The sequence below is a fragment of the Haliotis asinina genome, chromosome 2, assembly GCF_037392515.1.
Source record: "Haliotis asinina isolate JCU_RB_2024 chromosome 2, JCU_Hal_asi_v2, whole genome shotgun sequence".
In the NCBI taxonomy this organism is placed as follows: Eukaryota; Metazoa; Mollusca; class Gastropoda; order Lepetellida; family Haliotidae; genus Haliotis; species Haliotis asinina.
Genome location: NC_090281.1, coordinates 11,784,012 through 11,844,373, shown reverse-complemented (window position 1 = coordinate 11,844,373; position 60,362 = coordinate 11,784,012). Strand labels below are relative to the sequence as shown.

General features: G+C 46.1%; 1 protein-coding gene across 1 annotated transcript; it reads left to right on the top strand.

The window, feature by feature from the left end:
• Positions 1-4,421: 4,421 nt before the first annotated feature.
• Positions 4,422-43,369, top strand: LOC137271528 (shematrin-like protein 1). The gene is made up of 7 exons (XM_067804003.1): positions 4,422-4,476; positions 8,838-9,006; positions 33,364-33,501; positions 35,681-35,818; positions 40,902-41,114; positions 42,996-43,091; positions 43,207-43,369. Exons 1-7 carry the CDS (start codon positions 4,422-4,424, stop codon positions 43,367-43,369), a joined length of 972 nt encoding a protein of 323 aa, XP_067660104.1.
• The last annotated feature ends 16,993 nt before the right edge of the window (positions 43,370-60,362 follow it).

Sequence of the window (60,362 nt, the reverse complement as noted above, 5' to 3'; positions counted from 1 at the left end):
AAGGTCGACAGTGTCTTCTCGTTAAGGCGACTAGTACGCCGGTACCTCCCTGCTGGTACCACTTGTCACAGGCCAAAGACTATTTTAAAGTTTGATTTCAGTGATGCGGCAACCCCAATGACAACAAGTGCAACAACATCGGTGACAACTTCGACAAATACAAGTCGTAAGTCTTTTGTGAACAATACAATTGGCAGTGGTTTCTTTGGGTTCCTTTCAGCGAATTTAAAATCAGTAAAGTCTAGCTTGTATTCTACGATTGTCAGGCACATGAATCTGAAAACAACGTCTAAAATGAAAATTTGGTATTTCAACTACTGGTAAACACATATAAGATGATCCACGACCTGACAAATGATCCCAATTTGCATACGTGGGAACGCCCCACAGAACGATCCACTTGAAACAAGAGGGAGACAGGAAGTTCATTTTCCCCGTGCGTTTCACGCATGAATTGTTATAGCACACTCGATTTGGGAACAGGTACAATCCCAACGAATTGAATCAACACAATATACTGAGCAAATATGTTTAGGACCACCGATCCATTTCACGAAGCAAATGACATTTTCCTGGGTTTTTTTCAACAAAATTGTTGAATATCTAGAATGCTTGTCAATGCCCCGATCATCTATTTGTCTTCGTCTTAACTAAAGGTTAGCGTGGAATATCAGTATCCTATGCCTGAAATTGCAGTCTTATCATTCGAGGGAATATGCGGTGTTGTTTTAATAGGTAAAGTTGACTTTTCGTCTGCTAAATATTAAATAGATAATAACTACATATAGTTAATTGTGTTTCATTTAACTTTTTAATATGTTAAAAGTTATCTGTTACTGAATGGTGGTGGCTAAATCAGAGTAGCAAGGGGGAAATATTTTTATCCCATAATTTTGTTCCTATTTCTCTGTACGGGCTGATTTTCGTCCATAATTTCGCTGGTGATCGACCGGGAAATTTATATAACCGGTTCCAGAGAAATGGTTAGTATTCAAACAATATTTCCAAATTTCTGTCATATTTTTATCATGGTCACCAAAATTGTGTAGAGAAAACTGAAAATACCTTTTGACATTGATAAGTCAGTGAGAAATATCTTTGTACACAAATTTGTCGGTTTGGGGATTACTCAGTATCAGACTCAATAGATTTATCAGTGACTAAAAAAATATAAAATACAGACAACTCACCAAAGATTACACTCTTTTTATGACAAAGTATGGGAACAGTAAAAACCTGATATAGTATGTGTCAATTATTATACAAGACACAACAATGCTGGAAAATTAGGCGGACTTACTCATTTATGCTTTAATTATCACTCTCTGAATCAGTCTCAGTGTCTGAATCGCTTGCATGTCCTAAGTCACTAGTCTGTCAATTTCCCTTTCTACTGCGATTTCGCGTTGCCAGTAACCATCTTCAATTGTTTTAACATGTTTACAACATTCCGACCATTCTTTTGCACCGATTGCAGACATCCTTTCATTTATGGCAACTCTTAAGGAACTTTTTGTGAACTGCAAGTATTTTGAAGCGACATAATTTTTCACATTTGGCCAATTTAACTAAATCGGGTTTAGTTCTGCGTGGTATGGAGGGAGACGTAGTACATCATGACCATGTTGCTTCAACATCGTGTCTGCTCTGTAGACAGGGCCCGATTTGTTGGATTTTGCAAGAAACATTAGTTCGGCTTTAAGTATTTTCTCATCAAATGAGATATTGTGCCTTTGTAGCCACGCTTTTATGTCATCTTTTCTGTTGGCGGTTGTCGGACAGTTGTCCACTTGCTTGCTATGATATGGTGCATTATCCATGACGATGACAGAGTGCAGGGAAGGCTTGGGATCAATTTTTCCTGGAGCCATTTGGAAAAAGTATCAAAATTCATCTCGTCATGCTGATAGCCTGCTGATTTGAGTTTGGAATAAAAAACAAGCCAAGCATTTGGAACAAAACCGTTTTCACCCCCTGCATGAACCACAATAAACCGAGGTCCGGTGCCAGACGGAGGTTGAACCCCATTTATTACGACTTCACCCTCAAGTTGCCAACACTTTGGGACAATGTGGTGTACATGCAACCATGTTTCATCGATAAAGATGAGTGTTCGATTTTCTTCTCTGTATTTCTTTATTGCACGCAAGTATTGCAAACGCTTGGAAACAATGTCTTTACGTTCCATTAAAAGTTTACGGTTTGACTGCGTTTTTCGCCACCTAAACCCCATGTTTTTTTTCGAAAACTTTCTAGAACCCTTGTAGTTCAACTGGCACATTGCCATATCATACATCGTATCCAGAGTGGGTAGTTATCTTTTTACGCCATATAAACTTTGTAGATATTGACGGACTGCACACCGGTTGAAATCATCAAGTTTGTAACTGCAAGTTTTGGGTTTGCGCAACTTGGTGGGGCTGATAAATGTAGGTCCACTCGCACTCCTACCACCTTCTGCCTTAATGCGCTTTAAAGTTGCCGTTGAGAGTCCAGTAGCAAGGCTACTTTGTTAAAGAGAATCTGCTTTGGTTGCACAATTTTTGTCCATATACATGATAACATTGTATGCTATCTCCCTTGTCTGAGGATGAACTATTTGCCCATGTTTTCCTAACTTGGACATTTTTTACTACAACTGAAATTTGTTTAACAGTATTGAGACAGGTGTAAAACAGTAGCGAGACAGGTGTTAATCAGTAGCGGTGTTGATTTCATGTCACGGTTAGCATGTATTGCACGTGCATAATCGTCAAGCTACCTGTAGCAGCCAAGTGTACTCGCCCAATTCGTTGTGACTCTTGTCACAAATGCGTTTAGTGCGCAGGATCATCTAATATGTGTCTAGCAGTATATATTTACAGTCGTTTAGTCGCCTATTACAATCAGCAGTTTTCAGCTGTTCCAATGTACATACTTCTATAGACTATCAAATACTTGACTAGCTACTGGATTTTTATCTCTACTGTGTACAAGAATATATAATATATATTTTTGCATTAAAAAAAATTGTAAACCTCTCTTCTCATATATACATTTGCTGACAATTGAAAATGGTAAAAAATAACGAGCCCCGAAGAAGAAGCATGAACTAAAACTCAAATATCCGACATCCATTCATAAGTTTATTTTGGTTTTATAAATTATCATTTTGAATCTTTGTGAGCAAATTTTCATTATTGAAATTGTTTGTATATGTGTTTGATGTATTGAACAAATAATCTCATTTTCTACAATGTAACCGAAGTTAGGGAGACAAAAATCGAAAATTTCGAAAATAAGTTGCAAATAACGAGAAAAATCGTGACAAACTTAAACCCCTGTCACCAAGTACAGCCGTTAAGCTTCCGTACATACTCGATTATTTACAGACCGACGTTAATTACTTGGAATCAGCCAAGGTCTTATTGTTTGCGTTTTATTAAAATTCAGACATGTATTTCAGTTACGTCGGCAACCACTTCTGCGACAACATCATCTACAACGGTACGACACCAGGTTCTCTTTCGTTGTCTCTCGGAACGTCCAGCTGTTCTCGCTTTAACCATAGTACTTTGTGGGATTCCTTGCTCCACTGCATGTTCCGATGGTGTTCAGACACACCAGCCGTATAGTTTGGCTGCTACAACATTCAGTCTGTATTAGTAGTGCGCTTTGGCTTCACTTATGATGCAGGTGTCCTTTATCGTGCTCCATAGTATCGAACTAACGCTTAACTGTGCTTCTGAATACGATGCACTGACTACGATTTGGTGCACGGACCACGATTTTCCCTTTATATGCAGTTTATAGAATGGCAATTCTGTGAAGACAACATCCATCAGACGAGTTCCATCAGATTGACTAAACATACTGAAAGTGGCCAATACAGAAACATCGGGGACGTATGCTGAAGGCAACTGCACATTTACTCAGTAGAGCCGGAGTATGTGTATAATAAGGACCGACTTTTACGTATGGTAAGGGAGGCCCAGTGTGTATGGTAAAGGTGGACCTATATGTATACTAAGGGAGGACCTATATATGTGGTAATTGAGGACCTATATGTATGATAAAGGAGTACCTCTATGTATGGTGAGGGAGGCCCTATTTGTTTGGTAAGGGAGGCCCTCTGTGTATGGTAAGGGAGGCCCTCTGTGTATGGTAAGGGAGGCCCTCTGTGTATGGTTAGAGAGGAGGAACTATATGTATTATAAGGAAAAACCTACATGTATGGTAAGGGAGGACTTATACGTATGGTAAGGGAGGATCTATACGTATGGTGAGGGAGGACCTATATGATTGTATGGCACGAGAGGACTTATATATATAAGGGGGACCTATGTGTATGGTAAGATGGGACGTATGTGTATGGTAAGGGGGGCCTATGTGCATGGTAAGGGGGGACCTATATGATTGTATGGTAAGTCAGGAGGTCCTATATGTGCGGTAAGGGAGGACCGATGTGTATGGTAAAGGAGGAGGACCTTATGTGTGGTAAGAAGAGACCCATACGTGTTGAAGGGTTTACACACGAAGGACATTTGAATGTTATCAATCTTGGAAATACATTGAATTTCAGATTTGGCAGTAGGCTTTACTAAGGAACAACCCAAACTGCAAAACTAGCAGTTTACTGATATAATTGAGATCTAAGTAACTTTAAACAGAAATCCTGCAAATCATTTTTAATGATGGTAGGTTACCTGCTAATTGTAAAACGCCGAGTAGGTGGGTTTGAAGGTTAAGTATGTCTAATGTCTAGAGTTAGTGAGTAGAGCTGTTAGAGCAGACCCTATGTGAAAGAGGCGGAGGTAGACATTATGCAAATGGTATCATAAGGTAGGCTAGCAGCGAGCGGACATAACCCTTCACAACGTGTGATAACGCTTTGAGCCGCATACTCACTTTTAACTGTACTGTACAGTCATGTACAGTATCTGTGGTTTTACAGTCACAAAGCATGTTCGTTGCTTAGCTTACATGGGAATAAATGCAATGACACTGCTTTCATTATTAGCGATGTGTTGTAGTTTTGTTTATACTTTCGTCTTTAATGCTTTAAGATGCTACGCAAAGCTTACTCAGATCTAGATCGCCACTGTGAAAGATGACCGCTTTAAAAGGTTATACGTTATACGAAGTAAATATTGTGAAATGTATGTTGTTTGCTTACCAAAAATCAATACTGTTACTTTAAGACCAATGAGTGATCAACGTTAGCAACACCTTTAGAACTATTTGCTCGCAGACAAGGGTTGCAAATAAAACTGGGTTTCTTCCCTGCAGCCACTGACCTGACCTATGAAATACAAGTGTCTATATCTTACATACCTTAGGCAAATCATTACAACTTGATACTCATCACTCATTATGTGGAAGACAGGGTTCACCTGTCCAAATTGGTATAATGCCTGAAGCTCATTTCCGATCATATTGTTACAAATTGCTTAAGGCAGCGTAAAACCCGACTCACCCACTTGCATAGTCAATCAGCACTCACAAGGATATAGTAAGTGCCCTTCCCTATACTGAAAACACAGACACGGGGATTCTTCCTACAGCTATATACACCCTGTTCTACTTTTAGCTTTAATGTACAGTGGAAGTTGTCAAACCCGGCATCTGTCCAATCCGACATGTAAAATCTCAGTCCCGTCTGTGGCTTGTACATTTATCATCATCTCTACAATCCGGCACATTGTCAGAACCAGATTATTTCTTCATTCCCATTGAGTGATGGTTTAGACAGCTTCCACTGTAATGTCTGTTCGGTGATTGAGAGAGATGCATGGTCGGTTGGCCTTAGCTCATTGATTGTTGTGAATGATGAAACATTACACATCTCACACGTCTCCAAAATACACTTTACTTGCAGAAAGAGAGTCTACACAGCAGTGACAACCTTGCGAAATTATACCATGGCTCAAAGGAAGAAGCCCATACAGATTATATGACCCATAATGATTTGAGAATGAAGCAATGCAAATCTTTTGACTCACATTTTTGTACATTAATGTTTAAACATCCTTTTCGAGATATACATGGATTTCTCCTGCAATCTTCTTTACTTCTAACCATTAACGTTGGATGTAAACAATTCCCTATTATATCTTGTCTACGATGTAAGTCCAGTTCCCACCAAAGCTGTTTAGACTTCATTCATATAAAGTCGCAGTGTCGGTCCTGTATCAAATAGAAAGAATAGAATTAAACGTCAAATGTATGCATAACACTAAGGGCAAAACACTCTCATTTGTCAGCATTGGCAAACAATCTGTCCCCGGAGGTATTAAAAGTCATTCTTAACCTTCTGATATAAATCTTACAGCATACCCGCATAATGGCAATCTTCACATTTCAAACAATCAGGCATTTTAATAAACTCCCACTCAAATACAACATTTTTATGACTCTCTTTGCATTGATGTATTTGTATTTCTTTGTATTTTGGAGATGTTTACAGTATGTACAGCATGCAAGTGGGCACATACATCACCACCTTTAGAGTACAGATTTTATGGTACAAAGTGTGTGGCAAATGCTATCACTAATAGGCAGGGTTATTGCCGTCTGTTGTCCTGTTTGAGTGAACATTCCCCATTAACCTTATTGGTGGTTATTATTACGTGAGCCCAATAAAAAAACGTAATTAAAGTAATTAAAGAAGAACACTAGTCTAGACGCCATTTCTGGAACCCCACACATCCAAATAAATCCTACCATTTCAGCGTTATTATTGTTCTTGGGAACCTGTTGAGTGATTTATGGAATGTAAACATTGACTGGAAACAAGCAGGCGCCTTTCTACTGTGTACAAATCTTTAAGCTTGTTATATATATATATATATATATATATATATATATATATATATATATATATATATATATATATATATATATATATATATTCCATCAGTTTGTTCCTTAAGGTTCCGAGTACATTAGACATCCTTAGAAGTCACCCATCTTTCTAAAACCAAACTACCTGGGCACCACTTCTATCTCATCCGTTCCTTTGCACATAAAATCAGAATTTGTAATTGGATCGATAGCTAATGGTAGTTTACCTATCAAGTCAAACTTAACTCCCGGATATATCGATGAGCTGACATCATTCAATAAATGTCAAACAGCCTATTCCCTTCCGCAGGTTTAGCAACCTGAACTAGAAATAGAGGAGATCTGATAGTTGCATTCACAAAGATTAACAAAACAAAGGACAGATGAAGGATGACCAGGGGGAAGACTTAAACAATCAACGTTTACTTCTGTCACTCAATATTCCTTCAGCTACGGACGTTGGTGTTGTCATGGTGCCAACCTGTGAGATACAATATATGGTGCTGCTACGAAGATTTCGATGAAGTCATACGACTCCGATTCAGAAGTTGTCGGATGTGGCTTCGTGACCTTGGCGAAACCTTCCAAACGTTTCATGTGAGACGTTTTGAGGACATTTCCAAATGTTCGACTCATAAGTGACAAAAAAAACCCCATGACATTTGGTACTGTACCCCTGTACACATGGACCACACTTTCCTATGTTTGTTTCAGGTGAACAACTGACATGTTTCTGACAGCTTTTCGCAAGCACCTATAGTCTATTTGCAGTGAAAACCTACGATGATTTTCACTTTAAACCTAAACAAAAAAGTATACCAAATAAAATGAAATTAAGATTGCCAGCCCAATTACAGGACGCTAAGGGCAGTAGTTGGAAGACAGTGAAACAAATGCACGTGCGGTACGTGATGAGAGTTATCTTAGACCAGCCCTACTTGTTCACGGTGTTAATAGCTCCTTGTAATACAAACAAATGAAACGATTTGAAACTGTGATCGTTTATTAAACAACTTTTATCCAACTTTTAAGTTGAATAAAATTCTGAGACTTGACTTTTCAGTTGGCAAGGACAAATTATGAGGATTCGCAATCTTAATTTCACTTTATTCAGTTTATCATTTGTGGCAACTGAAATGCATCGGTACATTTTTATTGCAAACAGAAATATTGTACCATCATCATTTGAAAGTGGTTCATAAACACACATAAACGGACAGGCCGAACTTGTACAATCTTTTCGCTTTTGGCAGACATCTTAAGGGCAGTCAAACGGTTGACTTTGTCCGGGATATACTAGCTGAACACTTGCCTCCTATGGTAGTAAACATCTAGACACGAAGTGTCGACTTTGCTCGGTGGGACACAAATGCATTAGTTTATTCACTTACGTTGTAAAACGCAAACTGCATAACGTCCTCAACCCGGAGGGGCTGTAGGGTAGCTTAGCGTTTAAAGCGATCATGTTCCGAGTTCGATTCTCCACATAGGCACAATGTGTAAAGCCCGTTTCTGGTGTCCGCATGATTTTGGTGGAATATTGCTACAAGCCGAGTATCATTAAATTCACACACTCACTCAAATTACCCTGGATTGTTTCTCCAAACTTCCAACTTATTCAATTGCCGAGGGCTAATCAAGTCTTATGGTTTGGCATGGTACAATACCAAATGGATATAAAGAATTGATATCAAGAATTTTTCACATAATTTCACTCGAGTACTTATTTTAAGAAATTTAAATTATTTCAGTTCGTAGTAAAAATTATGGAAAAGAAAGATTTCAAATGAACGAAACGCAAAATTTGAAACGTTAAAACAAAATCGGGTAAAGATTACATCAATGCAGCATAAATGCAATAAAACGTCAGATCCAAAGCTATTCTAACCAATCAACATTACGGAAAGATTATAAAACATTGATATGGAAATAACTTTAAACAGGCGATACTGAAGTCCAAGATTTGCGTACATTCTAAAACAAACTTGCGTACATCCTAACACCTATTTCAACAGTCAACTTCAACCTGGGAAACAACATCGGCAACAACGTCTCCCACAACCTCGCCCACCACTTCACCTACCACATCAGCCACAACTTCGCCAACAACCTCGGTGACTACTTCAGTGACCACGTCTGCAACTACATCGGCAACTACGTCGCCTACCACGTCAGCAACAACTAGTGGTGAGTACCAGTTTTCAACCCTTCTGTAAAGCCAAGACTTGTTTCAAAGTAAATGGGTCCCAAGGCCACAACATTGTCCAGCATGTCAGTAACCACCTCTGCAACTATATTTCAGCAACAACCTCTCCTACTACATCAGCCACTACATCAGTAACCACATCACCTACTACGTCGGCAACCACATCGGCAACAACATCTCCCACAACCTCGCCCACTACTTCACCTACCACATCAGCCACAACTTCGCCAACCACCTCGGTGACTACTTCAATGACCACGTCTGTAACTACATCGGCAACTACGTCGGATACCACGTCAGCAACAACTAGTGGTTAGTACCAGCTTGCAACACTTCTGTAAAGCCAAGACTTGTTTCAAAGTAAATGCGTCCCAAGGCCACAACATTGTCCGGCAAGTCAAAAAAAACCACTGCAACTATATTTCAGCAACAACCTCTCCTATTGCATCAGCCACTACATCAGAAACCACATCACCTACTACGTCGGCAACCACATCGGCAACAACGTCTCCCACAACCTCGCCCACCACTTCACCTACCACATCAGCCACAACTTCGCCAACAACCTCGGTGACTACTTCAGTGACCACGTCTGCAACTACATCGGCAACTACGTCGCCTACCACGTCAGCAACAACTAGTGGTGAGTACCAGCTTTCAACACTTCTGTAAAGCCAAGACTTGTTTCAAAGTAAATGCGTCCCAAGGCCACAACATTGTCCGGCATGTCAATAAACACTTCTGCAACTATATTTCAGCAACAACCTCTCCTACTACATCAGCCACTACATCAGTAACCACATCACCTACTACGTCGGCAACCACATCGGCAACAACGTCTCCCACAACCTCGCCCACCACTTCACCTACCACATCAGCCACAACTTCGCCAACAACCTCGGTGACTGCTTCAGTGACCACGTCTGCAACTACATCGGCAACTACGTCGGATACCACGTCAGCAACAACTAGTGGTGAGTGCCAGTTTTCAACACTTCTGTAAAGCCAAGACTTGTTTCAAAGTAAATGCGTCCCAAGGCCACAACATTGTCCAGCATGTCAATAAACACTTCTGCAACTATATTTCAGCAACAACCTCTCCTACTACATCAGCCACTACATCAGAAACCACATCACCTACTACGTCGGCAACCACATCGGCAACAACGTCTCCCACAACCTCGCCCACCACTTCACCTACCACATCAGCCACAACTTCGCCAACAACCTCGGTGACTACTTCAATGACCACGTCTGTAACTACATCGGCAACTACGTCGCCTACCACGTCACCAACAACTAGTGGTGAGTACCAGATTTCAGCACTTCTGTAAAGCCAAGACTTGTTTCAAAGTAAATGCGTCCCAAGGCCACAACATTGTCCAGCATGTCAATAAACACTTCTGCAACTATATTTCAGCAACAACCTCTCCTACTACATCAGCCACTACATCAGTAACCACATCACCTACTACGTCGGCAACCACATCGGCAACAACGTCTCCCACAACCTCGCCCACCACTTCACCTACCACATCAGCCACAACTTCGCCAACAACCTCGGTGACTACTTCAGTGACCACGTCTGCAACTACATCGGCAACTACGTCGGACACCACCTCAGCAACAACTAGTGGTGAGTACCAGATTTCAACACTTCTGTAAAGCCAAGACTTGTTTCAAAGTAAATGCGTCCCAAGGCCACAACATTGTCCAGCATGTCAATAAACACCTCTGCAACTATATTTCAGCAACAACCTCTCCTACTACATCAGCCACTACATCAGAAACCACATCACCTACTACGTCGGCAACCACATCGGCAACAACGTCTCCCACAACCTCGCCCACTACTTCACCTACCACATCAGCCACAACTTCGCCAACAACCTCGGTGACTACTTCAGTGACCACGTCTGCAACTACATCGGCAACTACGTCGGAAACCACGTCAGCAACAACTAGTGGTGAGTACCAGTTTTCAACACTTCTGTAAAGCCAAGACTTGTTTCAAAGTAAATGCGTCCCAAGGCCACAACATTGTCCGGCATGTCAATAAACACCTCTGCAACTATATTTCAGCAACAACATCTCCTACTACATCAGCCACTACATCAGAAACCACATCACCTACTACGTCGGCAACCACATCGGCAACAACGTCTCCCACAACCTCGCCCACCACTTCACCTACCACATCAGCCACAACTTCGCCAACAACCTCGGTGACTACTTCAGTGACCACGTCTGCAACTACATCGGCAACTACGTCGGATACCACGTCAGCAACAACTAGTGGTGAGTACCAGCTTGCAACACTTCTGTAAAGCCAAGACTTGTTTCAAAGTAAATGGGTCCCAAGGCCACAACATTGTCCGGCATGTCAATAAACACTTCTGCAACTATATTTCAGCAACAACCTCTCCTACTACATCAGCCACTACATCAGTAACCACATCACCTACTACGTCGGCAACCACATCGGCAACAACGTCTCCCACAACCTCGCCCACCACTTCACCTACCACATCAGCCACAACTTCGCCAACAACCTCGGTGACTACTTCAGTGACCACGTCTGCAACTACATCGGCAACTACGTCGGATACCACGTCAGCAACAACTAGTGGTGAGTGCCAGTTTTCAACACTGCTGTAAAGCCAAGACTTGTTTCAAAGTAAATGCGTCCCAAGGCCACAACATTGTCCAGCATGTCAGTAACCACCTCTGCAACTATATTTCAGCAACAACCTCTCCTACTACATCAGCCACTACATCAGTAACCACATCACCTACTACGTCGGCAACCACATCGGCAACAACATCTCCCACAACCTCGCCCACTACTTCACCTACCACATCAGCCACAACTTCGCCAACCACCTCGGTGACTACTTCAATGACCACGTCTGTAACTACATCGGCAACTACGTCGGATACCACGTCAGCAACAACTAGTGGTTAGTACCAGCTTGCAACACTTCTGTAAAGCCAAGACTTGTTTCAAAGTAAATGCGTCCCAAGGCCACAACATTGTCCGGCAAGTCAAAAAAAACCACTGCAACTATATTTCAGCAACAACCTCTCCTATTGCATCAGCCACTACATCAGAAACCACATCACCTACTACGTCGGCAACCACATCGGCAACAACGTCTCCCACAACCTCGCCCACCACTTCACCTACCACATCAGCCACAACTTCGCCAACAACCTCGGTGACTACTTCAGTGACCACGTCTGCAACTACATCGGCAACTACGTCGCCTACCACGTCAGCAACAACTAGTGGTGAGTACCAGCTTTCAACACTTCTGTAAAGCCAAGACTTGTTTCAAAGTAAATGCGTCCCAAGGCCACAACATTGTCCGGCATGTCAATAAACACTTCTGCAACTATATTTCAGCAACAACCTCTCCTACTACATCAGCCACTACATCAGTAACCACATCACCTACTACGTCGGCAACCACATCGGCAACAACGTCTCCCACAACCTCGCCCACCACTTCACCTACCACATCAGCCACAACTTCGCCAACAACCTCGGTGACTGCTTCAGTGACCACGTCTGCAACTACATCGGCAACTACGTCGGATACCACGTCAGCAACAACTAGTGGTGAGTGCCAGTTTTCAACACTTCTGTAAAGCCAAGACTTGTTTCAAAGTAAATGCGTCCCAAGGCCACAACATTGTCCAGCATGTCAATAAACACTTCTGCAACTATATTTCAGCAACAACCTCTCCTACTACATCAGCCACTACATCAGAAACCACATCACCTACTACGTCGGCAACCACATCGGCAACAACGTCTCCCACAACCTCGCCCACCACTTCACCTACCACATCAGCCACAACTTCGCCAACAACCTCGGTGACTACTTCAATGACCACGTCTGTAACTACATCGGCAACTACGTCGCCTACCACGTCACCAACAACTAGTGGTGAGTACCAGATTTCAGCACTTCTGTAAAGCCAAGACTTGTTTCAAAGTAAATGCGTCCCAAGGCCACAACATTGTCCAGCATGTCAATAAACACTTCTGCAACTATATTTCAGCAACAACCTCTCCTACTACATCAGCCACTACATCAGTAACCACATCACCTACTACGTCGGCAACCACATCGGCAACAACGTCTCCCACAACCTCGCCCACCACTTCACCTACCACATCAGCCACAACTTCGCCAACAACCTCGGTGACTACTTCAGTGACCACGTCTGCAACTACATCGGCAACTACGTCGGACACCACCTCAGCAACAACTAGTGGTGAGTACCAGATTTCAACACTTCTGTAAAGCCAAGACTTGTTTCAAAGTAAATGCGTCCCAAGGCCACAACATTGTCCAGCATGTCAATAAACACCTCTGCAACTATATTTCAGCAACAACCTCTCCTACTACATCAGCCACTACATCAGAAACCACATCACCTACTACGTCGGCAACCACATCGGCAACAACGTCTCCCACAACCTCGCCCACTACTTCACCTACCACATCAGCCACAACTTCGCCAACAACCTCGGTGACTACTTCAGTGACCACGTCTGCAACTACATCGGCAACTACGTCGGAAACCACGTCAGCAACAACTAGTGGTGAGTACCAGTTTTCAACACTTCTGTAAAGCCAAGACTTGTTTCAAAGTAAATGCGTCCCAAGGCCACAACATTGTCCGGCATGTCAATAAACACCTCTGCAACTATATTTCAGCAACAACATCTCCTACTACATCAGCCACTACATCAGAAACCACATCACCTACTACGTCGGCAACCACATCGGCAACAACGTCTCCCACAACCTCGCCCACCACTTCACCTACCACATCAGCCACAACTTCGCCAACAACCTCGGTGACTACTTCAGTGACCACGTCTGCAACTACATCGGCAACTACGTCGGATACCACGTCAGCAACAACTAGTGGTGAGTACCAGCTTGCAACACTTCTGTAAAGCCAAGACTTGTTTCAAAGTAAATGGGTCCCAAGGCCACAACATTGTCCGGCATGTCAATAAACACTTCTGCAACTATATTTCAGCAACAACCTCTCCTACTACATCAGCCACTACATCAGTAACCACATCACCTACTACGTCGGCAACCACATCGGCAACAACGTCTCCCACAACCTCGCCCACCACTTCACCTACCACATCAGCCACAACTTCGCCAACAACCTCGGTGACTACTTCAGTGACCACGTCTGCAACTACATCGGCAACTACGTCGGATACCACGTCAGCAACAACTAGTGGTGAGTGCCAGTTTTCAACACTGCTGTAAAGCCAAGACTTGTTTCAAAGTAAATGCGTCCCAAGGCCACAACATTGTCCAGCATGTCAATAAACACTTCTGCAACTATATTTCAGCAACAACCTCTCCTACTACATCAGCCACTACATCAGAAACCACATCACCTACTACGTCGGCAACCACATCGGCAACAACGTCTCCCACAACCTCGCCCACTACTTCACCTACCACATCAGCCACAACTTCGCCAACAACCTCGGTGACTACTTCAGTGACCACGTCTGCAACTACATCGGCAACTGCGTCGGATACCACGTCAGCAACAACTAGTGGTGAGTACCAGATTTCAACACTTCTGTAAAGCCAAGACTTGTTTCAAAGTAAATGCGTCCCAAGGCCACAACATTGTCCAGCATGTCAATAAACACTTCTGCAACTATATTTCAGCAACAACCTCTCCTACTACATCAGCCACTACATCAGTAACCACATCACCTACTACGTCGGCAACCACATCGGCAACAACGTCTCCCACAACCTCGCCCACTACTTCACCTACCACATCAGCCACAACTTCGCCAACAACCTCGGTGACTACTTCAGTGACCACGTCTGCAACTACATCGGCAACTACGTCGCCTACCACGTCAGCAACAACTAGTGGTTAGTACCAGATTTCAACACTTCTGTAAAGCCAAGACTTGTTTCAAAGTAAATGCGTCCCAAGGCCACAACATTGTCCGGCATGTCAATAAACACTTCTGCAACTATATTTCAGCAACAACCTCTCCTACTACATCAGCCACTACATCAGTAACCACATCACCTACTACGTCGGCAACCACATCGGCAACAACGTCTCCCACAACCTCGCCCACTACTTCACCTACCACATCAGCCACAACTTCGCCAACAACCTCGGTGACTACTTCAGTGACCACGTCTGCAACTACATCGGCAACTACGTCGCCTACCACGTCACCAACAACTAGTGGTGAGTACCAGATTTCAACACTTCTGTAAAGCCAAGACTTGTTTCAAAGTAAATGCGTCCCAAGGCCACAACATTGTCCGGCATGTCAATAAACACCTCTGCAACTATATTTCAGCAACAACCTCTCCTACTACATCAGCCACTACATCAGTAACCACATCACCTACTACGTCGGCAACCACATCGGCAACAACGTCTCCCACAACCTCGCCCACTACTTCACCTACCACATCAGCCACAACTTCGCCAACAACCTCGGTGACTACTTCAGTGACCACGTCTGCAACTACATCGGCAACTACGTCGGACACCACCTCAGCAACAACTAGTGGTGAGTACCAGATTTCAACACTTCTGTAAAGCCAAGACTTGTTTCAAAGTAAATGCGTCCCAAGCCCACTACATTGTCCGGCATGTCAATAAACACCTCTGCAACTATATTTCAGCAACAACCTCTCCTACTACATCAGCCACTACATCAGTAACCACATCACCTACTACGTCGGCAACCACATCGGCAAGAACGTCTCCCACAACCTCGCCCACCACTTCACCTACCACATCAGCCACAACTTCGCCAACAACCTCGGTGACTACTTCAGTGACCACGTCTGCAACTACATCGGCAACTACGTCGCCTACCACGTCACCAACAACTAGTGGTTAGTACCAGATTTCAACACTTCTGTAAAGCCAAGACTTGTTTCAAAGTAAATGCGTCCCAAGGCCACAACATTGTCCGGCATGTCAATAAACACCTCTGCAACTATATTTCAGCAACAACCTCTCCTACTACATCAGCCACTACATCAGTAACCACATCACCTACTACGTCGGCAACCACATCGGCAACAACGTCTCCCACAACCTCGCCCACTACTTCACCTACCACATCAGCCACAACTTCGCCAACAACCTCGGTGACTACTTCAGTGACCACGTCTGCAACTACATCGGCAACTACGTCGCCTACCACGTCACCAACAACTAGTGGTGAGTACCAGTTTTCAACACTTCTGTAAAGCCAAGACTTGTTTCAAAGTAAATGCGTCCCAAGGCCACAACATTGTCCGGCATGTCAATAAACACGTCTACAACTATATTTCAGCAACAACCTCTCCTACTACATCAGCCACTACATCAGTAACCACATCACCTACTACGTCGGCAACCACATCGGCAAGAACGTCTCCCACAACCTCGCCCACCACTTCACCTACCACATCAGCCACAACTTCGCCAACAACCTCGGTGACTACTTCAGTGACCACGTCTGCAACTACATCGGCAACTACGTCCCCTACCACCTCACCAACAACTAGTGGTTAGTACCAGCATTCAACACTTATGTAAAGCCAAGACTTGTTTCAAAGTAAATGCGTCCCAAGGCCACAACATTGTCCGGCATGTCAATAAACACCTCTGCAACTATATTTCAGCAACAACCTCTCCTACTACATCAGCCACTACATCAGTAACCACATCATCTACTACGTCGGCAACCACATCGGCAACAACGTCTCCCACAACCTCGCCCACTACTTCACCTACCACATCAGCCACAACTTCGCCAACAACCTCGGTGACTACTTCAGTGACCACGTCTGCAACTACATCGGCAACTACGTCGCCTACCACCTCAGCAACAACTAGTGGTGAGTACCAGCTTTGAACCCTTCTGTAAAGCCAAGACTTGTTTCGAAGTAAATGCGTCCCAAGGCCACAACATTGTCCAGCATGTCAATAAACACCTCTGCAACTATATTTCAGCAACAACCTCTCCTACTACATCAGCCACTACATCAGTAACCACATCACCTACTACGTCGGCAACCACATCGGCAAGAACGTCTCCCACAACCTCGCCAACTACTTCACCTACCACATCAGCCACAACTTCGCCAACAACCTCGGTGACTACTTCAGTGACCACGTCTGCAACTACATCGGCAACTACGTCGCCTACCACGTCACCAACAACTAGTGGTGAGTACCAGTTTTCAACACTTCTGTAAAGCCAAGACTTGTTTCGAAGTAAATGCGCCCCAAGGCCACAACATTGTCCGGCATGTCAATAAACACCTCTGCAACTATATTTCAGCAACAACCTCTCCTACTACATCAGCCACTACATCAGTAACCACATCACCTACTACGTCGGCAACCACATCGGCAACAACGTCTCCCACAACCTCGCCAACTACTTCACCTACCACATCAGCCACAACTTCGCCAACAACCTCGGTGACTACTTCAGTGACCACGTCTGCAACTACATCGGCAACTACGTCGGATACCACCTCAGGAACAACTAGTGGTGAGTACCAGCTTTGAACCCTTCTGTAAAGCCAAGACTTGTTTCGAAGTAAATGCGTCCCAAGGCCACAACACTGTCCGGCATGTCAATAAACACTTCTGCAACTATATTTCAGCAACAACCTCTCCTACTACATCAGCCACTACATCAGTAACCACATCACCTACTACGTCGGCAACCACATCGGCAACAACGTCTCCCACAACCTCGCCCACCACTTCACCTACCACATCAGCCACAACTTCGCCAACAACCTCGGTGACTACTTCAGTGACCACGTCTGCAACTACATCGGCAACTACGTCCCCTACCACCTCACCAACAACTAGTGGTTAGTACCAGCATTCAACACTTCTGTAAAGCCAAGACTTGTTTCAAAGTAAATGCGTCCCAAGGCCACAACATTGTCCGGCATGTCAATAAACACCTCTGCAACTATATTTCAGCAACAACCTCTCCTACTACATCAGTCACTACATCAGTAACCACATCACCTACTACGTCGGCAACCACATCGGCAACAACGTCTCCCACAACCTCGCCCACTACTTCACCTACCACATCAGCCACAACTTCGCCAACAACCTCGGTGACTACTTCAGTGACCACGTCTGCAACTACATCGGCAACTACGTCGCCTACCACGTCAGCAACAACTAGTGGTGAGTACCAGATTTCAACACTTCTGTAAAGCCAAGACTTGTTTCAAAGTAAATGCGCCCCAAGGCCACAACATTGTCCAGCATGTCAATAAACACCTCTGCAACTATATTTCAGCAACAACCTCTCCTACTACATCAGCCACTACATCAGTAACCACATCACCTACTACGTCGGCAACCACATCGGCAAGAACGTCTCCCACAACCTCGCCCACCACTTCACCTACCACATCAGCCACAACTTCGCCAACAACCTCGGTGACTACTTCAGTGACCACGTCTGCAACTACATCGGCAACTACGTCGCCTACCACGTCACCAACAACTAGTGGTGAGTACCAGCATTCAACACTTATGTAAAACCAAGACTTGTTTCAAAGTAAATGCGTCCCAAGGCCACAACATTGTCCGGCATGTCAATAAACACTTCTGCAACTATATTTCAGCAACAACCTCTCCTACTACATCAGCCACTACATCAGTAACCACATCACCTACTACGTCGGCAACCACATCGGCAACAACGTCTCCCACAACCTCGCCCACCACTTCACCTACCACATCAGCCACAACTTCGCCAACAACCTCGGTGACTACTTCAGTGACCACGTCTGCAACTACATCGGCAACTACGTCGGACACCACGTCAGCAACAACTAGTGGTGAGTGCCAGTTTTCAACACTTCTGTAAAGCCAAGACTTGTTTCAAAGTAAATGCGTCCCAAGGCCACAACATTGTCCAGCATGTCAATAAACACTTCTGCAACTATATTTCAGCAACAACCTCTCCTACTACATCAGCCACTACATCAGAAACCACATCACCTACTACGTCGGCAACCACATCGGCAACAACGTCTCCCACAACCTCGCCCACTACTTCACCTACCACATCAGCCACAACTTCGCCAACAACCTCGGTGACTACTTCAGTGACCACGTCTGCAACTACATCGGCAACTGCGTCGGATACCACGTCAGCAACAACTAGTGGTGAGTACCAGATTTCAACACTTCTGTAAAGCCAAGACTTGTTTCAAAGTAAATGCGTCCCAAGGCCACAACATTGTCCAGCATGTCAATAAACACTTCTGCAACTATATTTCAGCAACAACCTCTCCTACTACATCAGCCACTACATCAGTAACCACATCACCTACTACGTCGGCAACCACATCGGCAACAACGTCTCCCACAACCTCGCCCACTACTTCACCTACCACATCAGTCACAACTTCGCCAACAACCTCGGTGACTACTTCAGTGACCACGTCTGCAACTACATCGGCAACTACGTCGCCTACCACGTCAGCAACAACTAGTGGTTAGTACCAGATTTCAACACTTCTGTAAAGCCAAGACTTGTTTCAAAGTAAATGCGTCCCAAGGCCACAACATTGTCCGGCATGTCAATAAACACCTCTGCAACTATATTTCAGCAACAACCTCTCCTACTACATCAGCCACTACATCAGTAACCACATCACCTACTACGTCGGCAACCACATCGGCAACAACGTCTCCCACAACCTCGCCCACTACTTCACCTACCACATCAGCCACAACTTCGCCAACAACCTCGGTGACTACTTCAGTGACCACGTCTGCAACTACATCGGCAACTACGTCGCCTACCACGTCAGCAACAACTAGTGGTGAGTACTAGCTTTGAACCTTTCTGTAAAGCCAAGACTTGTTTCAAAGTAAATGCGTCCCAAGGCCACTACATTGTCCGGCATGTCAATAAACACCTCTGCAACTATATTTCAGCAACAACCTCTCCTACTACATCAGCCACTACATCAGTAACCACATCACCTACTACGTCGGCAACCACATCGGCAACAACGTCTCCCACAACCTCGCCCACCACTTCACCTACCACATCAGCCACAACTTCGCCAACAACCTCGGTGACTACTTCAGTGACCACGTCTGCAACTACATCGGCAACTACGTCGCCTACCACGTCAGCAACAACTAGTGGTGAGTACCAGATTTCAACACTTCTGTAAAGCCAAGACTTGTTTCAAAGTAAATGCGTCCCAAGGCCACAACATTGTCTGGCATGTCAATAAACACCTCTGCAACTATATTTCAGCAACAACCTCTCCTACTACATCAGCCACTACATCAGTAACCACATCACCTACTACGTCGGCAACCACATCGGCAACAACGTCTCCCACAACCTCGCCCACCACTTCACCTACCACATCAGCCACAACTTCGCCAACAACCTCGGTGTCTACTTCAGTGACCACGTCTGCAACTACATCGGCAACTACGTCCCCTACCACCTCACCAACAACTAGTGGTTAGTACCAGCATTCAACACTTATGTAAAGCCAAGACTTGTTTCAAAGTAAATGCGTCCCAAGGCCACAACATTGTCCGGCATGTCAATAAACACCTCTGCAACTATATTTCAGCAACAACCTCTCCTACTACATCAGCCACTACATCAGTAACCACATCATCTACTACGTCGGCAACCACATCGGCAACAACGTCTCCCACAACCTCGCCCACCACTTCACCTACCACATCAGCCACAACTTCGCCAACAACCTCGGTGACTACTTCAGTGACCACGTCTGCAACTACATCGGCAACTACGTCGCCTACCACCTCAGCAACAACTAGTGGTGAGTACCAGCTTTGAACCCTTCTGTAAAGCCAAGACTTGTTTCGAAGTAAATGCGTCCCAAGGCCACAACATTGTCCGGCATGTCAATAAACACTTCTGCAACTATATTTCAGCAACAACCTCTCCTACTACATCAGTCACTACATCAGTAACCACATCACCTACTACGTCGGCAACCACATCGGCAACAACGTCTCCCACAACCTCGCCCACTACTTCACCTACCACATCAGCCACACCTTCGCCAACAACCTCGGTGACTACTTCAGTGACCACGTCTGCAACTACATCGGCAACTACGTCGCCTACCACCTCACCAACAACTAGTGGTTAGTACCAGATTTCAACACTTCTGTAAAGCCAAGACTTGTTTCAAAGTAAATGCGCCCCAAGGCCACAACATTGTCCAGCATGTCAATAAACACCTCTGCAACTATATTTCAGCAACAACCTCTCCTACTACATCAGCCACTACATCAGTAACCACATCACCTACTACGTCGGCAACCACATCGGCAAGAACGTCTCCCACAACCTCGCCCACCACTTCACCTACCACATCAGCCACAACTTCGCCAACAACCTCGGTGACTACTTCAGTGACCACGTCTGCAACTACATCGGCAACTACGTCGCCTACCACGTCACCAACAACTAGTGGTGAGTACCAGTTTTCAACACTTCTGTAAAGCCAAGACTTGTTTCGAAGTAAATGCGCCCCAAGGCCACAACATTGTCCGGCATGTCAATAAACACCTCTGCAACTATATTTCAGCAACAACCTCTCCTACTACATCAGCCACTACATCAGTAACCACATCACCTACTACGTCGGCAACCACATCGGCAAGAACGTCTCCCACAACCTCGCCAACTACTTCACCTACCACATCAGCCACAACTTCGCCAACAACCTCGGTGACTACTTCAGTGACCACGTCTGCAACTACATCGGCAACTACGTCGGATACCACCTCAGCAACAACTAGTGGTGAGTACCAGCTTTGAACCCTTCTGTAAAGCCAAGACTTGTTTCGAAGTAAATGCGTCCCAAGGCCACAACACTGTCCGGCATGTCAATAAACACTTCTGCAACTATATTTCAGCAACAACCTCTCCTACTACATCAGCCACTACATCAGTAACCACATCACCTACTACGTCGGCAACCACATCGGCAACAACGTCTCCCACAACCTCGCCCACCACTTCACCTACCACATCAGCCACAACTTCGCCAACAACCTCGGTGACTACTTCAGTGACCACGTCTGCAACTACATCGGCAACTACGTCCCCTACCACCTCACCAACAACTAGTGGTTAGTACCAGCATTCAACACTTCTGTAAAGCCAAGACTTGTTTCAAAGTAAATGCGTCCCAAGGCCACAACATTGTCCGGCATGTCAATAAACACCTCTGCAACTATATTTCAGCAACAACCTCTCCTACTACATCAGTCACTACATCAGTAACCACATCACCTACTACGTCGGCAACCACATCGGCAACAACGTCTCCCACAACCTCGCCCACTACTTCACCTACCACATCAGCCACAACTTCGCCAACAACCTCGGTGACTACTTCAGTGACCACGTCTGCAACTACATCGGCAACTACGTCGCCTACCACGTCAGCAACAACTAGTGGTGAGTACCAGATTTCAACACTTCTGTAAAGCCAAGACTTGTTTCAAAGTAAATGCGCCCCAAGGCCACAACATTGTCCAGCATGTCAATAAACACCTCTGCAACTATATTTCAGCAACAACCTCTCCTACTACATCAGCCACTACATCAGTAACCACATCATCTACTACGTCGGCAACCACATCGGCAACAACGTCTCCCACAACCTCGCCCACTACTTCACCTACCACATCAGCCACAACTTCGCCAACAACCTCGGTGACTACTTCAGTGACCACGTCTGCAACTACATCGGCAACTACGTCGGATACCACCTCAGGAACAACTAGTGGTGAGTACCAGCTTTGAACCCTTCTGTAAAGCCAAGACTTGTTTCGAAGTAAATGCGTCCCAAGGCCACAACAGTGTCCGGCATGTCAATAAACACTTCTGCAACTATATTTCAGCAACAACCTCTCCTACTACATCAGCCACTACATCAGTAACCACATCACCTACTACATCGGCAACCACATCGGCAACAACGTCTCCCACAACCTCGCCCACCACTTCACCTACCACATCAGCCACAACTTCGCCAACAACCTCGGTGACTACTTCAGTGACCACGTCTGCAACTACATCGGCAACTACGTCCCCTACCACCTCACCAACAACTAGTGGTTAGTACCAGCATTCAACACTTATGTAAAGCCAAGACTTGTTTCAAAGTAAATGCGTCCCAAGGCCACAACATTGTCCGGCATGTCAATAAACACCTCTGCAACTATATTTCAGCAACAACCTCTCCTACTACATCAGCCACTACATCAGTAACCACATCATCTACTACGTCGGCAACCACATCGGCAACAACGTCTCCCACAACCTCGCCCACTACTTCACCTACCACATCAGCCACAACTTCGCCAACAACCTCGGTGACTACTTCAGTGACCACGTCTGCAACTACATCGGCAACTACGTCGCCTACCACCTCACCAACAACTAGTGGTGAGTACCAGCTTTGAACCCTTCTGTAAAGCCAAGACTTGTTTCAAAGTAAATGCGTCCCAAGGCCACAACATTGTCCGGCATGTCAATAAACACTTCTGCAACTATATTTCAGCAACAACCTCTCCTACTACATCAGTCACTACATCAGTAACCACATCACCTACTACGTCGGCAACCACATCGGCAACAACGTCTCCCACAACCTCGCCCACTACTTCACCTACCACATCAGCCACACCTTCGCCAACAACCTCGGTGACTACTTCAGTGACCACGTCTGCAACTACATCGGCAACTACGTCGCCTACCACCTCACCAACAACTAGTGGTTAGTACCAGATTTCAACACTTCTGTAAAGCCAAGACTTGTTTCAAAGTAAATGCGCCCCAAGGCCACAACATTGTCCAGCATGTCAATAAACACCTCTGCAACTATATTTCAGCAACAACCTCTCCTACTACATCAGCCACTACATCAGTAACCACATCACCTACTACGTCGGCAACCACATCGGCAAGAACGTCTCCCACAACCTCGCCCACCACTTCACCTACCACATCAGCCACAACTTCGCCAACAACCTCGGTGACTACTTCAGTGACCACGTCTGCAACTACATCGGCAACTACGTCGCCTACCACGTCACCAACAACTAGTGGTGAGTACCAGTTTTCAACACTTCTGTAAAGCCAAGACTTGTTTCGAAGTAAATGCGCCCCAAGGCCACAACATTGTCCGGCATGTCAATAAACACCTCTGCAACTATATTTCAGCAACAACCTCTCCTACTACATCAGCCACTACATCAGTAACCACATCACCTACTACGTCGGCAACCACATCGGCAAGAACGTCTCCCACAACCTCGCCAACTACTTCACCTACCACATCAGCCACAACTTCGCCAACAACCTCGGTGACTACTTCAGTGACCACGTCTGCAACTACATCGGCAACTACGTCGGATACCACCTCAGGAACAACTAGTGGTGAGTACCAGCTTTGAACCCTTCTGTAAAGCCAAGACTTGTTTCGAAGTAAATGCGTCCCAAGGCCACAACACTGTCCGGCATGTCAATAAACACTTCTGCAACTATATTTCAGCAACAACCTCTCCTACTACATCAGCCACTACATCAGTAACCACATCACCTACTACGTCGGCAACCACATCGGCAACAACGTCTCCCACAACCTCGCCCACCACTTCACCTACCACATCAGCCACAACTTCGCCAACAACCTCGGTGACTACTTCAGTGACCACGTCTGCAACTACATCGGCAACTACGTCCCCTACCACCTCACCAACAACTAGTGGTTAGTACCAGCATTCAACACTTCTGTAAAGCCAAGACTTGTTTCAAAGTAAATGCGTCCCAAGGCCACAACATTGTCCGGCATGTCAATAAACACCTCTGCAACTATATTTCAGCAACAACCTCTCCTACTACATCAGTCACTACATCAGTAACCACATCACCTACTACGTCGGCAACCACATCGGCAACAACGTCTCCCACAACCTCGCCCACTACTTCACCTACCACATCAGCCACAACTTCGCCAACAACCTCGGTGACTACTTCAGTGACCACGTCTGCAACTACATCGGCAACTACGTCGCCTACCACGTCACCAACAACTAGTGGTGAGTACCAGATTTCAACACTTCTGTAAAGCCAAGACTTGTTTCGAAGTAAATGCGCCCCAAGGCCACAACATTGTCCAGCATGTCAATAAACACCTCTGCAACTATATTTCAGCAACAACCTCTCCTACTACATCAGCCACTACATCAGTAACCACATCACCTACTACGTCGGCAACCACATCGGCAAGAACGTCTCCCACAACCTCGCCCACCACTTCACCTACCACATCAGCCACAACTTCGCCAACAACCTCGGTGACTACTTCAGTGACCACGTCTGCAACTACATCGGCAACTACGTCGCCTACCACGTCACCAACAACTAGTGGTGAGTACCAGCATTCAACACTTATGTAAAACCAAGACTTGTTTCAAAGTAAATGCGTCCCAAGGCCACAACATTGTCCGGCATGTCAATAAACACTTCTGCAACTATATTTCAGCAACAACCTCTCCTACTACATCAGCCACTACATCAGTAACCACATCACCTACTACGTCGGCAACCACATCGGCAACAACGTCTCCCACAACCTCGCCCACTACTTCACCTACCACATCAGCCACAACTTCGCCAACAACCTCGGTGACTACTTCAGCGACCACGTCTGCAACTACATCGGCAACTACGTCGCCTACCACGTCAGCAACAACTAGTGGTTAGTACCAGATTTCAACACTTCTGTAAAGCCAAGACTTGTTTCGAAGTAAATGCGTCCCAAGGCCACAACACTGTCCGGCATGTCAATAAACACTTCTGCAACTATATTTCAGCAACAACCTCTCCTACTACATCAGCCACTACATCAGTAACCACATCATCTACTACGTCGGCAACCACATCGGCAACAACGTCTCCCACAACCTCGCCCACTACTTCACCTACCACATCAGCCACAACTTCGCCAACAACCTCGGTGACTACTTCAGTGACCACGTCTGCAACTACATCGGCAACTACGTCGCCTACCACGTCACCAACAACTAGTGGTGAGTACCAGCTTTGAACCCTTCTGTAAAGCCAAGACTTGTTTCGAAGTAAATGCGTCCCAAGGCCACAATAGTGTCCGGCATGTCAATAAACACTTCTGCAACTATATTTCAGCAACAACCTCTCCTACTACATCAGCCACTACATCAGTAACCACATCACCTACTACGTCGGCAACCACATCGGCAACAACGTCTCCCACAACCTCGCCCACCACTTCACCTACCACATCAGCCACAACTTCGCCAACAACCTCGGTGACTACTTCAGTGACCACGTCTGCAACTACATCGGCAACTACGTCCCCTACCACCTCACCAACAACTAGTGGTTAGTACCAGCATTCAACACTTATGTAAAGCCAAGACTTGTTTCAAAGTAAATGCGTCCCAAGGCCACAACATTGTCCGGCATGTCAATAAACACCTCTGCAACTATATTTCAGCAACAACCTCTCCTACTACATCAGCCACTACATCAGTAACCACATCATCTACTACGTCGGCAACCACATCGGCAACAACGTCTCCCACAACCTCGCCCCCTACTTCACCTACCACATCAGCCACAACTTCGCCAACAACCTCGGTGACTACTTCAGTGACCACGTCTGCAACTACATCGGCAACTACGTCGCCTACCACCTCAGCAACAACTAGTGGTGAGTACCAGCTTTGAACACTTCTGTAAAGCCAAGACTTGTTTCGAAGTAAATGCGTCCCAAGGCCACAACATTGTCTGGCATGTCAATAAACACTTCTGCAACTATATTTCAGCAACAACCTCTCCTACTACATCAGTCACTACATCAGTAACCACATCACCTACTACGTCGGCAACCACATCGGCAACAACGTCTCCCACAACCTCGCCCACTACTTCACCTACCACATCAGCCACACCTTCGCCAACAACCTCGGTGACTACTTCAGTGACCACTTCTGCAACTACATCGGCAACTACGTCGCCTACCACCTCACCAACAACTAGTGGTTAGTACCAGATTTTAAACACTTCTGTAAAGCCAAGACTTGTTTCAAAGTAAATGCACCCCACGGCCACAACATTGTCCAGCATGTCAATAAACACCTCTGCAACTATATTTCAGCAACAACCTCTCCTACTACATCAGCCACTACATCAGTAACCACATCACCTACTACGTCGGCAACCACATCGGCAAGAACGTCTCCCACAACCTCGCCCACCACTTCACCTACCACATCAGCCACAACTTCGCCAACAACCTCGGTGACTACTTCAGTGACCACGTCTGCAACTACATCGGCAACTACGTCGCCTACCACGTCACCAACAACTAGTGGTGAGTACCAGTTTTCAACACTTCTGTAAAGCCAAGACTTGTTTCAAAGTAAATGCGCCCCAAGGCCACAACATTGTCCGGCATGTCAATAAACACCTCTGCAACTATATTTCAGCAACAACCTCTCCTACTACATCAGCCACTACATCAGTAACCACATCACCTACTACGTGGGCAACCACATCGGCAAGAACGTCTCCCACAACCTCGCCAACTACTTCACCTACCACATCAGCCACAACTTCGCCAACAACCTCGGTGACTACTTCAGTGACCACGTCTGCAACTACATCGGCAACTACGTCGCCTACCACGTCAGCAACAACTAGTGGTGAGTACCAGATTTCAACACTTCTGTAAAGCCAAGACTTGTTTCGAAGTAAATGCGCCCCAAGGCCACAACATTGTCCAGCATGTCAATAAACACCTCTGCAACTATATTTCAGCAACAACCTCTCCTACTACATCAGCCACTACATCAGTAACCACATCACCTACTACGTCGGCAACCACATCGGCAAGAACGTCTCCCACAACCTCGCCCACCACTTCACCTACCACATCAGCCACAACTTCGCCAACAACCTCGGTGACTACTTCAGTGACCACGTCTGCAACTACATCGGCAACTACGTCGCCTACCACGTCACCAACAACTAGTGGTGAGTACCAGCATTCAACACTTATGTAAAACCAAGACTTGTTTCAAAGTAAATGCGTCCCAAGGCCACAACATTGTCCGGCATGTCAATAAACACTTCTGCAACTATATTTCAGCAACAACCTCTCCTACTACATCAGCCACTACATCAGTAACCACATCACCTACTACGTCGGCAACCACATCGGCAACAACGTCTCCCACAACCTCGCCCACTACTTCACCTACCACATCAGCCACAACTTCGCCAACAACCTCGGTGACTACTTCAGTGACCACGTCTGCAACTACATCGGCAACTACGTCGCCTACCACGTCAGCAACAACTAGTGGTTAGTACCAGATTTCAACACTTCTGTAAAGTCAAGACTTGTTTCGAAGTAAATGCGTCCCAAGGCCACAACACTGTCCGGCATGTCAATAAACACTTCTGCAACTATATTTCAGCAACAACCTCTCCTACTACATCAGCCACTACATCAGTAACCACATCACCTACTACGTCGGCAACCACATCGGCAACAACGTCTCCCACAACCTCGCCCACCACTTCACCTACCACATCAGCCACAACTTCGCCAACAACCTCGGTGACTACTTCAGTGACCACGTCTGCAACTACATCGGCAACTACGTCCCCTACCACCTCAGCAACAACTAGTGGTTAGTACCAGCATTCAACACTTCTGTAAAGCCAAGACTTGTTTCAAAGTAAATGCGTCCCAAGGCCACAACATTGTCCGGCATGTCAATAAACACCTCTGCAACTATATTTCAGCAACAACCTCTCCTACTACATCAGTCACTACATCAGTAACCACATCACCTACTACGTCGGCAACCACATCGGCAACAACGTCTCCCACAACCTCGCCCACTACTTCACCTACCACATCAGCCACAACTTCGCCAACAACCTCGGTGACTACTTCAGTGACCACGTCTGCAACTACATCGGCAACTACGTCGCCTACCACGTCACCAACAACTAGTGGTGAGTACCAGATTTCAACACTTCTGTAAAGCCAAGACTTGTTTCAAAGTAAATGCGCCCCAAGGCCACAACATTGTCCAGCATGTCAATAAACACCTCTGCAACTATATTTCAGCAACAACCTCTCCTACTACATCAGCCACTACATCAGTAACCACATCACCTACTACGTCGGCAACCACATCGGCAAGAACGTCTCCCACAACCTCGCCCACCACTTCACCTACCACATCAGCCACAACTTCGCCAACAACCTCGGTGACTACTTCAGTGACCACGTCTGCAACTACATCGGCAACTACGTCGCCTACCACGTCACCAACAACTAGTGGTGAGTACCAGCATTCAACACTTATGTAAAACCAAGACTTGTTTCAAAGTAAATGCGTCCCAAGGCCACAACATTGTCCGGCATGTCAATAAACACTTCTGCAACTATATTTCAGCAACAACCTCTCCTACTACATCAGCCACTACATCAGTAACCACATCACCTACTACGTCGGCAACCACATCGGCAACAACGTCTCCCACAACCTCGCCCACTACTTCACCTACCACATCAGCCACAACTTCGCCAACAACCTCGGTGACTACTTCAGCGACCACGTCTGCAACTACATCGGCAACTACGTCGCCTACCACGTCAGCAACAACTAGTGGTTAGTACCAGATTTCAACACTTCTGTAAAGTCAAGACTTGTTTCGAAGTAAATGCGTCCCAAGGCCACAACACTGTCCGGCATGTCAATAAACACTTCTGCAACTATATTTCAGCAACAACCTCTCCTACTACATCAGCCACTACATCAGTAACCACATCACCTACTACGTCGGCAACCACATCGGCAACAACGTCTCCCACAACCTCGCCCACCACTTCACCTACCACATCAGCCACAACTTCGCCAACAACCTCGGTGACTACTTCAGTGACCACGTCTGCAACTACATCGGCAACTACGTCCCCTACCACCTCAGCAACAACTAGTGGTTAGTACCAGCATTCAACACTTCTGTAAAGCCAAGACTTGTTTCAAAGTAAATGCGTCCCAAGGCCACAACATTGTCCGGCATGTCAATAAACACCTCTGCAACTATATTTCAGCAACAACCTCTCCTACTACATCAGTCACTACATCAGTAACCACATCACCTACTACGTCGGCAACCACATCGGCAACAACGTCTCCCACAACCTCGCCCACTACTTCACCTACCACATCAGCCACAACTTCGCCAACAACCTCGGTGACTACTTCAGTGACCACGTCTGCAACTACATCGGCAACTACGTCGCCTACCACGTCACCAACAACTAGTGGTGAGTACCAGATTTCAACACTTCTGTAAAGCCAAGACTTGTTTCAAAGTAAATGCGCCCCAAGGCCACAACATTGTCCAGCATGTCAATAAACACCTCTGCAACTATATTTCAGCAACAACCTCTCCTACTACATCAGCCACTACATCAGTAACCACATCACCTACTACGTCGGCAACCACATCGGCAAGAACGTCTCCCACAACCTCGCCCACCACTTCACCTACCACATCAGCCACAACTTCGCCAACAACCTCGGTGACTACTTCAGTGACCACGTCTGCAACTACATCGGCAACTACGTCGCCTACCACGTCACCAACAACTAGTGGTGAGTACCAGCATTCAACACTTATGTAAAACCAAGACTTGTTTCAAAGTAAATGCGTCCCAAGGCCACAACATTGTCCGGCATGTCAATAAACACTTCTGCAACTATATTTCAGCAACAACCTCTCCTACTACATCAGCCACTACATCAGTAACCACATCACCTACTACGTCGGCAACCACATCGGCAACAACGTCTCCCACAACCTCGCCCACTACTTCACCTACCACATCAGCCACAACTTCGCCAACAACCTCGGTGACTACTTCAGCGACCACGTCTGCAACTACATCGGCAACTACGTCGCCTACCACGTCAGCAACAACTAGTGGTTAGTACCAGATTTCAACACTTCTCTAAAGCCAAGACTTGTTTCGAAGTAAATGCGTCCCAAGGCCTCAACATTGTCCGGCATGTCAATAAACACCTCTGCAACTATATTTCAGCAACAACCTCTCCTACTACATCAGCCACTACATCAGTAACCACATCACCTACTACGTCGGCAACCACATCGGCAACAACGTCTCCCACAACCTCGCCCACTACTTCACCTACCACATCAGCCACAACTTCGCCAACAACCTCGGTGACTACTTCAGTGACCACGTCTGCAACTACATCGGCAACTACGTCGCCTACCACGTCACCAACAACTAGTGGTGAGTACCAGTTTTCAACACTTCTGTAAAGCCAAGACTTGTTTCGAAGTAAATGCGTCCCAAGGCCACAACATTGTCCGGCATGTCAATAAACACCTCTGCAACTATATTTCAGCAACAACCTCTCCTACTACATCAGCCACTACATCAGTAACCACATCACCTACTACGTCGGCAACCACATCGGCAAGAACGTCTCCCACAACCTCGCCCACCACTTCACCTACCACATCAGCCACAACTTCGCCAACAACCTCGGTGACTACTTCAGTGACCACGTCTGCAACTACATCGGCAACTACGTCGCCTACCACGTCACCAACAACTAGTGGTGAGTACCAGTTTTCAACCCTTCTGTAAAGCCAAGACTTGTTTCAAAGTAAATGCGTCCCAAGGCCACAACATTGTCCGGCATGTCAATAAACACCTCTGCAACTATATTTCAGCAACAACCTCTCCTACTACATCAGCCACTACATCAGTAACCACATCACCTACTACGTCGGCAACCACATCGGCAACAACGTCTCCCACAACCTCGCCCACCACTTCACCTACCACATCAGCCACAACTTCGCCAACAACCTCGGTGACTACTTCAGTGACCACGTCTGCAACTACATCGGCAACTACGTCCCCTACCACGTCAGCAACAACTAGTGGTGAGTACCAGATTTCAACACTTCTGTAAAGCCAAGACTTGTTTCAAAGTAAATGCGTCCCAAGGCCACAACATTGTCCGGCATGTCAATAAACACCTCTGCAACTACATTTCAGCAACAACCTCTCCTACTACATCAGCCACTACATCAGTAACCACATCACCTACTACGTCGGCAACCACATCGGCAACAACGTCTCCCACAACCTCGCCCACTACTTCACCTACCACATCAGCCACAACTTCGCCAACAACCTCGGTGACTACTTCAGTGACCACGTCTGCAACTACATCGGCAACTACGTCCCCTACCACCTTAGCAACAACTAGTGGTGAGTACCAGCATTCAACACTTCTGTAAAGCCAAGACTTGTTTCAAAGTAAATGCGTCCCAAGGCCACAACATTGTCCGGCATGTCAATAAACACCTCTGCAACTATATTTCAGCAACAACCTCTCCTACTACATCAGCCACTACATCAGTAACCACATCACCTACTACGTCGGCAACCACATCGGCAACAACGTCTCCCACAACCTCGCCCACTACTTCACCTACCACATCAGCCACAACTTCGCCAACAACCTCGGTGACTACTTCAGCGACCACGTCTGCAACTACATCGGCAACTACGTCGCCTACCACGTCAGCAACAACTAGTGGTTAGTACCAGATTTCAACACTTCTGTAAAGCCAAGACTTGTTTCAAAGTAAATGCGTCCCAAGGCCACAACATTGTCCAGCATGTCAATAAACACTTCTGCAACTATATTTCAGCAACAACCTCTCCTACTACATCAGCCACTACATCAGTAACCACATCACCTACTACGTCGGCAACCACATCGGCAACAACGTCTCCCACAACCTCGCCCACCACTTCACCTACCACATCAGCCACAACTTCGCCAACAACCTCGGTGACTACTTCAGCGACCACGTCTGCAACTACATCGGCAACTACGTCCCCTACCACCTCAGCAACAACTAGTGGTTAGTACCAGCATTCAACACTTCTGTAAAGCCAAGACTTGTTTCGAAGTAAATGCGTCCCAAGGCCTCAACATTGTCCGGCATGTCAATAAACACCTCTGCAACTATATTTCAGCAACAACCTCTCCTACTACATCAGCCACTACATCAGTAACCACATCACCTACTACGTCGGCAACCACATCGGCAGCAACGTCTCCCACAACCTCGCCCACTACTTCACCTACCACATCAGCCACAACTTCGCCAACAACCTCGGTGACTACTTCAGCGACCACGTCTCCAACTACATCGGCAACTACGTCGCCTACCACGTCAGCAACAACTAGTGGTGAGTACCAGCATTCACCACTTCTGTAAAGCCAAGACTTGTTTCAAAGTAAATGCGTCCCAAGGCCACAACATTGTCCGGCATGTCAATAGACACCTCTGCAACTATATTTCAGCAACAACCTCTCCTACTACATCAGCCACTACATCAGTAACCACATCACCTACTACGTCGGCAACCACATCGGCAAGAACGTCTCCCACAACCTCGCCCACTACTTCACCTACCACATCAGCCACAACTTCGCCAACAACCTCGGTGACTACTTCAGTGACCACGTCTGCAACTACATCGGCAACTACGTCGCCTACCACGTCAGCAACAACTAGTGGTCAGTACCAGATTTCAACCCTTCTGTAAAGCCAAGACTTGTTTCAAAGTAAATGCGTCCCAAGGCCACAACATTGTCCAGCATGTCAATAGACACTTCTGCAACTATATTTCAGCAACAACCTCTCCTACTACATCAGCCACTACATCAGTAACCACATCACCTACTACGTCGGCAACCACATCGGCAAGAACGTCTCCCACAACCTCGCCCACCACTTCACCTACCACATCAGCCACAACTTCGCCAACAACCTCGGTGACTACTTCAGTGACCACGTCTGCAAGTACATCGGCAACTACGTCCCCTACCACCTTAGCAACAACTAGTGGTGAGTACCAGCATTCAACACTTCTGTAAAGCCAAGACTTGTTTCAAAGTAAATGCGTCCCAAGGCCACAACATTGTCCAGTATGTCAATAAACACCTCTGCAACTATATTTCAGCAACAACCTCTCCTACTACATCAGCCACTACATCAGTAACCACATCACCTACTACGTCGGCAACCACATCGGCAACAACGTCTCCCACAACCTCGCCCACTACTTCACCTACCACATCAGCCACAACTTCGCCAACAACCTCGGTGACTACTTCAGCGACCACGTCTGCAACTACATCGGCAACTACGTCGCCTACCACGTCAGCAACAACTAGTGGTTAGTACCAGATTTCAACACTTCTGTAAAGCCAAGACTTGTTTCAAAGTAAATGCGTCCCAAGGCCACAACATTGTCCAGCATGTCAATAAACACTTCTGCAACTATATTTCAGCAACAACCTCTCCTACTACATCAGCCACTACATCAGTAACCACATCACCTACTACGTCGGCAACCACATCGGCAACAACGTCTCCCACAACCTCGCCCACCACTTCACCTACCACATCAGCCACAACTTCGCCAACAACCTCGGTGACTACTTCAGCGACCACGTCTGCAACTACATCGGCAACTACGTCGCCTACCACGTCAGCAACAACTAGTGGTTAGTACCAGCATTCAACACTTCTGTAAAGCCAAGACTTGTTTCGAAGTAAATGCGTCCCAAGGCCTCAACATTGTCCGGCATGTCAATAAACACCTCTGCAACTATATTTCAGCAACAACCTCTCCTACTACATCAGCCACTACATCAGTAACCACATCACCTACTACGGCGGCAACCACATCGGCAGCAACGTCTCCCACAACCTCGCCCACCACTTCACCTACCACATCAGCCACAACTTCGCCAACAACCTCGGTGACTACTTCAGTGACCACGTCTGCAACTACATCGGCAACTACGTCGGACACCACCTCAGCAACAACTAGTGGTGAGTACCAGATTTCAACCCTTCTGTAAAGCCAAGACTTGTTTCGAAGTAAATGCGTCCCAAGGCCACAACATTGTCCGGCATGTCAATAAACACTTCTGCAACTATACTTCAGCAACAACCTCTCCTACTACATCAGCCACTACATCAGTAACCACATCACCTACTACGTCGGCAACCACATCGGCAACAACGTCTCCCACAACCTCGCCCACCACTTCACCTACCACATCAGCCACAACTTCGCCAACAACCTCGGTGACTACTTCAGTGACCACGTCTGCAACTACATCGGCAACTACGTCGCCTACCACGTCACCAACAACTAGTGGTGAGTACCAGTTTTCAACCCTTCTGTAAAGCCAAGACTTGTTTCAAAGTAAATGCGTCCCAAGGCCACAACATTGTCCAGCATGTCAATAAACACCTCTGCAACTATATTTCAGCAACAACCTCTCCTACTACATCAGCCACTACATCAGTAACCACATCACCTACTACGTCGGCAACCACATCGGCAGCAACGTCTCCCACAACCTCGCCCACTACTTCACCTACCACATCAGCCACAACTTCGCCAACAACCTCGGTGACTACTTCAGCGACCACGTCTCCAACTACATCGGCAACTACGTCGCCTACCACGTCAGCAACAACTAGTGGTGAGTACCAGCATTCACCACTTCTGTAAAGCCAAGACTTGTTTCAAAGTAAATGCGTCCCAAGGCCACAACATTGTCCGGCATGTCAATAGACACCTCTGCAACTATATTTCAGCAACAACCTCTCCTACTACATCAGCCACTACATCAGTAACCACATCACCTACTACGTCGGCAACCACATCGGCAAGAACGTCTCCCACAACCTCGCCCACTACTTCACCTACCACATCAGCCACAACTTCGCCAACAACCTCGGTGACTACTTCAGTGACCACGTCTGCAACTACATCGGCAACTACGTCGCCTACCACGTCAGCAACAACTAGTGGTCAGTACCAGATTTCAACCCTTCTGTAAAGCCAAGACTTGTTTCAAAGTAAATGCGTCCCAAGGCCACAACATTGTCCAGCATGTCAATAGACACTTCTGCAACTATATTTCAGCAACAACCTCTCCTACTACATCAGCCACTACATCAGTAACCACATCACCTACTACGTCGGCAACCACATCGGCAAGAACGTCTCCCACAACCTCGCCCACCACTTCACCTACCACATCAGCCACAACTTCGCCAACAACCTCGGTGACTACTTCAGTGACCACGTCTGCAAGTACATCGGCAACTACGTCCCCTACCACCTTAGCAACAACTAGTGGTGAGTACCAGCATTCAACACTTCTGTAAAGCCAAGACTTGTTTCAAAGTAAATGCGTCCCAAGGCCACAACATTGTCCAGTATGTCAATAAACACCTCTGCAACTATATTTCAGCAACAACCTCTCCTACTACATCAGCCACTACATCAGTAACCACATCACCTACTACGTCGGCAACCACATCGGCAACAACGTCTCCCACAACCTCGCCCACTACTTCACCTACCACATCAGCCACAACTTCGCCAACAACCTCGGTGACTACTTCAGCGACCACGTCTGCAACTACATCGGCAACTACGTCGCCTACCACGTCAGCAACAACTAGTGGTTAGTACCAGATTTCAACACTTCTGTAAAGCCAAGACTTGTTTCAAAGTAAATGCGTCCCAAGGCCACAACATTGTCCAGCATGTCAATAAACACTTCTGCAACTATATTTCAGCAACAACCTCTCCTACTACATCAGCCACTACATCAGTAACCACATCACCTACTACGTCGGCAACCACATCGGCAACAACGTCTCCCACAACCTCGCCCACCACTTCACCTACCACATCAGCCACAACTTCGCCAACAACCTCGGTGACTACTTCAGCGACCACGTCTGCAACTACATCGGCAACTACGTCGCCTACCACGTCAGCAACAACTAGTGGTTAGTACCAGCATTCAACACTTCTGTAAAGCCAAGACTTGTTTCGAAGTAAATGCGTCCCAAGGCCTCAACATTGTCCGGCATGTCAATAAACACCTCTGCAACTATATTTCAGCAACAACCTCTCCTACTACATCAGCCACTACATCAGTAACCACATCACCTACTACGGCGGCAACCACATCGGCAGCAACGTCTCCCACAACCTCGCCCACTACTTCACCTACCACATCAGCCACAACTTCGCCAACAACCTCGGTGACTACTTCAGTGACCACGTCTGCAACTACATCGGCAACTACGTCGGACACCACCTCAGCAACAACTAGTGGTGAGTACCAGATTTCAACCCTTCTGTAAAGCCAAGACTTGTTTCGAAGTAAATGCGTCCCAAGGCCACAACATTGTCCGGCATGTCAATAAACACTTCTGCAACTATACTTCAGCAACAACCTCTCCTACTACATCAGCCACTACATCAGTAACCACATCACCTACTACGTCGGCAACCACATCGGCAACAACGTCTCCCACAACCTCGCCCACCACTTCACCTACCACATCAGCCACAACTTCGCCAACAACCTCGGTGACTACTTCAGTGACCACGTCTGCAACTACATCGGCAACTACGTCGCCTACCACGTCACCAACAACTAGTGGTGAGTACCAGTTTTCAACCCTTCTGTAAAGCCAAGACTTGTTTCAAAGTAAATGCGTCCCAAGGCCACAACATTGTCCAGCATGTCAATAAACACTTCTGCAACTATATTTCAGCAACAACCTCTCCTACTACATCAGCCACTACATCAGTAACCACATCACCTACTACGTCGGCAACCACATCGGCAACAACGTCTCCCACAACCTCGCCCACCACTTCACCTACCACATCAGCCACAACTTCGCCAACAACCTCGGTGACTACTTCAGTGACCACGTCTGCAACTACATCGGCAACTACGTCGGACACCACCTCAGCAACAACTAGTGGTGAGTACCAGCTTTGAACCCTTCTGTAAAGCCAAGACTTGTTTCAAAGTAAATGCCTGACAAGGCCACAACATTGTCCGGCATGTCAATAAACACCTCTGCAACTATATTTCAGCAACAACCTCTCCTACTACATCAGCCACTACATCAGTAACCACATCACCTACTACGTCGGCAACCACATCGGCAACAACGTCTCCCACAACCTCGCCCACCACTTCACCTACCACATCAGCCACAACTTCGCCAACAACCTCGGTGACTACTTCAGTGACCACGTCTGCAACTACATCGGCAACTACGTCCCCAACCACCTCAGCAACAACTAGTGGTGAGTACCAGCATTCAACACTTCTGTAAAGCCAAGACTTGTTTCAAAGTAAATGCGTCCCAAGGCCACAACATTGTCCGGCATGTCAATAAACACCTCTGCAACTATATTTCAGCAACAACCTCTCCTACTACATCAGCCACTACATCAGTAACCACATCACCTACTACGTCGGCAACCACATCGGCAACAACGTCTCCCACAACCTCGCCCACTACTTCACCTACCACATCAGCCACAACTTCGCCAACAACCTCGGTGACTACTTCAGTGACCACGTCTGCAAGTACATCGGCAACTACGTCCCCTACCACGTCAGCAACAACTAGTGGTTAGTACCAGATTTCAACACTTCTGTAAAGCCAAGACTTGTTTCAAAGTAAATGCGTCCCAAGGCCACAACATTGTCCGGCATTTCAATAAACACCTCTGCAACTATATTTCAGCAACAACCTCTCCTACTACATCAGCCACTACATCAGTAACCACATCACCTACTACGTCGGCAACCACATCGGCAACAACGTCTCCCACAACCTCGCCCACTACTTCACCTACCACATCAGCCACAACTTCGCCAACAACCTCGGTGACTACTTCAGTGACCACGTCTGCAACTACATCGGCAACTACGTCGGACACCACCTCAGCAACAACTAGTGGCGAGTACCAGCTTTGAACCCTTCTGTAGAGCCAAGACTTGTTTCGAAGTAAATGCGTCCCAAGGCCACAACATTGTCCGGCATGTCAATAAACACTTCTCCAACTATATTTCAGCAACAACCTCTCCTACTACATCAGCCACTACATCAGTAACCACATCACCTACTACGTCGGCAACCACATCGGCAACAACGTCTCCCACAACCTCGCCCACCACTTCACCTACCACATCAGCCACAACTTCGCCAACAACCTCGGTGACTACTTCAGTGACCACGTCTGCAACTACATCGGCAACTACGTCCCCTACCACCTCAGCAACAACTAGTGGTGAGTACCAGCATTCAACACTTCTGTGAAACCAAGACTTGTTTCAAAGTAAATGCGTCCCAAGGCCACAACATTGTCCGGCATGTCAATAAACACTTCTGCAACTATATTTCAGCAACAACCTCTCCTACTACATCAGCCACTACATCAGTAACCACATCACCTACTACGTCGGCAACCACATCGGCAACAACGTCTCCCACAACCTCGCCCACCACTTCACCTACCACATCAGCCACAACTTCGCCAACAACCTCGGTGACTACTTCAGTGACCACGTCTGCAACTACATCGGCAACTACGTCCCCTACCACGTCAGCAACAACTAGTGGTCAGTACCAGCATTCAACACTTCTGTGAAACCAAGACTTGTTTCAAAGTAAATGCGTCCCAAGGCCACAACATTGTCCGGCATGTCAATAAACACCTCTGCAACTATATTTCAGCAACAACCTCTCCTACTACATCAGCCACTACATCAGTAACCACATCACCTACTACGTCGGCAACCACATCGGCAACAACGTCTCCCACAACCTCGCCCACTACTTCACCTACCACATCAGCCACAACTTCGCCAACAACCTCGGTGACTACTTCAGTGACCACGTCTGCAACTACATCGGCAACTACGTCGCCTACCACGTCAGCAACAACTAGTGGTCAGTACCAGATTTCAACCCTTCTGTAAAGCCAAGACTTGTTTCAAAGTAAATGCGTCCCAAGGCCACAACATTGTCCGGCATGTCAATAAACACTTCTGCAACTATATTTCAGCAACAACCTCTCCTACTACATCAGCCACTACATCAGTAACCACATCACCTACTACGTCGGCAACCACATCGGCAACAACGTCTCCCACAACCTCGCCCACCACTTCACCTACCACATCAGCCACAACTTCGCCAACAACCTCGGTGACTACTTCAGTGACCACGTCTGCAACTACATCGGCAACTACGTCGGACACCACCTCAGCAACAACTAGTGGTGAGTACCAGCTTTGAACCCTTCTGTAAAGCCAAGACTTGTTTCGAAGTAAATGCGTCCCAAGGTCACAACATTGTCCGGCATGTCAATAAACACTTCTGCAACTATACTTCAGCAACAACCTCTCCTACTACATCAGCCACTACATCAGTAACCACATCACCTACTACGTCGGCAACCACATCGGCAACAACGTCTCCCACAACCTCGCCCACTACTTCACCTACCACATCAGCCACAACTTCGCCAACAACCTCGGTGACTACTTCAGCGACCACGTCTGCAACTACATCGGCAACTACGTCGCCTACCACGTCAGCAACAACTAGTGGTGAGTACCAGATTTCAACACTTCTGTAAAGCCAAGACTTGTTTCAAAGTGAATGCGCCCCAAGGCCACAGCATTGTCCAGCATGTCAATAAACACTTCTGCAACTATATTTCAGCAACAACCTCTCCTACTACATCGGCCACTACATCAGTAACCACATCACCTACTACGTCGGCAACCACATCGGCAACAACGTCTCCCACAACTTCGCCCACCACTTCACCTACCACATCAGCCACAACTTCGCCAACAACCTCGGTGACTACTTCAGTGACCACGTCTGCAACTACATCGGCAACTACGTCCCCTACCACCTCAGCAACAACTAGTGGTGAGTACCAGTTTTCAACCCTTCTGTAAAGCCAAGACTTGTTTCAAAGTAAATGCGTCCCAAGGCCACAACATTGTCCGGCATGTCAATAAACACCTCTGCAACTATATTTCAGCAACAACCTCTCCTACTACATCAGCCACTACATCAGTAACCACATCACCTACTACGTCGGCAACCACATCGGCAACAACGTCTCCCACAACCTCGCCCACTACTTCACCTACCACATCAGCCACAACTTCGCCAACAACCTCGGTGACTACTTCAGTGACCACGTCTGCAACTACATCGGCAACTACGTCGGATACCACCTCAGCAACAACTAGTGGTGAGTACCAGCTTTGAACCCTTCTGTAAAGCCAAGACTTGTTTCAAAGTAAATGCCTGACAAGGCCACAACATTGTCCGGCATGTCAATAAACACCTCTGCAACTATATTTCAGCAACAACCTCTCCTACTACATCAGCCACTACATCAGTAACCACATCACCTATTACGTCGGCAACCACATCGGCAACAACGTCTCCCACAACCTCGCCCACCACTTCACCTACCACATCAGCCACAACTTCGCCAACAACCTCGGTGACTACTTCAGTGACCACGTCTGCAACTACATCGGCAACTACGTCCCCTACCACCTCAGCAACAACTAGTGGTGAGTACCAGCATTCAACACTTCTGTAAAGCCAAGACTTGTTTCAAAGTAAATGCGTCCCAAGGCCACAACATTGTCCGGCATGTCAATAAACACTTCTGCAACTACATTTCAGCAACAACCTCTCCTACTACATCAGCCACTACATCAGTAACCACATCACCTACTACGTCGGCAACCACATCGGCAACAACGTCTCCCACAACCTCGCCCACTACTTCACCTACCACATCAGCCACAACTTCGCCAACAACCTCGGTGACTACTTCAGTGACCACGTCTGCAACTACATCGGCAACTACGTCGCCTACCACGTCAGCAACAACTAGTGGTTAGTACCAGATTTCAACACTTCTGTAAAGCCAAGACTTGTTTCAAAGTAAATGCGTCCCAAGGCCACAACATTGTCCGGCATGTCAATAAACACTTCTGCAACTATATTTCAGCAACAACCTCTCCTACTACATCAGCCACTACATCAGTAACCACATCACCTACTACGTCGGCAACCACATCGGCAACAACGTCTCCCACAACCTCGCCCACTACTTCACCTACCACATCAGCCACAACTTCGCCAACAACCTCGGTGACTACTTCAGTGACCACGTCTGCAACTACATCGGCAACTACGTCGGATACCACCTCAGCAACAACTAGTGGTCAGTACCAGCTTTGAACCCTTCTGTAAAGCCAAGACTTGTTTCGAAGTAAATGCGTCCCAAGGCCACAACATTGTCCGGCATGTCAATAAACACCTCTGCAACTATATTTCAGCAACTACATCAGTCACTACATCAGTAACCACATCACCTACTACGTCGGCAACCACATCGGCAACAACGTCTCCCACAACCTCGCCCACTACTTCACCTACCACATCAGCCACAACTTCGCCAACAACCTCGGTGACTACTTCAGTGACCACGTCTGCAACTACATCGGCAACTACGTCCCCTACCACCTCACCAACAACTAGTGGTGAGTACCAGCTTTCAACACTTCTGTAAAGCCAAGACTTGTTTCAAAGTAAATGCGTCCCAAGGCCACAACATTGTCCAGCATGTCAATAAACACCTCTGCAACTATATTTCAGCAACAACCTCTCCTACTACATCAGCCACTACATCAGTAACCACATCACCTACTACGTCGGCAACCACATCGGCAACAACGTCTCCCACAACCTCGCCCAACACTTCACCTACCACATCAGCCACAACTTCGCCAACAACCTCGGTGACTACTTCAGTGACCACGTCTGCAACTACATCGGCAACTACGTCGCCTACCACGTCAGCAACAACTCGTGGTGAGTACCAGCTTTCAACACTTCTGTAAAGCCAAGACTTGTTTCAAAGTAAATGCGTCCCAAGGCCACAACATTGTCCAGTATGTCAATAAGCACCTCTGCAACTACATTTCAGCAACAACCTCTCCTACTACATCAGCCACTACATCAGTAACCACATCACCTACTACGTCGGCAACCACATCGGAACAGTAACCGTAGTGATATGTGAGACTCTTTGTTTCACAGTTTGTTCCAACGGAATGATGACGAACCAGCTGTGCTTCAGTAGCCGGTGATGACACTCAAGGCAATCTTGCTTCAACACACCAATTTTCAGATCAGTTAATGTGTGTACGGTTCATCCTGCAATGAATGTGTTAATTATGTCTACCTTATAAACTATAACCTTAGTGAAAGCTGTAAATGTGTCTGACTAACGATAATTGTTGCTTCGAAGTCCAAATATCTTGCACTCATTTTCCAAACTGCTAATTGCGTCTACCATATAGCTATACATTTAGTGAAAGCTGTAAATGTGTCTGATAAACGATAAATGTTGTTTCGAATACCAAATATCATGCACGTTCTTTTTTAAATGTGAATTATATCTACCAAATCAACTATGGGCTCATATACATTTATGCGTCTGATAGACGTCGCATTTGGGGCAGTGACTCAATCTATGGTCGTTTCAAACGACTGCAAAACAGTTCTGAGATATGTTGCCAATAGTAGTGAACTTGAATTCATTAAGCTTGCTTTGAACATGGCTGGGGCAAAAGCGCCTGTAAGGATATTCGGTAAGACCTCTACTGGATAATTTACAACACAAAAATTATTTTACCGAATATACTATATAACGTGTCGCTACTTATGCGACTTAATGAGCGGGAATACCCGGAATGGACTACACACAGGGAGCAATTGTGGGAACTGAACCTAGACCATCGGCCTGACGATCTGACACTTCAACCACCAGGCTCCCCCACCGCGTGTTACCTGCAGCTACAAAGTGTAACGACGGTACTTTGCACACATTTGAAATAGGACTGCATGAGAATTCCTTGTGACAACTGATAAAAGCGATGTAAACATGTTCCGGGTCATTCAAAAGGAAAAGTCAAATAGTTCTCGTCAATGGTTTGGAGACACGGGTTCGATTCCGTACGCGGGTACAATGTGTGAAGTCTATTGCAGGTGTTCCGAACCGTGATATCGCTGGAATATTTGCTAAAAGTGGCGTCAAACCATACTTACTCGTCCAAGATTTTCAGTTGTAGCTTACGGAAAATTCAATGTGCCAGCACAATCTCACAGAACAACAACATTCAGGAATCTATCAGCGGTATTGCTCCCGTGTGGACCCGGGACAGAATGTGTCCACAGCACCCTATTGCTTGTCGTTAGAGGCGACTAAATTGGGCAACCTGTTTACCGTGGGTTGCTTCCCGTGTCGGTGGAGGACGGGATCCTGGTGGTTGAGGGCAGATGGGCTTTAAAATGCGTTCCGTTTGCCCAACACACCACTTTGGCCCTTACTTCACCTTGACGGGTGGTAGAATCGGCGCGATTCTATCAATCGGCTGGTCACGCCAAGCCCTGTGTATGGACTTTATTTTTTGTCAGTACACTAATCTGTTTGGAAAATGTGTTACTTGAGGTCTTGGCAGAACTGTTCTCTAAACATGTTTATGATTTGGATGTATGATGTTTTGCACTTTGCCTAGAGTCTTATGCCAGAGGGCGGTGACTCATGGGCCAATCTGGTAGATGTGTTATTAATAAGTCTTCTGCTGGAGTATACCATCTGGGTATCCTTGGTGCTGCAAGTTGGAGACCCACTTCTTTTAGCATTGTCTCCGTGGTGGGTGGGGAGCTCGGATGACGAACTATTGGAAATTAACCATGGCTTATGAAAACCCTCCTAAAAAAAACAAACGACAACTAGACACTGATCCAGTTGATACTGATCAAAGACTGCCCACGTCAATTGAATCCTGGCCACGATTTCTTGTAATTGAAACTGTTGACAAGACTCCATTAAAGATGAACCCTTTTGCCATATCCAAGGGTATACAGGGCCTTGCAGGTGATGTCAAGAATATTAGACGTTTGTGTTCCGGTGCTTTGTGGGTTGAATGTGGGAAAAGGCAACAAGCCACAAACCTTATGAGCACAGAATTGTTTGTCGGCGTTCATAAAACACTCAATACGAGCAAGGGAATCATCAGAGATCGTGACCGATTGTTTGCGGATATGACAGAGCTTGACATCATCTCTGAGATGAAAGATCAGGGTGTACTCAATGTAAAACGTTTCACAATCCGGAAGAATGATGTTGTAACTAACACCAATACTTACCTGTTCTCCTTTTCCTCACCAACTGCTCCAAAATCTCTTAAAGCAGGTTATTGTAACATCAATGTGGACATGTACATTCCAAACCCTTTGCGGTGTTTTAAATGTCAAACGTTCGGTCATTGCGTCAATACTTGCACATTGTCTCTTGTATGTGCTCATTGTGGCGAAAAGACACATACAACAGAAGATTGTGACAGTAATGTTTAAAAATGTACAAACTGTGCGGGTGACCACTCCTCTTACTCTAAAAGTTGTCCTGTTTGGAAACATCAAATGGAGATAAATAGGATAAAATTCACTCAAAACGTTAGTTTTGCGGAAGCTAAAAAGCTAGTTCAAAGCTCAGAACATAAGGAGAGCTATGCTTCTCTCACCAGAACATCGTCAGAAGCAGTAACCGCTAAAACAACAACGTCATCTGTATGCTGTCAGACAAACCTGACCTGGGTTAAAACGGAATCTCTTCTGATATTCTCATCTGCAATATCTACCCAAACAACAGAATCAGTTCCTGGTACATCTCAAAGCCAATGTGAAACATCCTCTGATCTTAACGCATCATCTCAGCCTACAAAGTCTAAACAACCCTCTAAAGGCAAAGGTACAAAGCCAGATTCTTTGAAAAAACTTAGTGGTAGAGCCCCCAAAGGGTCAGACAATAAAATCAATTTATACAACAAATATGGATCCCTTGAGGACATAGACGTGACTGAAAACGTCCGATCCAGGGCACACAGCTTGTCGCCCGCCAAAAACGTACGGGGAAGATCCCCAATAAATCCTCCCAAACGATAGATTATCATAATCCTATTATACAATGGAATTGTAGGGGACTAAGGAATAATTTCCATGAATTACAACTTTTAATCCAAGATTTATCACCCTCAGCGTTTTGTCTGCAGGAGACATATTTGAAAGAGACAGATGTTCTTAACCTACGTTCGTTCAGTGCATACCATTGTTTTTCGCCTAAGGGTGACAGGGCCACTGGAGGGTCTTCCATTCTAGTTAAACAGAACGTTATCCATAGCCCAGTTACACATACTTATCTTCAGGCTGTTGCAGTGCGACTAACTTTGCGTTTACATTGTGTTCTCTGTATGTTTCTCCGTCTTCAACGTTTCACAAACTCGATCTTTAAGCTCTATATGATCAACTCCCAAAGCCCTGCATTATTATGGGAGATTTAAATGGACACAACCCACTCTGGGGTAGTGCAACAATAAATGGTAAAGGTAAAGTACTGGAGGAATTTTGTTCAGATAATGATTTATGTATTTATAATGATGGCTCCAATACATATTTACATCCTGGTACAGGAACTTATTCTGCTCTCGACTTGTCAGTCACAAATTCAGAACTACTAAATGAATTCGAATGATCAGTCCACGATGACCTCTGTGGAAGTGACCATTTTCCTACTTTACTAAAATCTGTAACTCCATCTGATGTTCCTCCATCATCAAGGCGGAATGTTAAAAAGGCTAACTGGGCTTTGTATGAAACACTGTGTGCTGAAAAACTTAAACCTGAACTTTTTATTGACGTTCCCGATGCTATTAAATGCTTTTCTGATGAACTGAACTCCATAGCTGATGAATGTATACCAAAGTCCTCTGCAGTTCCACATATCCGGAAACCATGGTTCAGTGATGAATGCAAACAAGCTAGGAAGGCAAGGAAAAAAGCAGAACATTATTTCCGTCGCCATCCTATGGTTCATAATTTAAATAAATTTTAAATTTTAAATGCTAAAGCACGGCGTACTTTTAAACAGAACAAACGCCAATCTTGGCAAAATTATGTATCCAAAATAAATTCTCGGACACCCATGTCCAAAGTATGGAACATGGTCCAGAAAATTAAGGGTAAAGGTACTAAATCTAGTGTCCATCATCTTAGACATGGAAACCAATTGCTTACTGATAAATCAGATATTGCTAAAAAACTGGGTGAAACCCTCGCTAGACACTCTTCCTCTTCTAATTATGTACCTAAATTCCAACAGTATCAAAGACAACAAGAAAAAAGAAGTATTAATTTCAACTCAGATAATGGGGAAAATTATAATGAAACATTTTCTATTCATGAACTCCATACTGCTCTTGATCAAGCTCATGACACTGCTACTGGAGCTGGTAACATCCATTATCAGCTCCTGAAACACTTACCAGGGTCCTGTTTAGAGGCACTCTTATCTATTTTTGATGATATTTGGACTTCAGGTGAAATTTCCGTCTTCATGGCGTGACGCTATAGTAGTACCAATACCTAAACCTGGACGTGATCATACCGATCCGTCCAATTATCGACCTATTTCACTAACTAGCTGTGTTTGCAAGACCATGGAACGCATGATAAATAATCGACTTGTTTGGTACTTGGAAACTAATAACCTTATCACAGATGAACAATGTGGTTTCCGTAAAAATAGAAGTACCTAGTGCGTTTGGAATCATTTGTTAAAAACGCATTAATTAAAAAACAACACGCTGTGTCTATCTGTTTTGATTTAGAAAAAGCATATGACGCAACCTGGAAATATGGTATTTTAAGAGACTTACATGACTTCGGTTTGCGAGGTCGTTTGCCGCAATTCAGAGCCAACATTTTAAATGATAGACAGTTTCAAGTCCGCGTGGGTTCTACCCTGTCTGATCATTACAATCAGGATCAGGGTGTTCCACAAGGCAGTATTTTGTCTGTCACACTTTTTAGTATAAAGATAAACAGTTTATCGAAAGTTTTAAATGATTCTATTGATGGTTCGTTATTTGTGGATGATTTTAATATTTCTTGTCGTGGTAAAAATATGAATACCACAGAGCGGCAGTTGCAGTTGTGTTTAAACAAAATAAGTAAATGGTGTCTTGAAAACGGTTTTACATTTTCTAAATCCAAAACTAATTGCATACATTTTTGTCGTAAATATGAACCACATAAAGACCCTGAACTATCTCTAGACGGCACTCACATTAAAGTTGTCAAGGAGGCCAAGGTCTTGGGATTAATTTTTGACTCACACCTAACGTTTCTGCCTCATATTAAATCTCTGAAAACTAAATGCCTGAAAGCACTTGATTTGTTGAAAGTGGTATCAAATTCTAAATGGGGAGGCGATCAAGCTACCCTCCTCCGTCTATATCGATCACTTGTCCGTTCTAAACGTTCCATCGTATATGGTGGAGCCTGCAACAGCAACTTAAAATTATTAGATTCTGTTCATCATCAAGGCCTAAGACTTTGTCTTGGGTCCTTCAGAACCTCTCCTGTTGACAGTCTGTATGTTGAAGCCGATGAACCATCTCTTACACAACGCCGTATAAAATTATCTTTACAATGTATAACAAAGCTATACTCTAACGAATCTAACCCTGCATATAACTGTGATTTCAATCCTCTCTACGAGGACTTGTACAACAAAAAGTCTTCTCTTGTTCCACCTCTCGGGCACAGAATTAAACCCTTTCTTTCTTCGGCTGGCATTGACCTGGAAAACATAGCTCCTTCCCGTCTTCTTTCTTCTCCTCCTTGGCAGTTGGTTAGGCCACAAGTTGACCTAACATTAACTACATTTAAAAAATCAGAAACTAATGAGTAGTATAGGGAATGATAGTTCTGGCTCACTTTCAAGAAATGTCTCTACAACGCCTTATTTACTGAATAAGACGTTGGTGGGCCCCTTAGCTCTTGCTACTATTACCCCTACTACAAAATTACTGTGCCTTGGTAGGAGGTAACACTGTGCCGTACGGTACGATCAATAATTCTTCTCTTACAAACCCCCTACCCGGCCCACCCCTCAAGTAGTACAAGTTAGGTTCGTCGGCTTTCATATCCACTTTATCTATGTTGTAAGTTTTGACTGACCATATAGGATCGGTGGCTCGCTTACGGCTATCGCCCTCGTGTTCCCCCGGCTGGTATAGATACCTCACTAGGGCCCTATCTGGTATCTGTTTCTCCTTCCCACGCAATGGAGCGGCCGACTCTGCAACTATTGATTTTAGTTTGATAGCGTCTGCTGGTTTCTTACCGGTGAGACGGGTGACTTCATGGCTGATTGCCGACACCACCTTGGGTAACCTCGTGACCCATTCAGTCGATCGTTTTCCAGGGGTGGTCATCTCCCTAGCATACTGATAGCCGAACAAGCGCTCAGCCAAAGTCCTATTAAATCTCTCAACTATGGCTTGGCTGCGATGGGCTCCGGCCGTGCCACGCCTGACCTTTGTATCGTGTTTGGCTAGCAGTTGTGACACGGCACCCATGAACTCCCGTCCGGGGTCAACTTGCAGCTCTGTTGGCCACGTCAGTGGGCTGCGTTTGTATATGCGTTCAAATCCTCTGGCTACCTGGGCCGAATCTTTCGTGGTCAAGGGTTCGGCTTCCTTGTAACGACTGGCTACGTCCACTACGGTTAAGGCATACTTGTACCTCTTATCGTGGGGTAGGAACAGTAGGTCTGCCTGGTGAATGCTATTAGGTATGTTAATACCGAACCTCCTTCTCGGCACGTAGCGTGGTGCCGGCAAATAGATCTGCCACAGGGCTTGTTTTTCAAGCCACGCTTTGGCTTCCTCCGGGGGTACTCGCGCTAGTTTAGCTAGCTTATCTACTGCGCTAGCTCCTTTCCAGTACCCACGCGGGCTGTAGTAAATAGCCTCAAATTTTTTCATGTCCATACGCGTATGTGTTTATACCATCAATAGCTATCCAACGTTTCGTGTCCATAGGCGACAGGGACGTCTTGTTTATAGTCAGTCCGTATATCTTATGCCCATCACTTCTAAGTGTGTTCATTTTATGTCTAAAGGTACGGGTCTTGAACAGGGCTTCCTTGAATCTGGCGTGTTTGATGTGTTGTTTCACCACATACTTCTTAACCCCCTTAGCCTTCCGGATCTCACTATTGTCGGCTTTCAGTATGGAGTACATCTTAGGTCTCAAACCTATGTACTCGGCTATGGGCGTGCCAGCACACTCGTCCTTCATCTTACCTAGGACCTTTTTATTTACCGTACTGTGTAGGGTATGGGTCTTAGGGTAGTCGCTGGTGTCGTATAAATCGAGGTGTTTTTTCATGTCCTCGTACACGTCCTCGGTTCGAATCTCCATCAGCAGGGAATCCGTGTCAGTGTACAGTACTTCACACCTGTCGCCGTACTGTTTCTTGAGCTCGTTGTAGTAAAAGTCGTACATCAGGTGTTTGGATAAATCGAGGATGCTCATCCCCACGTAAACAGGCCGGTTGAATTTTATGTGGCTTTTCTTCATGTGTATGGCAACCAGGTTGTCTGTAAATATTTTATTACGGTTGAATGCCGGACTGGCTATCAATTTCCTGAGCTTGTCTTCCTCACTAGATCTAACCAGCTTCACGGTCACGCGTTTCCTCAGGTTCTCCATAGTCTTACCAAACACCGAGTTGTTCATGAGCTTGTAGAGATTTTTCTCAAAATCACTGGTGGCTTTTTTTCGTAGGTCTGTGTTCATTCTGATGTAGGGCTCCATCCATGGGCTCTGGTCGAACATGAGCACCCTGTGTATTTTGGTCAGCCTCATACCCAACGACAGGTACAGCTGTAGGTTGCGATAGTGAACGATGTACTTGGTCTTATTCATTAAGTTAGGCACGAGTTTTTCAACGTCTGTCACACGCCCACCTGACAAGTTATGTTGGTACTCAGACATCCAGTCTGTGTTAACCCTCATACGTTCGGGTGCAAGGGGATAGCTGTTGTGTGATGTGTGTAATTCCTTGGGATACTCTAAGTCAACCTCGAGGATATAACCTTTGTTCGAATCTGGTGCAACCCCCATAACATCAACGTGGGGTACCCATTCGAATCCCCCTGTAGGTAGATACTGACTCATGGCCCAGCCGTACAGGTTGTTTGCGTCGAGGTAGAGAATGTGATTGGTTGGTTTGTTAGGATCGTAACCTTTCACGTATTGATTATTTGCTTTCGCGTATCGTTTGGATGCCATGGAAATCCCACCTCGCAAGCCTTTCTCAATGAATAGGTGCATGTCGTAATCTGTGAGCAATTCCAAATTAACTCCGGTCTTTTTAAGCAAGGCGTCCCACGACAGACCTGGGCTGGTGTAATACCATGCGGGATCGAGTTTATACTGCTTTAAACATGTCTTCCTAAACGTCTCAAACACGTCGGCTAACAGCAGTACATCTGTCCTCAAGTACAGGTCGTGATAATCACCCAGGTTCTTACAACCCAGTTTATTCCATACGTTAGTCGCGTGCGAGTAATCATCTCGTGAGACGGACGCCTCATTCAGCTTGCTATAAAAGCAGTCAATAGGGGGTAGTCTGGTCTCGGTGAACTTGACCCAACTATCCATGTACTCATAGGGGTACACACACTTCCTCATAAGCAGGGGTCTAGTCTCGGCGTCTGTGTATCGATCGGTGATAGGGAAGGTATTGTTGGCCTTGACCAGACTGTCGAGTGACGACAGGAGGAACTGAAACGAGTCAATGAACCTAAGTCCGTTTATACTGAAGGAGATGTATCTCTCCATGTTGTTGGGGATGCACGTTATATTACCATCGATTTTCGCGATGGCCTGCATGATCAAGTGTGAGTCGTACCCTCTCAAGTTGTGAAAGACAACGGGGATGTTTATTGTCTTAGGGTTGATTTTAAGCTTGAGGTTGCACGCGCTGTGAGCGGCGCCTCTATACTTACCAGTTATGTGGCAGTGATCTCTCACCGAATCACCGTTAAGTGGTGAGTCGCACACGTGACAGTTAGTGCTACTAGCGTGAGCTAGCCTGTCGACTCGGGTCATACGCATGGGAGCGATTCTATACAATGCATTCCTAATAATTCGAAGTCGGCGTATATAATATAAGGTACAGACATTTGGTTCTTGTGGTTACTGAATTTTAGGATATTTTCACCTTCCTTAGGCATGTCGACTCGTATGGCCGTCTGCCCCACACCTTGACAATCATCCCGGTGGGATTCTAATAAATCAGCTCGACTGAAACCGTGTAGGCATCGTACACAAAAGTGTTTTTCCCCAACGTGTTTCGACTGGTCGTGCAACAACCGGCTGAGATGTTTTATCCACGTGTAGTGATACTTTTCACCTCGCTGGATCATGAATATATTGATAACTTGGCAATCCTTCACCGGGCTGACCCTGTGTACTATTGTTGTGTTACCTTCGTGCCCAAAGACATTTATAGCCAGATTATTCTGTTTTTCTACTTTAGTGATCTGGGATATGGGGGTGGGTTCATCTATACCATCCCAATTAAGCCCATCGTCTTGGGGATAGCTAGAAAGCCTATCTGAATTCTTGCCAGCTGGAAATAAGGCTGACCTGATAGCTAACCTCAGGCAATCGTTTCCTCTATTCTTAATGTTTACTATGGCATGTTTGTTCCTATAGTAGGGAGGCAAGGCTAGGTATGACCCGCCTCTGAACGGCACGTAGTTAGCTATGTCTAGATAGACATTATCGATTTTATCTACAGCCCACCCGGACCCTAAGTGTGTGTAGCGTTCTAGGTATTCTCGTATCTGCTGAAAACTGGTATCGATTGATGCGTCAATGGTCTCTGCATGTGTGACGACCTCTTGTTTACCTCGGAAGTAAGGCTGAACATACTCAGTGGCCCCTGTGGGGCCCCCAACTTGCTTATCGAGCGACATTTTCACTGTGATCTGAAACTTGATACTTCCTAGGTTATTTAGTTCCTGGTTGACCTTATCAGCTATCAGAGGCTTGATATCTGTAATGTCTATGTTTCTATCAACGCGCATGCGCCAACCTCTCAAATAATTGCCTACGGCGTGCTCAGTGCGCACGAACTGTAGGTCAATAGCTCTATTCTGTCGTAATAATTCTAAAAGCTGTGGTTTCCTCATACGGGAATACCCGCCTAAACCCAAATCGTGTGCCTCGGCTTTCAATTGTTTTACAGTGGGACGTGCTACGGGGGCATGTGATAACAATGCGGTTAACCCGGCTCTCCCCAGGTTTGAATAACCCGTGTGTCCAAGCTGTTTTGCTTGAGCTTTTAATTGTTTTACCGTAGGAGGGGCTTCTAAACCTAGTAATCTCAACAATGCTGACTTCCGCATTCTAGAATACCCGATCACACCTCTCTGTTTTGCGACCCGCTTGAGCTCGCTTACAGTAGACATCGTGTTTACACCTAAGAGAACTAATGTCTAATTGGTTCACAGTAAGGGGAGGTAACCCTTAAGTGGCTATCTTGAGCAGTCGCCTACGTTCTTTTATGTAGCCTTTTTTATTCTCGTAGATGAGTTGATGTCTGACTACGTTCGCTCCGTGAGCTTTACATAAACAGTAGTGCCCTTTAACCCCGATACCACACACAGAACACGTGTAGTTAGGACTTCCCATATGGAAACAACAGAACCCCTGATTCCTGCATTTCCTACCACAGGCCTCGGTCTTCCCCATAAGTATGTATTCGCATCGGTATGGAGCGGGTCTCATGTTTACTTATATAGGTATTTTAGTTTAATTGCTTCGCAACCAACGCAGTAGCTGCTATACCCAACACTATGAAGCCCAGTTCACGATTCATTTGTCCCTTGGATGGTGTGTAGTACTGAGCGAGTGTGGGTTTATTGAGCGGTTCCAATTGTTTACCAGTTAGTAGGTAGTATTCTTTCATTGCTTCATCAACATCGTTGAATGTTTTAACGGCATGGTTTTCACGCTTGAGTTGTTCGTTAATGAAATCGATCGTCTGGAGGCGTTTTTTAGCGTACTCGGCCTGTGCCTTTTGTAATTTCTCAGTAGCGAGATCGTGCCGCTTCCTTTCTTCCTGTATTTCAGCCGCGTGATCATCTCGTAGTTTCGAGAAGAGGAAATTACTCCCGGAAAATGCCAGGGCATTCACTAACGCCCCACCGACCATCATAGCTATCGTGGCCATCCCTATATTTATTTCATTATATTATCAGGTATTATTCCTTGTTTTACTAGGATGTCTTTTGTGGCCATCGCCATACCAAGGTTCATTATGAGCATACCCATATCCTGCAGGTTGAAATCTAGCTTGATAGTTGGTTGTTTAAGCACCATTTTAGTCAACCGAGCGTACCCTACGGCTAGACTGGCAACCACTGTGGCGTGGTATGCGTCGTTGACGAACGTTTTCCCCTCAGACATTATGTATATGATATAAAATATTAAAATTATAACATGATATGCGGATCTACCGTGGGGGTGGGGGGCTCACTGTTGGGTGGTGGCTCACTGTGGGAGGGTACCCCCACGTATAACCACGAGATAGCCAAGGCAGCAGTTACGCCTACAGCCAACAACAGTTGGGTTGGGTTGGTCACTTTATGTTGGTTACACCACCGTTTTTTACCGGCAGCTACTCTCTTAGGATTCTTCTGCCTGGTTACTGTTTGTGAAGGGGTCACTTCCCTCACTGTTGGGGGTACCTCCACTGGTTCCACTGGGGTTTCCTGTGCAGCATCCATCTATACTATTATTATTATTCTTTCTCTCAAATTGACAATGTTTTGCCGTGATAATCGCCGCCGTCACTGGAGCCAACAACATGCCATATTTGTGGTACAGCCCGCAGCTGATAGAGCTCACGGCGTGTTCGATAAAAGTGTCTTTCTCGAGGTCCTCCCACAGGTAAAGTCGGCGCTCTGGTGGAATGGGAAGGAAATGTGACACAATACCGGTGTATATCTGGGTCATAGCCGATCCTATTGTCTTTGTCATTTCTGCTCCGAGCCGGGACTCGTATCTAGCGTACAGCTTATCGATTTCTTCGGCTGACATTTTATGAATTTTATCCGGAGTGTAGTCTCCAAAGTAATGTTTGGCTTTGCCGCCAACAGCCAACGCCAACGCCACCAGTTTCTCTCGCTTGGGGGAATCCCCCACAGTGGGGCCTGCCGGTGGCGTGGTGGAGACCCCCAACTGTTCTAGCAATTCCTCACACTCCATCTTATAATATAACAAGTAAGATTTAGTTTTAACTATATAATACCCGATGCAGACAAAACACAGAGAAATGAAGGTTAAGTTGCACACGACAAACACTTCGAATATCATAGCTATATGCTTAGCTTTAGCTTAGCTTTGCTTAGCTTTGCTTAGCTTTGCTTAGCATACTATATATGCTACTGGTTGGTCGGTCTTTAGTACGAGCTTAGCGTGTTTAGTTTCAGCGAGCTGTTTCTTCACCCGTTCCCGTTCTAATTTGCTCATCACATCGTTCTCTCTCAAACACTCCTCGAACGAATCCCTGTCCTTGCAGTGAAATAAGGCCACCCATCGCGTCTGCTCCCTGAGGTCTTTCAACACCGAATTGAACTTCTGCGTTAGCACCCAGACGCTGTGATTTGCATGCCGGCCGGAGAAGGCCAGGTACGATAGCATGTCTCTCTTTTTTGTTATCTCGCAATTAGCGCTGCAGTCGTCCAGTATGAACAGCGTCGGTTCCCCTTTAAATTTCTCATGAAGAGCTTTCAACCAGTCCTGCAGGCGTGTTCCAGGGTCGATTTTGTGTACGTCCGGGTCCGTCATCACCCAAGGTCGCGCGTACGATTTATTCATGCTCAGAGTAGGGCACATGATAACGATGTTATCGAACACATCCTTGTAGTAACCCTCCAACATATCCAACACGAAAACGGTCTTCCCACAGCCAGTCTGCCCGCATATGATAGCGCAGTGTGGGTCAGTGGGTAACCCCAGGGGGTCTTGTTTATTGTTGGGGGGATACCCCCCACTAGTAGATGGCTTGCACGAATCTACCATTGTCTATATTAAGTTGCGCGTCCATAATAACGTACAGATATAATTTCAACTTACCAGCGGTTTGAGCCTTCTTAGTAATCTGGATGGTTATCCCTTCGCTGCCGTTATCTATACGGCGCCCGCTACCGTGCAGTTTATCATCATCCGTGGATCGCATGTCCAACCATAGGGCGTACTTGGTGGTCAGGTATTCACCGATCTGCACGGAGCTTAGGTCCAGGTCCTTTGTTATGTAATCCCCCACTGGTAGCTTTTTTATCTCATCCCACTGCTGGTGTGGTCTCATACCATGACTGAACAGCTGGTTGGGCACGCCCTCGATGGTCACTTCCACCTTTTCAATCTCGGGGTTGAAAAACTTCTCGCTGTCCCTCTGGAATGGCTCGTAATCCTCCACGGGGACGACCAGGACGACTGATCTATGTCTCAGTACGCGATCGTATAGGATAGCCATCTTCCCAGAGTACTGACTTCGAACCTGCCTGGCCAGCTCCGGGCTAGTGACCATGTCGAACTCCAGAGAGATGTTGTCTATGGCATAACTGGCCTCATCACCGTTCGGCGTACGCACTACTTTGCTATAGTCGTTAAACGTGAGCTCGTATTCGAGTCTATCACCCAGCGCGGCCTGGTAAAACGGCGCGTGTCCCGTGAGCAACTCGAAGTCGAGCGGCACGCAGAATCGATTTCCGTATGCTAGAGCGATGGCTTTTTCACCGTCAGATAGCTTGTCTTGCTGGTCTGTCGTGAAGACGTATCCTATGCGCGCCCGGGTTGATTTGCTGATGCCCTGGTACACATCATTGACTCGTTCTCCATCGCTTTTCCAGAGATCCTTGTAGCAGTGAAACACGTCGCTGTCGTCGATGCTCAGCACCTCGTTACCGCTGATCTTGACGGTCGTTTTCTTGATGATAGCTCGCCCCACGTTCCGCACTAGCTCGCGTTTGTCGTTGTCGGAGGTCAACGTGATATTGAACGCCAGTCGAACAGTGCCTGGTACAATGAGGTCATTCTCACCAAGGTTTGGAAATCTAACCAGCAGAGTTTGATTCTGGTCTATCTTGCTGGGATTGTTGGTGATGGTCACCGACTGTCGCACGGCTCTGGCGCCTAATGGCTCTCTCAATCTTCTGAAAGGATCTAATTTTCTACCGTACATTGTTATATAAATGAAATATATTTTTAATACTAATGGATGAAGACATACCTATGGATGATATGTGGGACAATAGTGCCCAGGCATTCGATGATGACCAGGAGACCTCATTCTCGCAAGGTGACGAGCTCCTTAAAGGTGCTGTCGACGATTATTACAACGCAGTTGAAAATAAATCCAAACTCAAGCCGTTGGGAAGGAACTATTCCGATTTTACCCTCAGCAATGGCACGCTGCGTTTGAAGTCTCGCCCGGAGATCGATCTCATGAATAAACGCACTAGAGAACCGCTTGCTTTATCAACATTGGCCGGTAAACATGGTAGTCAGTTGGTCCAAGATGAACTAGGCTTCACAGATTACGGTGGCGCGCGACCTAAGCAGTATCCTCCGAAGTTAGTTCAAAGTCTGGAAGGCATCAGGGACGCCACATCAGATCAAAACATGATATATGATATTAAAAAGGTGTTGGCCGACTACGAGAACAAACCATTCCCAGGGCTCGAATTTACCGTTCGGGAACTGCGGGGGTTGGATCTGACGATGCAAACCATTCGCGGACATCTCGCGAAAAGCACAGCCAAAATGAGTGAGATAGACGACCACATCGCCTATGAAAAGAAAAAACTCGGTGAAACTGAGGACGAGTCTATGAAAGCCACCATCGAGGAACGAATACGTAATTTGGAAGATGAAAAGCAGACCTGGCTGGAGACAGCATCCTCCTTCAAAGAAAAGCTTCGATCCCAGGTCAACCGTATACGGGAAACCATCAATCAAGTCCTCTACCGAGACACCACGTTAGCAGACAGGATTCGGATATTATTCCGGGAGCAAGGGATCACCATCGCCAGCATTCTGACTGCATTGGGTTTAATTATATCAACCCTGGTGGTGTCACTGGTGGGAGGAACCCCTGTGGGGCCTGCCGGTGGGGGAGTTACCCCAGGCGGTGGTGGTGGTGTTAAAGACTGGATAAAAAAACTCGGGGAAGGCCTAGCTAAACTGGCTGGTAAAGCCGCCGAAGCCCTTCCCGGCATCCTGGGTAGCATCGTCTCGTGGTTGTTGAGCGCTCTGTCTAAAACTGCCATGTGGCTCAGTCAAAACCTGTGGGCAGCCATCGTCGCCGTGGCTGGTCTGGTGTACGTAGCGGCTAAGAAATCTTTAACCAAATAAGTCCCAAAGTTACCCCACCAACCACTAAGGCTGTTTTATTATCAATATGCTGCTGATAGGGGGGTACCCCCACATGTATATGGGGGTGTGTGGGGGGCACATGAACTTTAGACTCCGGGGGTGGCGCCACTATATCCTTTTCACGTGGTGGGATGTGTGGGATATAGGGGGTGTTAATATCGGGGTTGATACCCAACTTTTGGTCCGCCGTGGCTATGACTATTTTGTTGTTATAACCCACCACTTTTTTTATTCTCAGTTGCATATCACTCGGGGCCATGTACAACCCCACACCGAACGCGTAATTGACTTTCGATCTGGCGTATTCTAACACGTTTTGGTAATGGTCGATGGCCCTCGGGAGATCAACTGGAGAATTGATAGCATCCTCAACGTTGGAAACAAACTGTTTCTGAGCGTCGTAAGCAGTTCCCTTACCGAGGATGTTGGAACGCGTCATCGACTGCGCACCCAACAGCGCCCACACGTACGTTCGAATCGAGTCGTTCAAGCGTATTGTACCAGCACGAGTGAATTCTTTCGATGTTTTTGAGATCATTTTAGTCCAGGCTGTGGCTGCATCAGGACTGGTTTGTTTTATACAGCTGACATGGATCTTTTCATTCGTTGTGGGGCCTGTAAATGTATGCCGGTTTGGGTTGTATGAACCATCTTTAGAACCGGCATAATATGTTCCGGACCTGTAGAAGTACACGAGAACTATACCGAGACCATGGTTCACACCAGGAAGGCGAAAGTCTTTATTCGTTGGAATCTCAAACTCCCCACAAATACGTTCATAAGCGCGTCTATCATAGGGGTTATTCGTCATACTCCACGCTTTATCTTGGGGAAGAGGAGCACTTATTTCCTTCAATATTCGTCTCGTTTGATAATAAATATGAAACAAAATAACCACCTTACTCAGTTCGTCTATACCGTAGTCTGGTGTCACACCCGACCCTGTCGTCGCACACCACACAGCAAAGTTGAGTTGGTTCTGCCAAAACTGCATTGGGTTTTGATTCCAGTTTACCACCGCCTGCGCGTTATTAACGGACACGATGTATTTTTCAAAGATATCAATAAAGGTTGTTTTAAACCCCGTACCATCTGCATTCACCACGATTTTCAAATGTGCTAAATCCATATTATAATATATAATTCATATATTATAATATGTACATAACACTTCCAGGAATAACGAGCGGTGAGGCCGTTCAGCTGACGCACGCGATCGATAACACGTCAGGTCAACTCGAAGTCGCACTCTGCGATATCACCTACCTACCGCAATGGACTAACATCAATATCAGCAACAATAAGCTGTTCGTCAGTGGAACTCGCAGCCAGATAACTGACGGCTACTACAGCGTGTGCTCTCTAAACGACAAGGTCTTCAAACCCCTGGGAGCCGAACTCAAGATGAACGACTCAAACGGTACAGTGGTGTTAATCAACAATGGAAGAACCCCTTTGAGGCTCGGCCGACCATTAGCAAGGATGCTCGGTATGTCTCCTGACGAGATAAAACCAACAACAACCGTCACAGGCACGAAGTTACCCGACCTAGTACCGTACCGAGAGCTGTACATTCATCTCGATCAGGTGAGCACAACGTACAACATTCAAGGAGGTCACCCTTCCACTATACTGAGAGCAGTGCCGGTGAAAACTGAGAAATACAACGACGGTAGAACCGAGTCGTTTTCACCACGGCAGTATAAGAGATTAACCCAGGGCAACATACCTGAGCTGACAATATCGGTGTTAGATATAAATCATAATCCTGTAAAT

Bases quoted from the DNA above. Each gene is read 5' to 3' on its own strand.
- LOC137271528 (XM_067804003.1), top strand. From the start codon at position 4,422: ATGTGCGGTAAGGGAGGACCGATGTGTATGGTAAAGGAGGAGGACCTT. The intron at 4,477-8,837 runs GTAAGAAGAGAC...CTATTTCAACAG, and splicing joins GGAGGAGGACCTTATGTGTG to TCAACTTCAACCTGGGAAAC. The intron at 9,007-33,363 runs GTGGTGAGTACC...CCACATCGGCAG, and splicing joins TACCACGTCAGCAACAACTA to CAACGTCTCCCACAACCTCG.